The 66,692-nt window shown below is 31.8% G+C and overlaps 4 protein-coding genes across 6 annotated transcripts; 2 read left to right on the top strand and 2 right to left on the bottom strand.

Moving 5' to 3' along the window:
- The first annotated feature begins 16,805 nt into the window (after positions 1–16,805).
- LOC114163165 (oxysterol-binding protein-related protein 1C) lies at positions 16,806–23,225 on the top strand. 2 transcript variants are annotated; one of them, XM_028047298.1, is made up of 10 exons: positions 16,806–17,758; positions 17,840–18,196; positions 19,028–19,127; positions 19,442–19,890; positions 20,087–20,242; positions 21,138–21,305; positions 21,373–21,513; positions 21,769–21,999; positions 22,298–22,411; positions 22,883–23,225. In XM_028047298.1, the coding sequence occupies exons 1-10, from the start codon at positions 17,297–17,299 to the stop codon at positions 23,066–23,068; spliced, it is 2,364 nt and encodes a 787-aa protein (XP_027903099.1). In that variant the 5' UTR covers positions 16,806–17,296; the 3' UTR covers positions 23,069–23,225. The 2 variants fall into 2 exon arrangements, with proteins under 2 accessions (XP_027903099.1, XP_027903100.1); XM_028047299.1 differs by having other exon boundaries at positions 19,445–19,890.
- A 13,076-nt stretch (positions 23,226–36,301) lies between these two features.
- LOC114163681 lies at positions 36,302–37,909 on the bottom strand. The gene is made up of 2 exons (XM_028047975.1): positions 37,533–37,909; positions 36,302–37,334 (listed from the first exon to the last, which is right to left on the bottom strand). Exons 1-2 carry the CDS (start codon positions 37,907–37,909, stop codon positions 36,302–36,304), a joined length of 1,410 nt encoding a protein of 469 aa, XP_027903776.1.
- A 12,914-nt stretch (positions 37,910–50,823) lies between these two features.
- On the top strand, positions 50,824–55,133 carry LOC114163867 (phosphatidylinositol 4-phosphate 5-kinase 2). Of its 2 annotated transcripts, none has more exons than XM_028048235.1 (8): positions 50,824–52,120; positions 52,218–52,382; positions 52,564–52,729; positions 53,047–53,157; positions 53,244–53,437; positions 53,544–53,674; positions 53,775–53,867; positions 54,426–54,669. In XM_028048235.1, the coding sequence occupies exons 1-8, from the start codon at positions 51,096–51,098 to the stop codon at positions 54,434–54,436; spliced, it is 1,896 nt and encodes a 631-aa protein (XP_027904036.1). In that variant the 5' UTR covers positions 50,824–51,095; the 3' UTR covers positions 54,437–54,669. The 2 variants fall into 2 exon arrangements, with proteins under 2 accessions (XP_027904036.1, XP_027904035.1); XM_028048234.1 differs by having other exon boundaries at positions 50,825–52,120; positions 53,775–53,871; positions 54,426–55,133.
- Positions 55,134–65,366: 10,233 nt separating this feature from the next.
- Positions 65,367–66,277, bottom strand: LOC114162503 (30S ribosomal protein S13, chloroplastic). Its single transcript, XM_028046421.1, has 3 exons — positions 66,082–66,277; positions 65,791–66,015; positions 65,367–65,690 (listed from the first exon to the last, which is right to left on the bottom strand). Exons 1-3 carry the CDS (start codon positions 66,187–66,189, stop codon positions 65,529–65,531), a joined length of 495 nt encoding a protein of 164 aa, XP_027902222.1. The 5' UTR covers positions 66,190–66,277; the 3' UTR covers positions 65,367–65,528.
- Positions 66,278–66,692: the final 415 nt, after the last annotated feature.

Here is a 66,692-nt window from a genome sequence, read left to right on the forward strand (position 1 = left end):
CAGACACTATTTCAAACAAGATTACTGTCGAAAAATTGTGGATGAAAAAAAAATACATCATCACTCGTTAAGGATACAGTGCCATTTAGTATATGAGAACACTGTTGTGAGCATTTTAGTATTAAAAAAAGTAAAGAGTTCCAAGTTATCTAAATCGTACACTCTCAAAGGGTTTATATAGCAAGACACTCCTTCCACTCTTTAAGTGGGTGACAGAAATTGGATCCCACACAGATAAAAAAGTATGAGTCCTCTATGCATAATTGAGTTCAAATCTGCATAAAAAAACCAATTTTGTTCGTGTTATCAGACTATTTTTATTGTACAATTTTACTAACCAAGCCGTGACTAAATCTATTACGTTACCACCAACTAATTGAAATTTGTCAAGGAGTGAACCAGACATTAATAGGTTTTCTTATAAGAGTCGGATAACGAGTGAAATAATAGATTTAACAAATAACAAATCTCATTAGAATAAATTCAAATTCATGATTCTGATACCATATTAAAAAATAAATTTTAAATTTAACTCAATTTTATAAAATAACTTGTAAAGTAAAATTTGGACTTATATATTATAAACTTACCTTATTTCTGGTTGACCTGGGATCTCTAACAAAATTATTTTAAAACCGAAGTGAGAAATTTGAAATGATTGGAAAGGTTAGAGAATAACAGAAAGCAGGAATTTGACAGTGCAGAAGGAGAAATTGTGGCACTAATGGATGAAAGGAAGTGCAATAAAGTGAAAGGGGTGAGAAGCATCAGAAGAGGGAAAGGGATATGGTTGAGATCACAGGCAGGGCCTGCAGTGTGTAAGTAAATTCATGAATCATAATTGCATATGATTAATGGAAAAAGAGACGAAAAGAAGATTAGTCATAGATCCTTTGCATCATCACATGGGGAAGCAGGCTTTGGTGGGCCAAACCAGTTGTGACTTCAACAGAGAAAAGTTTATGCTAACAATCCAACTACGAGGCCGAATAAGACACTACTCATCGATCACCCAACTTATTATATATTACTATAATCCAATTCTTAGTCACGCCTTAACTTTATTAAGATCTTAAGCATGGTTTCAACACATGACTAACCTTATGTAAAAAAATGCATATATTCAACATCACCCACAATAGAACCCAATTATGATCTTGCCGTTATCGAAGTAGATATCATTAACTGAATCATTAAAGCGAAGTAATAGAATTGGGATAAGGCAAAGAGGGCTAAAAGAACAGTACCAGAAAAGTGGTACAAAGTATATTGAAAAATCCTAAGCTTGAAATTTGGGCATAGACATGCTCCCAAGTGAGCAACGACGAACGAGGAGGGAATGAAAAATGGGAGTTACCAATATTACTAATCAAAAAGTGGGTCCAATGTGATAAAAAAAAATTTAATTCAATTCAAATGTTCAGTTATATATATTTATATATATTTGGTAGACGAAGTTTGACAGGCTTTTGCACATTACACCATTTTGGACCATTTCGTCACATGAAACTATTGTTTATGGATGCTTGTGAGGGGCATTCTCAGATCACAAAAACCCACCCTGCATAACGTGTCTTCTTTCACACCTAAGCTTTTTTATTAGAATCGAAGTATGAATCTAAGGTCTACATTGACTAAAAATGAGAAAATAGAGTATTATATAAGAATAAAGATCCATAAATTCATTGTCTTAAGGTTTTGGGTTGAAAATGGTGTCAATGTGTTATATGATTGGACTCAAATCTCATTAGTGTGTTATATCTTTCCAATGAAACTTCTTTTATAGACCTAACAAATGGTATCAGAGTCATTATTTGATCAGAAACTAGATAAACTCCTTTATTATTTTCTTTATTACCATGTTCCTAACAAGCTTATTTATTTGCTATATACCATTGGTAAAATTGCTGGACTCACATTATATATGTATAAATATCACTCACATGCATGTTTTCTTCTCTTCTCTCACAAATATTCACCCTTTCCTACCTTTATGCCCACGTTTATGGCTTTTAATTATGAAAAAAGTCTGAAGTGTAGCCCCTGATTTGGGGTGTGTGGTGGAAAGAAAAGAGATTTTGAGAGGAAAAAGAAAAGAAAAAACTGATAAATCTCACCAGAAATGAAATAAATAATATAAATAAAATATGAACTCTGTTTTGTAATTTGTACTAATCATGAGATTGCTTGGTAGAGACGGAAGAATCTAAGGAAAGAAAAAGAAATATAGAAACCAGAATAATAAAATTAAAGTAGAAAATAACGAAAAGGAAAATAATGTCTGACAATACAACTAAAAAGTTATTTAACACTCGATTATATATAAACGATACATTGTTTATTCCAAAACTATTGGATAGCGTGGTATCCGAATAACTTAGTCAAAATTTGACTGATTTTTTCTGAGTATGATAAGGAATATGTGAAGAATTATTCCAAATCCATGGAATTTCCGTCACTGGAATTGACAAATGCTGCGGCTGCGGCTGCGGCTGTATCTCTTTTCTCTGTGAAATTTCTCCACTTTGGTGAATAATACCAACATCTTTTTATTTCCTCAAAATTAGTTTCATTCCTTGACTAAACAAATCACAAACTTCTTTTTTGAAGATTTCATGGATATTTATTAAGTTTATGTATTTAGTTATGCTTGATTCCATCATGATTAACAGTTTAATTGTTTCAGGTTATTGACTGAATTTCTTTTTTCTTTGTTCAAATGACATCTTAAATTAATCTCTTTAAATTATTAAATAAAGAATTAATAATATTATTTATAAAAATCTATTTGTCGTGTAGTATTTGTATAATATTCCAAAAACCAAAATTTAAAAACTGCACCACACAGTATAATAAAACATTTTTTATAAAACATTCCTAATACATTAGATTAAATAAATAAAATAAGAATTAAATAAATTTTTAGCTTCTAAATTTTAATTTAAAATTAAAACTTGTCTTTATTCAAAACATTATACAATTTGTTTATCAAAATTTAAAAATAAATTTATATAATTATTTTTAATCGAATTATGTTAGATTTTATGAATGTGTCAAGTGATGTATTGGGGTAAGGTTTGAATTTTTTACACTGTTTTATACAATTTAGTTTAAATGTCAATTTTGAAAGTAAAATTATTTAACGTGTAAAAAAAAATAACACATTTTAATTTAAAGAACTATTTAAAGTTAGAGGAACAAAATGTATCAAGATTTCAAATCATAAGAATCTTAATTTTATGTCTAAATTTAAATATTAACAAATTATTTGATAAAAAAAATGGTTTATGTTTTTAATGTAATTATGGTATGATTGTTTTTTATTGTTTGATTGGGTATGAGATGAAGAGTGTGAAAGTTACAAGAGATGTAGAGGGGAAGGGAAATAAGGTAAGTTGAGGGTAGGTGAAGTAGGTGGCATGGGGTACAAAATGAAAAACACCAAATTTGAGAACGACACTTTTTCGATCCTTCTTCTTTCATTTGTTTTAGAATTAAATATAATTTTAATTTTAGTAAATTTTGAAATTAGTTCTCTTCTAAAATTTTTTATTAATTTAAATGTGTGAATTTAATAATTTTAATTAAATTTTGTTAAATTTATTAAACATGTATTTGATAATAGTATTTGAATTGTTTACACTGTTTAATAATTTTTGTTCTGATATTAACTCATACACGATTAAAATGTTAAATAAACTTAAAAAAATTAATAAAAAAAATAAATTTACACATTTATAAAAATAAAGATTAAATTAATATAAAATTAAAAAAAAACTAATTTCAAAATTCAAGATGAAAGTTCAAAATCATATTTAAGTCTTTGCTTTATGTCTTCTGATCACAACATCGTACGCAGGAGCTCCTCCACCATCCACCAAACACCATTCTTCTTCTTCTTCTTACCCCACTCTCTCTCTCCCTTCCCAAATCATAACACACAACACAACAAACCCAATCGTACGGATATATTTCCCTTCTCCTCTGCACCTGTTTACTCTTTTTCATTTCACTACTTTAACTTCTTCACCCTTTCACTTTCTAATCATTGTCACACAAACTTTTTATCATTTTCAATTCTAATCAAGAGCATCGACTAATACAATCAAAACGGAAAATTTTCTATATCCGTTTTAAGCGATAAAATATGTGAGTGATTTCTGTTACGTCTTTAGGTAGAAGTCGGTGAAGTGAAAGAATAATAATTAAGGATTTGAATTTCGTTACAATCATTAGTGATAATGACAATAACAGTGCTCTGTGACTACTGATTTAATTGAAATTAATGTTGTTTAAAATTTAAGATAATAAATATTATTAGGTGGTGAAAGTTCAAAAATGACCTTTTGTGTAGCAGCTTTATTTTAAGTAGTAAAAGCACATGAATCATCTTTAATATGACTTGTTGAACAGAACAGACACCGGAGAATGACATGAGAGTGCCACGTGTCATCGGATCATGAATGCGGTGCAGAGTTTGCGTTTGACTGAGCCTTTGGTCAATGTCTTCCATAAAGAAAACGACGTGTCCGTGATCCTCTGCGCCTGGGTACACCTTAACGCCTACTTCTCTCTTCACGCTTCTCTTTTCAGATCTTTATACACTCAGGCTGGCACAAAACTTCTGTGTTTCACTCTTAATTTAAGATAAATTAATTTATAATATACTTTAACTAAAAGGTTAAACATATCAATTTAAAACCATCAAAAGTTTTTTATAAAATTTAGATGTTAAGAAATTATATATCTTTAAATTATTAAAAATATGTACTAATAAAATTTTGAATAGATTGTATATGAGAGATCATAGAGGGAGACGTGGGAAACTAAGATTAATTAGTGTCGGATAATTATTTGAAAATGATTTTGAAATAAAAAAAAAAAACAATGCGACGATGCACAAACAATTTTACGCGTAATTCATGGGCAGAGCACTCAAAATGGCCAAATACATAATGCATTGTTTAAAAAGTTCAAAATAAGAGACTCTTTGCTCACATCACATTTGTATTTATATGTTAGTTTAACAAAAGTATCTCATAAAATTCTTCTTAAAAAACTATTACATGGCACTCAACTATATTTGTTGTAAAATTTGTGAAGTATTATGAATCATATAATCATATATATATATATATATATATATATATATATATATATATATATATATATATATATATATATATATATATATATATATATATAAAATTTGTTAAACAGTCATCAACTTTTTAGTTATTAAAATATTTAAAATAAAAGAATGCTAATTAGTGCTTTTAGAGCATTCTTTAAGGTGTAATTATCGAATACCAAATACTAAGTTCCGTAAAAGTTTACAGATAAATATGATATTAAATTAAGTATGAACTTGATAATTATTAATGCATGTTTCCTTTACCATGAACATTATATAACTGTAATTGATAATTTATTTGTCACTCACAAAAAAATTATATTTTAATGTTGCTAAAAAATAAAATATAATTAAACGTAAAACAGAAAATAAAATATTATTTGTTTTTTAATAAATAAGACAAAAACTAATTAACATAAAATATTGTTTGTATTAAAAAAACAAAAATATTTTATTTTCTGTTAATTAATTTTTTTATATTTTAATTTTGAGTAACATTAAAATATAATTATTTTATTTTTTAATTTTTTTAATTTTTTTTATATTAAATAAATTATTATTGATTACAAATGCATAACACTTACAGTTATTGTTGTTTTCTATATAAAGTAAAAATCTACTAAAAATTATTAAAGTCATAATTCATTTAATATTACATTTACCTATAAATTTTAAAAAATTCAATATTCATTAACTACACTTATCTATGCATATTTCTCATAATTCATTTAATATTTTGTTATTGTTTTCTCTTTAACTTTTTTAAATTTTTATTATCTATCTCTTAAACAAATATTCTTTATTATAACTTCTAATATATAAATCCTATTTGATCAAATTTTGTTGAAAGTCTCACGTCAATTAGAGATAAAACAATTTCATACTATATAAATGGGATTCAAACTTCATTTTACAGACTAATTTTGTGAAATTGAATTATATTTAAAAAAACTCCTGTTATAATAAATTTTGTTTTAGGTTATATTTCGCCAATATTATAATGCTTTATTTTGTTTCTTCTTTCAGTTTCATATGTGAATATCATGGGTTTTCTAGGTGTAACAAGTTGAGAATGTTTTTGGTTGTTTGGTAGTTGAGTAGGCAGTGTGGTTTAAGGTTTTATCTTGCAGTTTTTTAACACATTTTCATGGTTTTATTATTGTTTGAAAGTAAACAATAATTAAATAAGGAGAGTTAAAATATATTTAACCATTATTTTTGTTTTTATTAAAGCCAACTTATATGTTAAATAAATATTGGTTTGTTAGGAAGTCAAATTTATTTATTAAATTTTATCGATTCGAGGGTCAAATTAAGATTTGATAGACCATATTTTGAATTAATAGAAAAATTGTGATTGGCTAAAGAAATAGGTAAGAATTAAGTTATATGCAAAATTGATAGAAGAAAAGAAAGGTTAATTTGATTTTTGGAAAAGTGTGGAGTAGTGTGGCAAATTTTTGGTTTCCTTTTTTATTTTTTTTTTATCTTCAAATAAGAGATTTTTTTCACTTTAGTGAAAGTATAAGAATAAGAAAATTATCTTTCTTTTGAGCTTTTGTATTTTTTAAATGAGATTATTTCGCTAAAGTGAGAGTATTTTACTCAAACAACATCAGTTTATGAGTAATCAATACTTGCACATGATGATTTTGCTTAAACGATAGCAATTTTTTCTTAAATGAAAATTGTATCGAAACAATTCTTTGTTTTAGCTTATTTTTTCTTAAACAATGAGGTCGACCAAGTGAAAATCCTTCTCCTTTTTTTAGAATATAATTAGAGATGATTTTGATTATGTGAGATATGGTGTATATTTATGGAGAATAAAATTAAAAAAATTACAAAGTATGATTAATGAATTTAATAACGGAAGTGATATATACATGTATGGTAAAGGATTTTATGATATATTTTAAAACTCTAATGATACATATAGTCGTATACTATAGACCTATGTATTATGTGATGAGAGAATGGAGACTTGTACATTAAATTTAGGTGAAAAGTTGTCAATACTTAATGAGACATATAATAAATAACTCTATCATAGGAAGTTGATATATAGGTTTTATATCAAAGGCATTAGATTGAGAAGTAAACCAAATATTGTAACAAATGTTAGTTTCTTATTTCAATTTAATATTAGTCTTTCAAAAGTAGTCTCTCCATATATATTTGGTATGAATGATATGTGTGGCTTTTAATAGAAATGTATGTTTAATCATATGCTGATTATGGTTTATATGATTAATTAAATAATTAGTTTACCTTTTAATTTTATAGAACAAATGATTCTACAAACGAAAGAAGTTAGATAATTCAAGATGTTTTTTTTTTCTTTTCTTTTTGTTTTAGATGGGTGTTTTAATAGAATTAAAATTGTGTAATTGAAATTTTTACAGATAATTTATGATTCTATTTTAAATATGCTTTCATTTCACTATACAAATTGAATTGAAATTATGTAAATCACATTAAATATAATTTTGAGGTTAGTTAGTTATCCATATATTTGAATTAAATGCGAAGCTGAGATGTTTATTGAATCACATGCGTGTGAAAATGACAAATAAGGTTTCACACTCAACATAACATGAGACGTTGAACCAACTTTTAAGAATTTTGTTGGATACCTTTTTTTGTTTTGGTATCACGAGTCCATTTGTTTAGTATTAATGTTGGGACAACATTTTGTTTAGTTCACCTTTACAACACTTCCATAAATTTTTTTGCTTAATTGTGGGTTGTTGCCTGCATATTGGAATGTGTTATGATGAGGCCTTGGATAATATTGAGTTAAATGTGCTTAAAACGTGCAGGTTATACAGCTAATAATTTATTTAGATATCCTAAACTTTTATAATTAGTTCCAATTTTGTGATATATGTTCAAATGACCATAAAAATGATTTATTTTTCATATCATATCATGATATTTTATGCATTGCACTAATAAAAATAATTATAAATGATCGATATAGTTAAGATTGTTCCTTTAGAAACACGACCTAAATAAAAAACAAAATGAAGTTCTGATATTTATATGCTTTAAAAATAACGTATATGTTCCCTTCACACACAAAAAACAGAGCGCATTCTTTTCGTAAGTATCAAAATTATTGGGTATAAGAGTATTAATCACTGTTAAAACAAAAGGAATAAAATAGATAATAGATAAAAAAGTATCATTTTATTAAAGGGAGAAAAACTATATATATATATATATATATATATATATATATATATATATATATATATTTCTCTCTACTTAAAAAAGAAAATAATGACAATATCTCTTTTGAATCAGAAAAAAATATATAAGGAGAACCTTTATGTCGTACTTGGATAACAATTCAATAAAATAATTCATTTTTTTGAAATTTTTGAAATTTTTAAAAGTTAAATGACTTGGATGGATAAGAAAATTAAAAAGAACTTTAAACTGACAAGTTTTAAGAAGGTATTTCAATTAATTAAAATAATAGAATTTCTCAATAATGGTCATGATAAAAAATTCACAAGTCCAAAAAGTTGACTCATATTAATCCATATAAGTTGGCCTGACCGAATGTCAAGCAAGCTGACCCTAGCTGAATATATTGGATAACAATTCAATAAAATAATTCATTTTTTTGAAATTTTTGAAATTTTTAAAAGTTAAATGACTTGGATGGATAAGAAAATTAAAAAGAACTTTAAACTGACAAGTTTTAAGAAGGTATTTCAATTAATTAAAATAATAGAATTTCTCAATAATGGTCATGATAAAAAATTCACAAGTCCAAAAAGTTGACTCATATTAATCCATATAAGTTGGCCTGACCGAATGTCAAGCAAGCTGACCCTAGCTGAATATATATTTGAAACGACCTAATTATTGAAGTTAGGCTCTTATATCAATTGTAGAATTGCTTACCACTAAATCAAAAACTATAGTTATTAGTTAGGGCGGATCTCTCTCTACTTAACATATCCTTACAAGCATGTGTCAATAAGTGGAATTTTCAAATCTTTTTACTATTTTTTTATTTAAAAAAACATAAATTATCTCTATTATGTCATGATCGTACCACATGTCATTGTTATTACTACCTGACTGACTCATCGTTGTTGTTTTCAATTCAATCCTTGTATTTAAAATCTTGATTCAATTTTTAGTCCACAATTTTTTAAATTGAGCAATTTAATCTCTCTCTTATTTGAAACTAAATTAGTAAGTAAACTTAATTACAACTTATATTTATACATGTTAAAATAATGTTTTAGAATGTATACATCAAATTATTCCGCCTAAATATTCAAATTATTTTATTTTTTACAAGTGTAAAAATGTAAATTCCTACAATTTTTTAATGAAAAAAATGTTTCAAATTAAATTCCTAAAGAATGAAAATAATAAATAGTTTTATTTAAGATGATCAAGGTTTACCTTATCATATATATGAATTTTTTAATAACTTATGAATAGAGATTATCTGATTAACAATGGCTGTCATATGAAGTATCACCTAATATTTATGATTGCTATTAAGTTATTGCATTATTATTTAGTTAGTCCTTTTATATTTTTTTTCACATAAATAGTTAATAGTTATAATCGGCTTATAGATAAATGAGTTCATCTAACTTAGAAAAGGGTTTAATATACAAATAATTTGGTCTATTTTACTTAAGAGAAGGTTTGTTTGTCGTTAATAATTTTTATATTTCGTCATTTTCTATTTGAGCACGTGTCTTTTCTAACTTTTATAATCATTATGTTCATGAAAATATTTATAGAGAATCATTTTATTCTTTATCTTTCTTTATATATTAATACAAACTGGTACCAAAGAATTAATTACTTTGACCCGTTTTTTATTTGTAGATTGTTACTCCTTTATAGACATGGATTGCCTTTATTTATTCTTTTTCATAAGAAATATATTTAAGATGTTAAAAAAGATAGTTATTACTATCAAAATTAAAAAGTTTAACACATATACAAGATTTTACCACCCTCATGTGACTTAGAAGTTAGTATAAAGACGTTGATAGGAACAATTTCTTTTTAAAAACACTTTTTTTGTCTTTATTTTTATTTTATATAAAATTGATGAAAACACGTGCGTTTATTTATTTTTAATAATAAAAAAAATGAAATTATAATTATGAAAATAAACAAATATTTTTTATAATTTGATTATAAATAGTTTTATTTATTTAATTTTAAAAATAGATAAATTTAAAAAAAAACAAATAAATAAAAAATTGATAAATTTAAAAAGAAAAGGTTATGTAAAACCGAAAAAAAATTATGGAAATCTTCTTTTTATGTATTAATATGGATTGAAGTTTTAATTCATTAATTAAATTCAGTGTTCAGATAGTCCAAATTGGAGGTTGTTTAAAGATGGAGAGTTGGGCAGATTCAGTCGAAAGAAATTATTTTATTTTATTTATTTATTTATTTATCTTATAAAACTAGGTTGTTAGGTGTTTGGTCGTGTAGTGAACGTTTCCCAAACGCAGAAGATAGATAGAGGAGCAGGTAGGTGCGACTGCTTCAACCAAAGGTAGCAATGCCTAATTAAAAAATAAATGTTTTTTTTTCTTAAGAAAAATCCATTTTTGATAATATTTTTGGTTTAGTGGTAACATCTTTCTCATCAAATACCCTCATAAATAAATAATCGCTGTCAAATTCAAATCATGTACACAAAAAAAGTTCAAATATAAAAATGTTATTATTTATTGTAATTCTACAATTATATTGTTTAGTTAAAAGAAAAAAAATAACGTTGCCAAATTTTTTAAAATTATTTAGTTTCATATGATAAGCTAAATCTGTATTGTTTTTCAAAAAGTTGCAATTATTTATAGTTTCAAAAGTCGACATGTACACGACCCGTATCTATTAGACTAAGATGAGATCATGTTAACTATTTAAATCATAATAATTCATGATTAACTATGTGATTCAAAATTAATATGTAATTAGATCATGTGACACATCCAAGGGTTAATAAACAGTAGTATAAATAACTGTTAATTACATTTATTAATTATCACATTAATTTTTTGTTGACATATTTAGTTGATTTGAATGTCAAATGTCGATTTGAAGAGGACTAGCATATGTAAAAAGGACAAATACTCCTAAAATTGGAAACTTTAAACATTTGGTGTACTTGTTAGAATATATTTAAGAACATTATTTATAAATTAATATTAGTCATAATTTATTAGTCAACATCAATAATTTTTTATATTACATTTTTTTTTCATTAAAATCAACTGGACTTAATTTTTAGTTGATGCGAGTGATGATATTTTTCGTGTTTATTGACTTATATCAACTATTTTTTTTCTTGCATTTATTGAGATTTTTATTTATTTATGTGTTGTATAGTTTTCTTGTCCACACTATCAGTGTTATTTTGTCTAAAGTTAATTTTTCTTTAAATCATTTGGAACACTTTAATCATTCTTAATTAGGATTTTTTTATCAATATTAGCTAAAAGAATTTTTTTTATCGATAGAAAAAGTAAATGAAAATATTTCACTAACAACATTGAAAGAATAGTTTAAAATTGATAGTTATTTCAAGTAAGAGAAATAACATAATTAAAAACCTTAGGGGGAAAATATTACCAAAATAAAGAAAGGAGAGTTTAATAATTAATTGAGAGAATAGCCAAAGAATGAATTGAGAGAAGTTACAATGACAATACTATTTATATGAAAGAATAAAAAAGGAAATGTATCAGAGAAGTCACTTATTTGAATGAAAAAGATGGTTTATGCCATGATAACAAAGTTGTAACAAATAAAGTTATGATATTAAGTGAATGTGTAGTTTGTTATCTTTTGACATTTTTGCATTGTTGTTGCAATAGTTAAGGTTTCAAACAACAATTATAACTTTAATTAATGATGTTTTAGCAAGGACAATCATTTGTTGTAACTAACTTGTGCTAGTGACCCCATTGTTTCCATACCAAACATACCGTAGCAATCAGAGTAGCTGTGATAGAATATTTTTTAAAATTTATGTTGGAGCATTTTTTTTTTTCATAAATAACAAAAGACCCAATCATAACTTATTCCTAACGATTTAAATGGTTCGAATATAGCTTCTTCTATTGTTGCTGCAAAATATTATGTGCGCATTTAATTTACATAATTAATATATATGGATCTGATTGTTATTAATCTTTCGAAATGACTAGAGCATATATCTATCAATAAAATAATAAAATTATAATGCAACCAATAAAAAAAAAAAGAGAGTCATTAAGATATACACACTTTATGTTTAACTTACTATAAACTTTCTGTGATATTTAATATATGAATTTCTGACATATATTTAATTCGTAAATAAAAGACGTGTGATAAACTTTACCACATGCACCTTAATAATTAGAATAATAGTTATTATGTAAATAATTGTCCATCATTAAAGTTAAGTTATTGCTCTCACGAAAAGAAATTTGACAATAAGTTGTAGTCATCAAATACTTGGCTGAAAAAAATAAGTCTAATTTTATTTTAAAAATTATCAAAATTATATGAGGGTGAATTTGAAAAAATAGAAAAGGTTGAAAATAGGAGTGAAAGAAAAAACAGGTTAAATATTACATCACCAATAATTTAAAATAAATAATTTTACATCATTAAAATTATTTATTTTAGTAATAGTGATCAAATAATTTATATTTGAGTATATTATATGCATATACATTACATTAATTTTGATTTTGTATAAAAGATATCAAAGATAATTTTAGACTATTATAAAGTTTTTGTGTAATAGTTGTATAATAATAACTTTCATGAATTTTAAAAAATTATAATCTAATTGAAAGATATTAAATAGTGTAACATTTTTTTTATAGCTTATACTTGTTTTTTATTTTCTGTTTTTATAAACTAAATTTAATTTTACGTATCTCAACTTTGAAGAAAAAAAGGTTAGATTAACTTCTTAAAATGCTAAAATGCTAGGTGTATAATTCCATTATAAAATTTAATTAATCTTTTTTTTTTATAAATATTTGTTGAGAAACTTGTTCTGATAAATCTTAATTATCCTTCCTTCCATATGCTATACCTCCAATAATTGAATTAACGACTTTAATACAGACAAGTACTGGTGAAATTGTTTATTTGAAAAGAAATTAAAGAAGATTAGACTATGGATTAGATGAGTTAGTTGTAAAGCATATTAGGTAAAAACTCGAATGGTAAAATAGTTTATATCAATCATTCAGTTTTATAAAGATTGATATTAATTTCATTTTGATAATTAATAATGTGTTTGTGTTAATTACTTGAGAAAAAAAGAAGAAGAAGGGCAATGTGTTTAATTCTGGTATATCAGGATGACTCCCTATACATTTTATAAAAAAGATTTGGTTGGTCTTTTTTACTAAATGAAAGAAAAATTTCATTAATTATTACTATATGTTATATTCATTTATTTATATTATTGATAGAAGATTATTTCATAAAATTTATTAACCTGACATCAACAATATATATCAAAAACTTAACATTATCCTTAAATATTATTGACTTTTCATGACATACCATAACAGTTTTTTAATCAAGTATATCTCGTGTATCATCTCATTTTCACGTGTAATTAAGTATATCCATAAATTTTTAAAATATTAAATATATCTTAAAAATATTTTTAAAATATTAAGTCAAATGAAAAATTATTTTAATATATAATCTTAGTAAACTTACAACATAAAATAGTAGTGTAAACAATTTTTTTTTTCTAAAATATAAATTTAAATAATTTACTATAAGTTAAAATAATTATACATTCTTATTTTGTATGAACAACTAAATTATACATTCTTAAATAATTATATTCATCTTAGCGGAATGAACCGAATGAACACTTAAAATATCATTAACAATTACCAACCTATATCCATTAATCTCTAATATTCATCTCATAAAGTTTTCACTAAATATCTACTTTGGTCGGTCTAAATTAGAAGTATCTGTGGCTGCATCTTGAATCTCTCATTAGCATCTTGATTTGATGTATTTGTTTTATTCCCCCTATTATACAAATTGAGATGTTTTGGTCACATAGTCTTTTTGATTGATTATGGAAATTGTTTAAAATCACTCTCTGATTTTCTATGTTCATAAACTTTAACCGCCTAAAAAACTTCAGGTCTAAAAAATCAAGGTATTATTCTTTAATTGAAAATAATTAAATACTTTCTATTTATATTTTAAGATTATGTATTGGGGTGAATTTTGTTTTTTCTTATTACACTTTTATTGCCGTACATTATTACATATTTAAATAATCTAAACTGTGTTTCATATGTTCCTATAAACCCTTCACACACACACAAAAAAGAAAATGTTCCTATTAAACTTGTCATGTCAACGCATGAATATATCATGTCACATGATATCAATCAATTTACTTTATAAACTTTGAAGAAGAAAAAGGGTACACTATAAACCTACCCATGACCTAGATGCTATAATCTTTCTCATATTCGAGTTTTAACAAGTAAAAAGTTAAATTGGCTTAAAAACAAATTAATAGGCATGTAAAGGATTTTTTGAGATTGAAAATCCCATGGTACCTTATATGACTGCTGAATGTGTTTAACATGGAAAATCATATGAAACTTGATTGTTACATTTTCTTTTTTTTAAAAAAAAAAACTTAATTGTACATTTTAGCTTTTGTTTATGTTTCAAGCAAATAATTTATTTTCCATTTTTTGATTAAATAAATTTAAAAATTTTGTTCTTTTATATTTTAAAAACTAAAATATACATTAACAATACTAAAATAAATAAAAGGACAATTAAACATAGATCTAACAAAATAGACCAACTATGAATCAATTGAAACCATACAATTTGATTCAGTTCAAACTTACACTACTGAAATAGGCTCTTTTAGGTCAATATACAAAAAACTAAAAAATGATTTTGAATTTTAAGATGTAAAAAAAATAAAATTAAAGTGTAAGTAGCATAGATAAAATCAATTTTAATATTTAAATATAATAATCTAATCATGTAATAAAATAATATTATTTTATAATAATTGAAAATTTAAAATCATTATTTTTTAAGATATGTCCATAAGGTATTCCCAACACAACACAAGTCCATTTAAACATAATAAAATAATAGAAGCGGCATAATCAAAAGCTCAATTATTGTTTCATAGCCAATAATTTAAATTCAAATGCATTCAATATTCAAAAATAGAGAATTTGTTTCCCTTTTCAGTATTGGATCCATTCAAACCATAAAAAACATTACAGCAAATGATGAATAAAAGAACAACTGAAATAATTAATGTTAGTATCTCTAAACTGATGATCTATAAAGTTAGGTTTAAATCAATGTATTATTATTTTTTAAAATATTATGTTGTGATATACAAGATTGACATAAAGTTCTTATAGAAATAAGGTATGAGATAACTCGAGACTCTTTTGTTTCTTTACATGTTATAAACTTTTAGAGAAATGTACCATATTAGTTTGTGGGGATGAAAGAAATTGCACAGGTGTATTCAAGTTATACTTATTCTTACATTTTTAGTGATAGAAAGTAGAAGTTACATGGTTGGAATGAATTTATCATGCAGAAGCAATCATAATGTATGTCTGACTCTTTCCACGCGGTGTGTCACAGATTTGCAACACCTTGCATCTAATTTAATGAAAAGGTTATTTCGGACATTTTATCAGAGTGGAGCTTCCTCAATTTATATATTATATATAATTAAAAACAATGATATACCAAAATTTAATTGTTTGTTAATAAAATATTTTTATTTTTTGTTAATTTTGATATTTATTGGAAGTATATGTTAAAAAGGTTTAGTTGTTGAGAATTGACCATAGTAGACATTGACAAGACATGGTTCACGGCGCGGTACTTCATTTCCTGAACCCGGGACTGGCTATCACCTATCTTTCATGCTGTACCTTCCTCATACAATACAATACAACTCTGTTTCTCTTCTCTTCTCCTACCCCTACCCACCCCTATTCCTATTTCCTTTCACTGTGTCCCTCTCTTTTCTCATACTTCTGCACTCATACAAATCACACCAATAAATCTCTTTTAACTAAACACACACACCACCGTCACGTTATTATCACACAAAATAATTCAAATTAGATGATGTCATTATCGATTTCATTCTTGTTTTTTTCTTTAATATTTTATCTCTATATCATGCAAAACTTAAACAAATGGTCGTACCAATATCATGCTCATACTGGTATCTGGTAGTTGGCTCAGATTTTATTTTATTTTATTTTAGGTTCTTTTTGCAAAATATTTTCAACAGGTGAAAGTGTGGAAGGTTTGATTGGGCAGGGGTTTCATTTTTTCTGTTATCTAAATCTGAATTTAATTCCCTCCAAAACGTGCAAGCCATGCTCCTTTACTCCAATGCATTGTCCACACGTCCTTCTGTCAAAGCTCCACGTGTCAGCAGCTGAAGGAGCCGGCGGCATCTTATCCCCTGTATCCTCGTTGCAGACAATCATTACCCCCTCAATCCAGAGGGAAAAGGTGTTTGAGAAGAGTCAATCATGATCGCAGATCACACCTCTCAACCAACCTCCTCATAATATTTAAAAACTTTAGCCAAGGCATCCAATTCCAAGATCAGCGGTTTTTCGTCTCTCTCTATCTCTCTACATATCTGCTGCCACCTCATCCCACCGGAAAAAAAAACACTTCTCTCTTTCATTACTCATCATCATCTCCCACCTTAACTTCCTCATTCACAAATATATCACTTAACTTCTCCAATATTCATTACTCATTCATTTATTTACTATTCTAATTCTGATTCCAATATTCTAACCCCTCACTCCCACCTTGCCCCTTCATTTCACACTTCACCTATTTCTTTTATTCATTTTTATTTATTTATTTTTATTTTTATTATTATTATTTCACTATTTTACTTCTAATCTATTCATAACCGTTTTTATCTTCCTCTCGCCTCACGCAAATTACTTCACCCCCTTCCATTACTGATCGTCTAATCGCGCTTAGCATGAACCTCCATCAAATCCCTACCGCCGTCATCCACAGCCGCCGCCGACATCTAACAACGCTTTCGCCGCAGTGATATCGATATTAATCTTCTACATGCATCCTTTCTGCTGCGTGTCCGCCATTTCCGACCAGGCCTCGCCAGTGAAACCCTCGTTCGCGGACTTCCCCATGCCGCCTCTCCCTGCCGCCGCCGCCACCGCCGCCACCGTGAGATCCGATTCGGCTCCGCGGCACAGCCACAAGCACAGCCACAGCGGGAGTCAGCGGGAGCAGCCGGTGGACTTGAAGATCAACGACCTCGTTGGCAACGGAATCTCTGGAATACTGTACAAATGGGTGAATTACGGCAAAGGATGGCGGCCGCGATGGTTTGTACTCCAAGACGGCGTTCTCTCCTACTATAAGATTCACGGACCTGATAAGATCGTCGTGAATCCCGAAACCGAGAAAGGCTCCATGGTTATCGGCGAAGAATCCATGCGCAGGATAACTCGCAACCGCAATTCCTATCCCTGCCAGCACGTGCGAAAGCCGTTTGGGGAAATCCATCTCAAGGCAGGACCTAGCTCTACTCCTCCCTTACTTAATTTCAATTATTAGGGATTTCGATGAGATTTATTTGCCTTGAGTTTGCAGGTTTCGACTATTCGCGAGAGCAAATCGGATGACAAGCGCTTCTCGGTTTTCACCGGAACGAAGAGGCTCCACCTGAGGGCGGATACGCGTGAGGATCGTCTGTCGTGGACGGAGGCGTTGCAGGCGGTAAAGGACATGTTCCCCCGGATGTCAAACAGCGAGTTGATGGCTCCGTTGGACAATGTAACCGTTTCGACGGAGAAACTGAGACTTCGGCTTATGGAAGAGGGAGTGAGCGAGGGGACTATTCAGGACAGTGAGCAAATCATGAGGACTGAGTTTGCGGCGCTGCAAAGCCAGCTTGTGCTGCTTAAGCAGAAGCACTCAATTCTCATTGACACTCTGCGCCAATTAGAGGTACGTCTAGTCAAAACTCCAACCAACACCTCGTAACAATTCAAAGTAGCGCATCCGAAAAGTTGAATACCATAAATTGGTGTACGGTATAAAGTAAAATATTGTGTACTCTATCACGTCGGAATGTGAATCTATTCTCAGTAACATGGATAGTTGAGGTTATGTAGTTTGTTATCGTATTATCTCCAAAATATAAATATTTGATAGGAGAAGTAGGTTATGGTTAGTCGGTAGGGTATATGAAAGTTACAAAGATCTTTTCGCTGATCTTGTGACTTTTATTGACCTTGTCATGCGTACCAGAATCCTGGTATAAATTATACCTTCAACTTACTGACTTACTACATATACGTTATAAATATGAACGCTCCTTGAATAGATTTGTGTGAGCTGTAGTGAGTCACCCTCTCGAGATATATGCATGCATCTCGTGTTCATTTCTCTTTCTCTGAAAAATGCGGCTGTTACAAATTTTGATTGTTCTGGACTGACAAGATATATATGAATGGTTTAAGGTTTATTTTTTCCCGTCATCTGGATCCTGCAAGTTGCCTTCGTGAATGTAAAACATAGTTCCTTTTAACCAAATGTGAAGAACCGCAATTATATTGTGTCATGGGTAGGTTCTTCACAGGATGAATGCTTTTATTAACATATTTTCAAATTAAGTCTATCAAATCATGCATTATAGGGGGTTACAGTCATCAATTTAAGTCCATTAAGTTATTCACTGTTTCATTTGCAATTTGAATTTGCACATGAATGGTTTATTTTTGTAAATCTTTTCTTCACGTGTATTAGTGAACTTTTATCTATGTTGTATTATTCTAGACAGAAAAGGTTGATCTGGAGAATACAGTAGTTGATGAGAGCCAAAGACAGTGGAATGATGAAGAGGCTTCCTCAAGATTAGCGCAAGAAAAATTTAGTGGTAAGACTTCTCCATTTGCAGCACGTTTGTGTAGATGTCTCATTGTTCTAGTGATGCATTTTCTTCAAACATGAATTATTTGTCTACTATCTCTATCTATCTATGATACAAGATGCCACCTCCTTTCAAATTGCTTTTTTCTAAATTCTCCCCTTCGCCTGTCTCTCTCTCTCTCTCCCCTCTCTCTAAAGTTATATCAAATAGTTGTTTATAAATTAAAGAATTGTAGTGCATATATCTCATACCTGCTGACCAATTGTTATGCCCTAACTAAGCCTTTTATACTTTTATTTATTTTCCTATTTTTAATTTAGAAGGAACCGGAAGTGAATCTGAAGATGACAATGATCGAAATGATGCTGCTGAGGAAGAAACTGACGATGATGACAATGCCTTTTTTGATACTCGTGATATTCTGTCGTCCAGTTCTTTTAAAAGTAATGGGTCTGATTACAGAATGTCATCCTTCTCTTCAGATGATGAAGGGTTCTATGCATTTGAATCAGAGGATGACATAGATCCTTCAATTAGATATGTTGGAACCAATTACCCTCATGTTAAACGGCGTAAGAAATTGCCAGACCCTGTAGAAAAAGAGAAAGGAGTCAGTCTGTGGTCAATGATTAAGGATAATATAGGGAAGGATCTAACAAAAGTTTGCCTTCCTGTTTATTTTAACGAGCCTCTTTCCTCCCTACAAAAATGTTTCGAGGAAATGGAGTACTCATATCTCTTGGACCAAGCATATGAATGGGGAAGAAGGGTAAGTCCGAATCTGACTGACAGATCTCTATTTCTCTGTACTATTAAGGCAAATCTGAGTGCTTAAATATTATTGTTTCATTTGATATAAGAAAATTTTCAGTGTTGTGTTGAGTTCGATTTTCTTGCTTCTGGCTAGTTCAATGCAATATTGGGCGCATTTGGCCACTTTTAACTAATTGGAAATGCCATGCCAGGGTAATAGCCTCATGAGGATTCTCTATGTTGCGGCTTTTGCTGTATCTGGCTATGCTGCAACAGAAGGAAGAGTTTGCAAACCATTTAATCCATTACTTGGGGAAACATATGAGGCTCACTATCCAGATAAAGGCCTTCGGTTTTTCTCAGAGAAGGTATGATCTAATCTTCCGCCGTAAAGTGATTAATAAATTACCCATTTTCAACTTAAGCTAAGTTATATAATAAGAACTTGGGTATTTTGGGGTGGCTAAAAGTCGTACGTCGGGTAGTACGGGATGCTCCGTGTATATTTGAGTTCTTGAGTCTTCTCAGTTAATAGTTAGCTTTTGAGGATGAATTTCTCAAGTGCTTGACTACTTATAATTGGCCTAAGAGGTAGTTGTCCGTGTCTTAGAAAGGGCTACCTATAATATAAAGGGTTCACATTGGTGAAGGGTTTTGACCAACAAGGAAGTTGAGTGAAGTGTCGTACCCTGAAAGTTCCTATGACATAAGCTTTCAGGGGCGGTGCTATGATAGGCACTTGGGTATGTGGGGTGTCTAACAAAGTCCCACATCGACTTGGGTATTTAAGTTAGCTTTTGAGGGCGAGTTTCCAAGTACTTGGCTAGTTATTTGTATAAAACCACGATAATTTGTATTCTCCCTTTAGCATTCCTTTATAATGCAACCCAATTTACATATTTGTTAAGGGGGTCAAGCAAAGTATCAAACCATGATAATTACTGTGGGGACATTTTTTCCCTTTTTGAGGTCTTAATCATAGTTATTTGAATGGTTTATTTGATGAAATTGTATGTACGAACCACTCCTTTGAATTTCTTTCAGACAATGGCTTTGAATTAAGAAAGGAACAGCTTTCCCCCATACGGAGGACCATAATTTTAAAAACTGCACCATTTATTTCATGAATAAGAGATGTACCGTGGGTGCATTAGTTCCATGGAAATCCTATGAACACAATGCAATTTGGATTTTGGTGTCCGACAAAAGGGATAAACTTGTTTTTTTTTATCATAAATTATTAATATTTCTGCTTCCCCTCAGGTCAGTCATCACCCTATGATTGTAGCATGTCACTGTGAGGGTACAGGTTGGAAATTTTGGGGAGATAGCAACCTAAAGAGCAAATTTTGGGGGCGATCAATTCAGCTTGACCCTGTTGGTACTTTGACTTTGGAATTTGATGATGGAGAAGTTTTCCAGTGGAGTAAGGTATATATTATCTGGTTCAACTGCTATCCTGCTCTGGTTCTAGTTCTAAACGGTCTTGTTCTTTCAGGTTACTACATCAATATACAATCTCATTTTGGGAAAACTATACTGTGATCACTATGGTACAATGCGTATAGAGGGAAATCAAGAGTACTCGTGTAAACTGAAATTCAAGGAACAATCTATAATTGATCGAAATCCTCACCAGGTGCTCTATATCTGTTGCATGGAATCTATTTTTTCACATTTAACAGATTCATTAGCTTTGGTATTAAATTTTCATCCTTTTTGGTTTGTATAAGACCTAGTTGTCCTACTATATAGACTCAATATGGTCATTTTTCTTTAAGGAAAATAGTGAGGCCTTTGTTATTAACTGGACTTTTCATTTTTCCTCTCACTATAGATATATGAAAGTTTTTGCAGAGGCTTGTCTCTCATTGTGATTTATCTGTTTCTCTAGGTTCATGGTATCATTCAAGATAGGAACGGAAAAACTGTATCAACTTTGTTTGGAAAATGGGATGAAAGCATGCATTACGTTAATGGAGACTACACCGGGAAAGGGAAAGGTCACGAATCTTTGTCAGATGCCCGTTTGCTCTGGAAGCGAAGCAAGGCTCCCAAGATTCCCACTAGATACAACTTCACTCGCTTTGCAATCACACTAAACGAACTGACCCCTGGCTTGAAGGTCTGTTTTGTTTACCATATTCTCTTTTTATGTTACCATTCTTTGTACTAAGTCCAGGAAAAACACTGTATTATTCGCTGCTAGTAGTGCTTGGTTGTGTATGCTTTAACTGGAGCTCACTTGGTTCTCGCAATAACAAGGGGAAACTAACTTTTTCTCTACAAACACGAAGTATATCCAAAAGAAGGAACAAAATAGTCCCATATCTCACTGTGCACATTTGTGTATCTTTGAGTTTGTTTGTGATTTTTTCGTTTGTTAGACATTGATCATTAATTTACCTTTTGGTTTTATATAGGAGAAGTTGCCACCTACAGATTCAAGGTTAAGGCCAGACCAGAGGTATTTGGAAAATGGGGAGTATGACATGGCAAATTCAGAAAAGTTAAGGCTAGAGCAGCGGCAGCGACAGGTGCCAACTTCATATTACCTACTGTAACATTTGGTGTTGTGGTTTTACCTGCAGCCCCGTAATCAGAGAGATCTGATTAGTTTTCTTTCTATGCTTCTAACATCCTTTGTGAAAGGGTTCGAGTAGATTGTGTTCAACTTGTTTTTAGCTTTCCTGAAGGCAGAACAATTTTCTATATTTTTTTCAATCTTTCTTTTTTCTAGTTTAGGCAAAAGAACTCTTGATAAGAAATTATCAAACAAGAGATTAAGAGGGTGAGTTTACCATTTTTGCTAGTTTTGACTATAGCTCCTCAATCAGCTCTAAATCACACGTTCATTATTGTCAAGTTCATGATTCATTTTATGCAAATAGCGTATAATGTTGACAAGAGTTGGCTTTGTGGGCAGGAAATTGAAGTAAATGAAATGCTATAGATATTATCATATCCTTATTTGATAGTGATTAATTGATTGTTTGAATGTGATTCAGGCTCGGAAGATGCAAGAGAGTGGTTGGAAACCACGGTGGTTTGCGAAGGATAAGGCGAGCGGGACATACCTTTACGTTGGAGGATACTGGGAGGCCCGACAAAGAGGAAACTGGGACTCCTGCCCTGACATCTTTGGCCAAATTCCTTCCGATCATATTTCTGACGAAGGTCAAATTACATTTTAGTTCTTCATTTTTTTCTTCCCAATTTTTTTACTGATGGGTGTCTAATTTCTGCGAGCCAGTTCGCCGTCATGTGCACCCATGAAATTCATGTAACCCAATCAGATGAAAATATGAGGCAGTAATAATGTAATTCTTTTTTATTTTCTTTCCGATACAATCCCTTGTTACTTGGAACATACGTAATATTATCATATCCACAGGAACGCATTAATCAATCAAAATAAATACAACTAATTGTCCCCAGCCTATATTGCACGCATAACTTAAACCACAAATCACCTAAGCACATCTTATGCTTGCCAGAATCACGAAAGCAGGTGGTCCATGAAGATCATAAACCATCACTTCTTATGGCCTATCTCCATAACCAACTCTTTCTCCATTTTCAAAAGCCAACAGCAATGTCTTTAGGATTATGAATTCCTATTAACTTTCTAGACTCTTCCGGAAACTATACAATGTTTCACCTTTAACAAGCTATATAAACGACTCCTAAATCATCACTGAATATGATACTTGGGGCAATAATAACAATAATAATAATAATTAGTATTGTTATTGCATGGACCATGTATGTTATTTAGTTAGTGCCCTTAATTGCTGCTTTGGTAAATAATAAACATGATCACTTTCGTTGTGAACACGATTCAATATAATTGTGGTTCAAATTAATTTCTAAACGCCTTATTTATGATTAATCAATATCAAAATTTCAGAATAAATGAGCCCCAAAGCTTTTAAATTTTTGGTAGGAGTGAGAAAGTGCATTTAAATAAAACAATAATGCAGGATACCTAATTTAATGAAAAGATATGTAGATGAAAGGAAACAGTGGTGCACTTTTACAGATGGGACCTGTTCTCCAGTGACACCTTCAACTTAGACAAAGTTTATGGACAGCTTTTGTTGGACAGTTTTTAATCTGATAAGTTAGATTGCGACCTGTGCTGAAATTGTTCATTACAAATTTATAATGCTGATGGCCTATGTGGTTGTCAGAGTTTATGTCCCAGTCAATTTACACTGACAAGACAAAATCCCACTTCCTACAATATCGTACATGTCTCAAACTAAAAAGAGGGTTTTAAGAAACTTCATCAAATAACATATTCCAAAAGCTAAATTTCAAACATCAATAATTTACTTTAAGAAACTTTTTTATTAATCCATATTTCCCTTTTTTTAATTTCTTTTCGGTGAACCCTTATTTCAATCTTCCAATCCAAGGATATGATGGTCCTTATAGTAGCTCTCCAGAGTGTTTTAACATTAATATAGTTCGAAAATAAAAAGCCATTAACTTATCTTTTAAATAATTAATTCAGTTTCACAATCATTAAAAATAATTTATCTCAATTCAATTCAATCTCTTAACTGTAAATGTTTGTGTATATATATCTTTCCCAAGGTTTTAAAACATTCTTCTCCTTTTTTTTCTTTCAAAATCTTTCTTTATAAAATGACTCTCTAATTTTCTTTCGAGATAAATTTAATTATACTTCTCTCTTCTCCTAGTATCTCTTATTTTGATATGATGTAAAAACAATGTACAACATAATTTCTCAAAATAATTTGATATTCCTACAATTTCGGCCCAGTGTTGTATGTACAATATTTTATGGACTAAAATTGGGTTCGTAATTACGTACAGGGCACTAGTACAACAACGGGGAAATAATACGAGCATGTAGGCCCAATAACACGACAATACATACTGATTGCTACTACAGTATTTCTTCGATTTTCTTCTATATTCCAATTTGTATTTTACTATTAATTTACTCTTAGCATTTGATAGTACAATTCACTCCATTATATATTTGAATATACTCATTTTCTTTTCCCAATTAATATGAGATGTTGATTGTACAACGTTTAATATATATTTAATTATTTGATATATAGTTGAATATACTCGTTATTTGAATATATTTGATTGTTCGTTTGATATCATTACCAATATTAACTCAAGCTTTCCATGAAATAACGAGTGTTGGTCTAAATTAGGAATGTTGCATTGCAAGAAATATTTAGAGAATGAATTTTATTATCGATGTAATTTTATTCCACCTGAACAAAATTACTTATATGTTTGATACATTTGTCATATATCTAGTCAAAGATATAATTAAGAATTACTATAATACTAAGGCAAAAGTATTAGTAATAAATAAAACTGTCAAAGATGAAAAAAAGAGATACATATTTGCTATTATAAAATGTATTATACAAGTAACCAAAAAATGTACTTATACTTCAAGATAGATAACAAAACACTAATTAGAATACTAATCAGAAGTAAAATTTCCCATAAATGTTAATAAAATATAATTAAGGATATGGGCCATTTGTCGATGAAATTGGTGTAATGGTTAAGTGGGTCTAAAGTTGGCCCCAAATCATACATTGTCCCGACAACTGTAGAAAATAAAATTCTGAACACATATGAAGTATGTATTAATTTGAGGCACCTAGATTTTGGCAGGATGTGTGACGTAGAATGGTGTTATTTTTGGTATGTGATATAAGAAGACAGTAATTCCTTCTTTTGGATGAAAGATTTTTGTTAACTAACTTATACTTTAGTTCATGAGTACTTGACCCGTACTTCTAATTTTGTACACAAACAAGACTGATATGGTCACAAAGGAGGTCAAAAATTCGTTATTGTAAATATTCGTGGATAAAATTCGTGACAAATAAAGAATTAATGTTGTAAATGAATACTTGTGAGTAACAGATACGAAAATTTTGTATACTTTTGTGTTAATATAGCGGGTACAAATATCATATTATCTATACTCATGGATATCCGTATTTGTTATACTATAATTTAAATTAAAAAATTTTTAAAAAAAACATGATTAAAATATTAACACATTGATTTTGCATTAGTTATTTTCTATTAGTTTTAAAAAATATTCATTTATTTGTCATTCAACACTATATAAAAAATTAAAAAGGTTATTTGGACTTTGTTTTAAAATTATGAATGTTATATTTTGTATTTTATTTGAATTTATGGTTAAAATATGTTGTTAAATATTTTAAATTTTTAAAAAATATTCCGAGTATTTGTAGATATAAAAGAAAATATAGATACTCACATAACATATCCTCACAAAATATAAAATCAAAATGGATATTTATCAATAAATTAAATACAGAAGAACTATTACCCATATTCTACGAATTCTAGCATCATCCCTAACGGTGACGCCATGAAATGTTGATGTAGCCCAATTAAACAACCATGTCCATATGTCCACCGGTTTGATAACCATTAACACCAGAAGCTTCCTTCCTGATGAAATCAAAAGAGAAAAGGTTAAACATTTCCCTTCTACATTCATATTCATATTTTATTTTTTTGTGGAGAGTCTTGGACATTTGACTGGGACAATTTACTCCAAAATATATTCTAATGTACAAATTTCCCCAACATATGACATTTCGGGTCTCTAGAATTAGGAGCATGTTTTTTTTCCTGTCAATGTTTCACTAAATGAAATTTTAGTTCTTGAAATTTTATATTATTATTATACTAGTACATAACACTATAAAAATGGCAATATATTTTAAAACACTCGTAGATTTTTAAGTTTATAAAACTATTTGTTCCATATCCGTCTAAAACACTATAATTTTGAAATTTTGTTATGTAGATGACAAATAAGTTTATTTTATTTAAATTTATTGTAGTTTTGACATAGAATCATCACATTGTTTAATATCTAATTTTTCTAATTGAATATGAAAAAAATGTACGTGTACTTACATATTTCATCCTTGTTTCCATATCGTTATCATTTTCATCCATCTTTAAATTATTAAAATATTTATAATTTCTTAAGTAACTTAAAATATATATATATATATATATATATATATTATTACTTTAATATTTAATTTTGAAATCCTTTTTCTTTTCTTTCATTACTCATATTTTTTTTATCTATTCTGATTATTTGGTTTGTTTTTTATCCACAAAATTTACTAACCAAGGTACTATTCCTTCTATCACAACCTTGATTATTTTTTTTCCTACATGTGCTTATTTTTGAATAATGTATTATCAATTTCAATAATTAAATATTTTTAGGTCTTAATTTTAAGTGTTCAATTGTGTAAACCCTTCAATTATTAGGTAATATAAAAAATACATTTTCTTTATTATGTTATCCTTAATTTTTATTTCATTAAAATAACTTTTGTTTTTTAAAATAATATTTATTAACTCTCAACGGTTTTGACTAATTCGATATTTGTATAATTTTTTGAAATTTTTAAAGTATTTTTCATTTTATCATACTCTTAGGTGTACATATTTTTCTCTATGTTATTTTGTTAAATGGTGTTTCAAATTGTTTATAAGATACACATTTAATCATTTTTATTTCTTTTTATTTTTATTTTTATCATGTAAAATATTATTTTGATGTTTTTTTATAATTTTTTATTTTCTAACTCTTATCATAAATGTAATTTATCTTTTACAATTATATAAAGACATTACGTTCTATCTTATTTATTATAATATAATCATTTAATGTTATCCTATTGAAATTTAAAAGATGAAACATTTAAGTCTAGGTTCTCTAAAAGTGACGTATTATAATATTTATTATTGTATAAAAAAGATATTTCATTAAAATTTAGAAAAATGAAATAAGTAAACATTTGAAATATTATTAAACGTGAATATTTATTTTCTTATAATTTTTTAAAAATATTTTTTAACTTCATCGATTTTTTTCATTAAAGCTTGCGAAATTATAAATGTTTTGAATGTTATGAAATTTTATTTATATGTAATATTTTATATAATTATTTCAATTTTATCCTTCGGTAATCTTATTTGAAATTTATATTTTTTTTTTTCAAATATTTGACATTAAAAAATCAAGAATACGTCATTTTAATATTATTTGATAATATAGTATTCGTTGGACAGTAATTTTTATTTTTTTATAAAATTGAATTAATTGATATTAAAGTAATAAGAAAAAAAGAATAAATATATAAATATATCTGTTATCCAATGAAGATGATAACAAAACCAAAATTTTATAATAAATATAAGGATGAAGATGAGATATTCTTTTCATACGGTTATAAAATCTATTTTCATCCCATCCTGTTACCATCTATATAACTATGCTCTATTGGTTATTTGTTTTGGACTACGAAGTAAAAACAAAGGGTTAAATTATACAAAGTCTCAACAAAGTGAAAGATTTATCCTTTATTTCTTATTTAAATATCTTCAAATATAATGATTTTGGTTAGCCATTGTTAAATTGATATATATTGTAGTGTACAGTGAATACATATACAGTATATGATAACTAAGCCAAGAAGTATGCAATAATAAATAAATGTTTGTTCACACATAACATGAAATTGAAATTTAGCAATTTTGTTGCTGTAGCTGTTGTCGTGTGTTTTTTCTTGTATTTGAGTTGACAACATTTTTGGTAGGGAACATTGGTGTTGTTGGGTAGCGAGATCGATAAGGTTTTACTGTAGCTTTTCCTCTTCGATAAGATTTTTGATTTTGACTTGTTGATTCAACAACCATCCAACCTATGAACATCAAAATTCAAAACATCTTTCTCACATATCTGCTCCACTATTCGCGGAGTTTAAACCTCGAAAAAACATGTCGCTGTTTCTGCAAAACAAAACATAAGATATTTAAACACTTTTATGTTTATATGATTCTGTTCCGATTCAAGAGTTAATTGCTAGAGTACTTCAAATGCTACAGGTGTCACCTTCTTTTTAGTTGCACCTGTATTTTTATAAACAGGAATACTATTAAGTGCTGGCGTGTTCTTGTTTGGCGTATGTATCTATATCATTAAAATTTTTGAGAGAATCAAAATAATATATTCAAAATTTATATATTTAATATTTTTGTGACTAATTCAATAAAAATGAATACATAATCTAGTACATGTATAATTATCAAAGAAATTACACAATCTAAAGAAATGTTTATCGTTTTTGTCACATTTTTAAACTCATGGAAATTGATTATAATTAGATTTTTCAGTTAACTTTTTTCGATGTAAATAATCATATTATCTGCAAAATATTCATCTTCCGTTTTATTAACATAAATTTGATTCAAAAAATATTCACAAACTTTCATTTCATTATTATACGATAAATAACCATATTATCATGTTTTCACCTTCACCAGTAGTTTCTCTATCAATTTTAAAAAATAAATTTATTCTTTTATTTTTCATTAATATACTTATTTAGAAAATAAGTTTAAGACTAAAAAATAATTTATCATAATCTAATCAAAAGTTGAGAGACATAATTACTAAAAATAACTATAATAATTAAGTTACAATTAAAAATTGACTATGAAAAATCACATAGTACATTGTTTCTTCTTCTATATTAATAAAAAATTAATATACAAAAAGGTCATGAGATAAAAAAATAATACTAAATGTTAAAGAAATAGTTTACTATCAAGTGAGACAACAGAAAGTTACCTTATTTATTTATTTAATAATGGAAGAGAAAATATAAAAAGATGAGAATATAAATACTGAGTTTATGCCTAACTTTTTTTTAGTAACAAAAGAAAATAAATAAACATAAAAGAAGAATACAACATATAAAAAACTCAAAAGATAATTAAAAGAGAAAATAAAAAATATCTTAATAATTTTGTTTTTTATATATTTAATTTTATATTTTATTATTTATTATTGTACTTTATAAAATAAATAAAAATAATTAATTTAATTTTTATTAATTTTGAATATAATATTATTTAATTTAAAAAATATAAATTATTTAAAATATTAAAAAAAATGTAAAATAATGAAAAAAAAATAAAAAAAATTGGGGAGGGGGGCGGTGGCACCCGCTGCCCCTTGTATGCTCCGCCACTCATGCATATACGCAAGCTAGTATTATCACTCATACATGTGTTACATCCTTTATTTGACACTAACTTAGGTTTTTCAGTTCATAATTGTAAATTTACATACAAATTATTAAAAATTTTATGAAAATGTTGTGGCCGTGTGACACGATTTTATTGTTGTTGATACACGGGGACTTTTAGGTGATAACAAAAATTGAGTGGATTAATTTGGTTATTGTTATTATTTTTTTTAATTTGAACTTTCATTAAAGTGGCGTAGAAATAACACAATTTCAATAATTTTGATTTGAACTAAAGTCATGTAAGTTTGTCACAACTGTCATTTGTACATGTACAACTTTTTTACACTGAAATTGTGACATATAAGGTCAATTTGTTCATATCCATAAAAAATTTTAAATCTTGTTATTTTGGTAATTTGTATGTAAAATTACATCGGTGTGGTAGAAAAGAAAAAGCTTAAATGAATTTTCTATCTCAATATTTGATAAATTAATTCCTTAATTTTTGTTGTCCTCGATTCAATTCCGTATTTTTTAATAAGTCAACATGATATTTTCTGTTAAATTGGTGTAGATGTCATCATTCTAAACTTTTCTAACCTTTCACTCTTTATGTTTCTCGTTAATTTTTTTTTAACACAGTCTTAAATGTGCAGTGAACAGAAAAAAAGAAGTTAAATATTGAAAAATTATCTTATTATTGACATGTATTTTTTGACAATGTCGATTTTAATGAAAACAATCATATTAACTCTTACTAAATAAAATAAAATAGAAAGTGAATTAAAAAAAATAAATTAAAATATCACATTAAATAAAGCTCTCGAATATAAAAAGAAAAAATCTTTTAAACCTGAAATTCAACCACTATGAACAAATATAAAATCTATCCGATTATTTATGAAACTTTAGGAAAGATAATAAGTTCTACAAAATAATTAACTAATTAAAAGACAGCTGCAGCTCACACGATTAACAAAGTTAACTAATGTAATTAACTTTTTGAACGTGACTTGAGTTTGAATATGAATATAGTCCCTTTCAAGAAACAGGTGAACAAAAACAAATGTTAAATTCTGTGTTAAAGTTTCCAAGTGTGAACCAAATTATTTGGTTTAAATAAAGTCTTCAGCTAGTTACGAATTGTTGAGGAAAGTAACCAACACATTAGAATGACCAATTCACTGATTTGGGTCGCCCTTTTTAACTTTCCTCATTTTCAGATACCCATAAACAAATCCTTCTCAGTCAATTTTTTATAAGAAAATTCATATTCATGTTTATATCTTCAGATGTATAAAACATAGTAATTTTAATTTTAATTTTGCATTGAAAAAGTTAAATAACTTTTTCTGATGATAAATAAATATTTTTTTCTGATAATTTAAATTTGCATTGAAAAGATTTATATATGTATTGTTTCTCCATATTTATACTGTTCCATGATGAACATTTATAATGTGAGCCTTGTATAGGATCAAATCCTTTTTGTTCACAATAATAGTGATTAATGTAACGTCCCATTTAATTTAATACGTGAAATTAAAGGACACGTCACACATAGATAAATCGACAATGCAGTCCTGGGGTTCATAACGTCACCCCTACAAAACCAGGCACACCACGATGCCAAACAAAAGCAGAATAAACAGTTTGACTAAGAGTTTACAAACCTGGTAACAACAAAATACAAGGGTCATAGCCCTAAAGAAAACACAAGAGAAGACGTTCGAAAAACTAGCCCGGATGGCTAAGCTGCTGGGTCACCACTCCCTTGCTGACCACGAGGACCTCGCCCATCTGCTCCCATCAACCAAGTTGATGATCATCGCAAGGAAAAACGACCACATACAACACAGACATACAACAAAACGGGTAAGCTAGCGCTAACAACATAAATTATGCAGTCAAACATATTCTCATCATCTCATATCCACATAGCAACCAAACATGTTACGACTCTTCATCCAATACACTACGACTCGACTCGACTCATCCGGATACGTATAACTTGGTCGGATTCAGCAGATGCTTGCACTTGTGTGGGTACCCCTGCTCGAACCTGAGCTGCTCGATCCTGAGCCATGTATTACCAGTGTTGCAATAAATCAAATCTCTCCCACCACAAGGTTAGCCCTTAGTGAGTTTCAGGCCTCCTGCTACTCCCACCACAGGAGTCAGTCCGCTCTAAGTGAGACTAACTGGCTCCTCGGAGTGTCAGGATGCAACCTTACCTTGAATCCTTACCTAGTTATACAGATGGGGCACCACCATGAACACCCACTAGCAGGGGCCATGGAATTACGTCCCGACCACTGAAGCACGACCCCGGAGGTCTCACCTAGAGACCCCAAGGAATTACACGCTGACACGGACCAACGTTCATAAATTAGCAATTAAGAGAATATTAAATTATGTTTTTCAATTCCATATCCATCCATGAGATTTATTCCTCATATGCATCACATTTGAGTCCATACCACTGTTCATTACCGCCCCGATGGGTCTGGGGTCTCATCTCATGATAATACCATGTTCCTTTAGTCCCAAACCACTCATTTATTTCACATGCTAAGTCTCATACCAACCCATTCCTCCACAATTCATGAATCATGCCAAAAATATATTTCATACTCCATTATATACTTGCCCATCATCACACAATCATACCCAATCAAAACAGATCACTCGGGAAACATCAAACGTCCAAATTATAGCACAGCCTCGCCCAGGCTGAGGGATCTCGCTCAGGCGAGACGTCTCGCTCAGGCGAGCCTCCCCCTCGCCTAGGCGAGAGCACCAAGTCGGGTGTGTGGGCATCACGGGATCTCGCTTAAGCGAGATCCCTCTCGCTTGGGCGAGTGGCCTGCTCGCTCAAAAGGTGAGCGAGTCGCCTGGGCGAGATTTCGCGCAGGGGCCTCCCTGTTTCATCTCGCCTAGGCGAGATTGACTCGCTTGGGCGAGATTAACAGGTCTCGCCACTGTTCTTCACTGAAACAGCCATGTTTTCCGGCCAAAACACACATGCAAAGCACTCTTATACATCCAAATAACAGATCCAACCGTACAAACAACAAATAACTCATAAACAGTTCAAAAAAGGACTCGAAACTAGAACCCTAGCTTCCCGTACCTGGAAGAAGGCCAACAGTTGGGGTTTCTGGGCACGAACAAGGACCACAGCCACTCCTAGAGCCTGATTCGCAACTGGAACAGTGGATGGAACGAGTTATAAACGAGTCTCCATTGTTACAGTGAAAGCTAAACGAGACAGAGACGGTAAGGGTTGAAGGTACCTACGTGAGCAGAACAAAGGCCAAGCCAAACGTGAATCTGCGGGACGTCGGAACCCTAGCAGAGGGGTGGCGGCTGCAGCTCCCAGCAAGGACAAGGTTTCTGAAAAGTGTAGGGTACCCCTTAGGTTTAGGGCATACCTAAAGGTATAAGTGTTGGGCCGGCCTTAGGCCCACTTACGAAGGTGGCCCACTGACATTAGGGCTGAAACCAAAAACAAATAAAATGGGCCTTACATTCTCCCCGACAAGAAAATTTTCGACCTCGAAAATAAAGACTCACCAGGTAAACAGATGTGGATGTGATTTTCTCATGTCCTCTTCTAACTCCCAAGTTGAGTCACCTGTCCTCCGATCCCAGATGACCTTGACAAGACTGATGGTCCTTCCACGACGTTCCTCAACCTTGCTATCTTCGAGAGCGATGGGTGGTACTTCCACTGTGAGGTCTTCCCTGATCTGTATATCCTCCGCTTCCAACACGTGAGCCGGATCGAATACATACTTCCTCAGCTGTGACACATGAAACACTGGATGAAGGTTCGCCAACTGCAGGGGTAAAGCTATCTCATAAGCCACTGGTCCAATCCTCCTCGTGATCTGATACGGGCCAAGGAATTTAGGCGAAAGCTTCCTTGAGCGGAGAGCCCTTCCCACGCCCGTGGTTCGGGTCACCCTCAAGAATACATGGTCTCCCGCTGTAAACTCCAAGGGCCTCCTCCTGCGATCCGCATAGGCCTTCTGTCTACTCTACGAAGCCAACATCCTGTCTCTCACCATCCTCACCTTCTCGGTGGTCTGCTCTAACAACTCAGGTCCAATCAACACGGCCTCTCCCTCCTGATACCAGCAAAGAGGAGTCCTACACCTCCTGCCGTAAAGAGCCTCGTATGGCGCCATGCCAATGCTCGCATGAAAACTGTTGTTGTAGGTGAACTCTATCAAGGGCAACACCTCATCCCAAGTCCCCAGATGATCCAATATGCAAGTTCTCAACAAATCCTCTAATGACTGGATCGTCCTCTCAGACTGACCGTCGGTCTGAGGGTGATAAGTTGAACTCATGGTGAGCTTGCTACCCATAGCACTCTGTAGCGTCTGCCAAAACCGGGATGTGAACCGTGGGTCTCTGTCGGAAACTATGCTCGAGGGCACTCCATGAAGTCTTACTATCTCCTTAATGTACAACTGGGCTAGCTTGGCCATAGACATTCTCATGTTCATCGCCAAAAAGTGAGCACTCTTGGTCAACCGATCCACTATCACCCAGATGGTGTCGTGTCCTCTAAAAGTCCGTGGAAGATGAGTCACGAAATCCATGGAGATGCTGTCCCATTTCCACACTGGTACCTCTAAAGACTGTAGAACGCCGCCGGGTCTCGAATGCTCCACCTTTGCCTTCTGACATGTCAGACAGGCGGACACAAATTGAGCCACATCCTTCTTCATCCCCTGCCACCAGAAGGTTTCCTTGAGGTCCTGGTACATCTTGGTCATGCCAGGATGCAAGCTAAGACGACTCTTGTGTCCTTCCTCAAGGATCAACTTCCTCAGCTCTGCGTCATCAGGTATGCATGCTCTGCCTCGAAACCTCAGTATGCCATCATCACTCACAGCAAAGTCTCTAGCCTCATCTGTTACAAGCTGTCCTCTAACTCTGTTCAGACTAGCATCCAACAACTGCCTCTCTCTGATCGATCCCAAGAAGTCACTAGATATAGTAAGGGTACTACACCTAATGGACTCGGACCCCAACTCCACCTGTAGCCTCATGTCTCTGAACTTCTCTAGTAGCTCAGCCTCTTTTATCATGAGATGCGCTGCGTGTACCGTCTTCCTACTCAGAGCATCTGCCACCACATTCGCCTTCCCTGGGTGATATAGGAGCTCGAAGTCGTAGTCCTTCAGGAATTCCATCCACCTCCTTTGCCTCATATTCAGCTCCTTCTGATCAAACAAGTACTTTAAACTCTTGTGGTCGCTGAACACTCGGAACTGAGCACCATAAAGGTAGTGCCTCCAGATCTTCAAGGCAAAAACTATGGCTGCCAACTCAAGGTCATGAGTGGGGTAATTACGCTCATGCACCTTAAGCTGTCATGAAGTATACGCCACTGCCTTCTTTTCTTGCATCAAAACACATCCAAGTCCAAGGCGGGAGGCGTCACAGTAGACCTCAAACGGCTTTCCGACATCCGAAATCACGAGTATCGGTGCACGGGTCAGTCTCTTCTTCAGTTCCTGGAAACTCTCCTCACATTTATCCGTCCAGATGAAGGGTTGGTCCTTCCGGGTAAGCAAAGTCAAAGGTGCCACAATCTTGGAGAATCCCTCTATGAACCTCCGGTAGTATCCTGCTAATCCCACAAAGCTCATAATCTCTGTGGCTGATTTAGGGCTGTCCCATTTTACCACTGCCTCGACCTTCGTTGGATCCACTGCAATCCCCTGTGCTGATATCACATGCCCCAAAAACTGAACTTCGTCCAACCAGAACTCATACTTGGATAGCTTGGCATACAACTGCTTCTCCCTCAAAACACCAAGCACCAACCTCAGGTGTTCTGCATGTTCCTCCTGAGTCCGGGAGTAGATAAGGATGTCGTCTATGAAGACCACGACAAACTTATCTAGGAAAGGTCGGAAGATCCTGTTCATGTAGTCCATGAACACTGTTGGAGCGTTGGTCACGCCAAAAGGCATAACCACATACTCGTAGTGGCCATACCTGGATCTGAAGGCCGTCTTCTGCACATCATCAGCCTTTACCAAAATCTGGTGGTACCCTGATCGCAGATCTATCTTCGAGAACACTGATGACCCATGTAACTGATCCATCAAGTCATCAATCCTCGGGAGCGGATATTTGTTCTTGATGGTCATCTTGTTCAGTTGCCTGTAATCCACACACAGGCGCGAACTCCCATCCTTCTCTTCACCAACAACACTAGTGCTCCCCAAGGTGAAGTGCTGGGTCGGATGAACTGCTTCTCCATCAGATCCTCTATCTGTTTCTTGAGCTCTACCAACTCTGCCGGAGCCATGCCATATGGAGCCATCGATACCGGACCCGTCCCTGGTACCAGGTCAATAGAGAACTCCACTTCTCTACTGGGAGGCAACCCTGGTACTTCATCTGGAAACACGTCTTCAAACTCATGTACCACAGGTATGACTGATGGTCTCTCTCTCTCTCTCCCACCTCCATACGAGCGAAGATTATGAAGCACTGCGCACCACTCTGAATCTCCCTCACCGCCCCCTGGGGGGACACTAACTCGAGATCCTCAGAATCGGGAAACAACAATCTCTTCTCTCGGCAGTCTATAAGGACGCGACTAGCAGAGAGCCAATCCATCCCTAAGATCACTTCCAAGTCTTGCAGAGGCAAGCAGATTAGATTCACCTTGTACCTGCGTCCCTCTACCTCCACTGGATACCGAGCACACAAAGACGACGTCGTGACCAATCCCAACGCCAGAGTAGACACCGCGAGCTCGCACTGTAGCTCGCTCACTAGCAAACCCAGACGTTCCACACAAGCAAAAGACACAAAAGAGTGTGTCGCTCCAGAATCATATAGCACACAACAAGAAGAACTAGCTATCATGCAACTACCCATAACCAAGTTACCTGAGCCTGATGCCTCAACTCCTGACATGGCGTACACTCTGCCCGTCGCCTGAGGCCTGTTGCCTTTGTCCCTCCCCTGATGCTGCTGGGGTGTCTGAACTGGAGGGCGTGTCGCTGCCCTAGAAAGGTTGGGGCAATCTCTCCCAAAGTGGCCTTCCTTGCCACAGTTGTTGCATCGACGGTATCCCTCCCTACGTGGACAAGCATGCCTTGGGTGGGGTCCTCCACATGAGTAACACCGAACTCTACCCTGCTGCGGAGGAAAGCTCCTAGACTCCTGAGGCTGATGGTGTGGTCTATCATATGGCATCCTCCTCTCCTCATGTCTGGGCCTGGACCCAGCTGGTCCACCTATCCTCTGCGACGGCTGCAGCTGCTGTGGGCGCTGACCCTCCACCTCGCGCTTCATCTTCTCCATCACTCTGGCCTTCTCTACCAGAGCAGCAAAGTCCTTGATGGACAAGGGTGCCACCATCAAGCGGATATCTCCCCTGAGGCCGTTCTCAAACTTACGGCATCTCCACTCCTCATCAAGCGGTAGGGTATAAAAACGGCTGAGGTGTTTGAACCTCTCAACATACTCTGTGACAGTCTTCCCTCCCTGGGTCAACTGGAGGAACTCCACCTCCTTGGCGTATCTGATGCTGTCTGGAAAGTACTCGGAGAGAAATCTCTCCCTGAAGGTTTCCCATGTCACTGCCTCATCCCTCTCCTCAAGGATGGATCTGGTGCTGCTCCACCAATGCTCTGCCTCTCCCGTGAGCATATAGACTGAGAACGCCAACCTGTTCTCTGCAGGGCACATCTTCGCATCATAGATGCGCTCCAGGTCCTTTAGCCATTGGTCTGCAGCATCAGGACTGGTCTTCCCATCAAACTTTGCTGGGTGGTGCTTCAAAAAGTCCTCCAAGCTCCACTCCCTGATCGCAGGTCGTGGCTCAGGGCCAACCACAGGCGTCGTCGTCCTGCTCTCCTCCATCTGGCGGAGGGCCTCCATATGCTGCCTATGAGCATCCTCAGCAGCTACCCTCGCAGCCTCCATCTGCTGCATCACTGCCTGTTGCTGCTTAAGCGACGCTGCCTGTTGCTGCATAGATGCCTCATGCTGCTGCATCATCGCAGCACTCTGCTGAGTCATAGCTGCTACCATCGCCTCTATAGCTCTGGCGATATCTGATGTGTCCCCCTGGGATGACTAAGAAGCTCGGCGAGGAGGTGCCATAATCCACTGGCACACAGAAAATCACTTGGTTAGGTTCGATAAAGGCAAGAATTTAACTAAGAACACTCAGAAGACACACAGAGAAGCTAAGCGGACATCCAAGTCCACAGACCTAAGGAATGACCGCTCTGATACCATAAATGTAACGTCCCATTTAATTTAATACGTGAAATTAAAGGACACGTCACACATAGATAAATCGACAATGCAATCCTGGGGTTCATAACGTCACCCCTACAAAACCAGGCACACCACGATGCCAAACAAAAGTAGAATAAACAGTTTGACTAAGAGTTTACAAACCCGGTAACAACAAAATACAAGGGCCATAGCCCTAAAGAAAACACAAGAGAAGACGTTCGAAAAACTAGCCCGGATGGCTAAGCTGCTGGGTCACCACTCCCTTGCTGACCACGAGGACCTCGCCCATCTGCTCCCATCAACCAAGTTGATGATCATCGCAAGGAAAAACGGCCACATACAACACAGACATACAACAAAACGGGTAAGCTAGCGCTAACAACATAAATTATGCAGTCAAACATATTCTCATCATCTCATATCCACATAGCAACCAAACATGTTACGACTCTTCATCCAATACACTACGACTCGACTCGACTCATCCGGATACGTATAACTTGGTCGGATTCAGCGGATGCTTGCACTTGTGTGGGTACCCCTGCTCGAACTTGAGCTGCTCGATCCTGAGCCATGTATTACCAGTGTTGCAATAAATCAAATCTCTCCCACCACAAGGTTAGCCCTTAGTGAGTTTCAGGCCTCCTGCTACTCCCACCACAGGAGTCAGTCCGCTCTAAGTGAGACTAACTGGCTCCTCGGAGTGTCAGGATGCAACCTTACCTTGAATCCTTACCTAGTTATACAGATGGGGCACCACCATGAACACCCACTAGCAGGGGCCATGGAATTACGTCCCGACCACTGAAGCACGACCCCGGAGGTCTCACCTAGAGACCCCAAGGAATTACACGCTGACACGGACCAACGTTCATAAATTAGCAATTAAGAGAATATTAAATTATGTTTTTCAATTCCATATCCATCCATGAGATTTATTCCTCATATGCATCACATTTGAGTCCATACCACTGTTCATTACCGCCCCGATGGGTCTGGGGTCTCATCTCATGATAATACCATGTTCCTTTAGTCCCAAACCACTCATTTATTTCACATGCTAAGTCTCATACCAACCCATTCCTCCACAATTCATGAATCATGCCAAAAATATATTTCATACTCCATTATATACTTGCCCATCATCACACAATCATACCCAATCAAAACAGATCACTCGGGAAACATCAAACGTCCAAATTATAGCACAGCCTCGCCCAGGCTGAGGGATCTCGCTCAGGCGAGACGTCTCGCTCAGGCGAGCCTCCCCCTCGCCTAGGCGAGAGCACCAAGTCGGGTGTGTGGGCATCACGGGATCTCGCTTAAGCGAGATCCCTCTCGCTTGGGCGAGTGGCCTGCTCGCTCAAAAGGTGAGCGAGTCGCCTGGGCGAGATTTCGCGCAGGGGCCTCCCTGTTTCATCTCGCCTAGGCGAGATTGACTCGCTTGGGCGAGATTAACAGGTCTCGCCACTGTTCTTCACTGAAACAGCCATGTTTTCCGGCCAAAACACACATGCAAAGCACTCTTATACATCCAAATAACAGATCCAACCGTACAAACAACAAATAACTCATAAACAGTTCAAAAAAGGACTCGAAACTAGAACCCTAGCTTCCCGTACCTGGAAGAAGGCCAACAGTTGGGGTTTCTGGGCACGAACAAGGACCACAGCCACTCCTAGAGCCTGATTCGCAACTGGAACAGTGGATGGAACGAGTTATAAACGAGTCTCCATTGTTACAGTGAAAGCTAAACGAGACAGAGACGGTAAGGGTTGAAGGTACCTACGTGAGCAGAACAAAGGCCAAGCCAAACGTGAATCTGCGGGACGTCGGAACCCTAGCAGAGGGGTGGCGGCTGCAGCTCCCAGCAAGGACAAGGTTTCTGAAAAGTGTAGGGTACCCCTTAGGTTTAGGGCATACCTAAAGGTATAAGTGTTGGGCCGGCCTTAGGCCCACTTACGAAGGTGGCCCACTGACATTAGGGCTGAAACCAAAAACAAATAAAATGGGCCTTACAATTAATATGGTTTAGTTTCATGTGGGTGAGTGATTAGTGATACTAGTAAGATTAGTCCATTCTTTTGGGTGGTTTTTGATAAAGTGTGTTAAGTCAATATGAAATTAGTTTTAATTAGTTAAATGATACTCAATTTTGTTCATATGTATCAGTTTTGTATCCGTTTTTATAAATATGTCAATCGAGTCCCAACTTTTAAAAAAATATCTCAATTAGATCATTTTTAGAAAAAATTATTCACATCATCTATCAAGTTATCTGGTATGTTTTGGATGCTAATCTTACTATAAAAGTTTTTATGGATTCCATTTTCGATACCTAATTATTATTTATCTCCTTTTGTATCTTTACCAAAGAAATTTCTTGTATAAAGGTTGAGTTGAACAAGTTCTCACTCAAACCATTATTTTCTGTACCTGAATCTTCCTTTCCATCGGTTATTTATCCATGTTTTCATACTCTCTACTCTCCATCCAAAAAATTTCAATATATTTATGTTATAATTTCTCTTATTTTTTTTATCTCCCTAACTATTTATGTTGGAAGTTCCACATTAACTAGAGATAAAGCCAATTCACAATATATAAGTGAGGTTCAAACTTCACCTTACAAGCCGGTTTTGTAGGGTTGAGTTAAGCTTAAAGTCCACTTTTAACAATTTATCCTTCTAAAATAATGTTTTATTTCCTTTCCCTACTTTTCTTTTTATGGAACTCTCTTTTATATTTCATATTTTCTATTTTTGTTTTCTCATTAGTGAACTTTCCGAGTCTTAAAGAATTATTTCGAATAGGAAACACAATGTAGAAATGTAAGAAAATTAAAAGAAAAAATAATGTATTAAAAGATAAAAAACGTGATTTTTTTTTATAAAATTTTCCTACAAATATACGAATAAAGTATTAAAATTTACCCATAAGCTAATCAATTATGCGTAAATTATAACCGATCATGTTTTAAAAAAATACAATAAAATATGTATTTTATAATTATAATATAATAAATAATGCAAATAAATAATATTATAATAAATAAATAAAATAATTTTAATTTTAAAGTTTTATAAAATTACTTATTTTAATGTTTAATAACTAATTTTGCCATAAAAAAAAGAAATATAATTACTTAAAATATAAATTAATTTCATTTTATATTTTGAAATTGATCTGTAATATATAATAATTAAGTATATTTTTATTAGTATAATTAAGTGAATAATTAAAATAAAGTTTTTAAATAATTAATAAACTAAAATGCATTATTCATAGTTATATTATATGGAACACACTCATACATAGGATTACGTGAGAACCTTATCCGTAGTTGGTTTTTTTCTTTTTATAAATACATTCCATTAAACAGAAAGTGATTAACTTGGTAAATTTGAACTTTATATGTCTTTTAAGCCTCATGCGATATCTTTCAGAGAATCCAAAACCAAATTCCTTTTGCATCAGCATCTTTTGATATTATAGTATTTTGTTGATTTTACTTTGTATGTCATGTCATGTAGTAGTTGTTAACTAGACGATGGTGTTATTACGTCAAGCATCAACAATTATAGTAATAGCTTTACCTGCTAAGACGTTGATGGATCTATCGGTGCAGAGATGCCATGTACTCTCTTGCATAATTCTTCTGTTAGAATCGAGTCCCTTGGCTTTTCTGGATCCTCCAGCGTTTATCCTTAGATTAAAATTATCATAATCGGTAAGAGTAGGTAAGAGTGTGATTTTTCTTGAAAATGTCACGATTTGATTGTGATTGAATTCGTAGAAATGGATCTTTATTAGTTTGTAAATGTCATGACCCTTTCAAAAAATTTTATTTTTTATTTTAAATATATTTAGTGTATATATATATATATATATTATTGATATAAATTAAATTAGATAATTTTTACTTTTTTATAAAGTATAATATTTAATGTTGATAAATAATAAATTTTAAAATCAAATATAATAAGGAATAAAAATATTTATTAAGATATTTTTATTTGTTGTCTCTCACCCTCTTTTATCATTCTCAAATATTGTATTTATTTACTCCTTTTACATGTCTTTTTTTGTTTTTGAAAAAAAATTAAATTCAAATTCATTATTTCTGTTCTTATTTCTCATCTGTTATCACTTCTTAAAAAAAAAAGCTAACTTTCTCTTATATTTTGAGAGTGAAATATTAGTTTAATATTTGATATTTTTTTTCAATCTCATAATTGTTTTTGTATTTTATTTTTTTATGAATATAAAAGGAAAAGTGATGTAGTATATGTTTTTTCATAACCATCTTTTAATTGGGATTTGATTATCATAAGTTTTTCTATTAGTAATTAGGTCTCTTAATTTTAAATTAGATTTTGATAAATTATTTTTTAGTCTTATTTTTTTTAAGAAAATAGGTATATTGATTAAGAATAAAATAATAGATTCATTTTTCAAAATAATAGAAAAATGATTAACTAATTAATATTCTTAGTTATATAAAAAATTATATTCTTTTTCAAATGCATACGTAACTTATAAAATAATGTTAATGATTTCAGTGTCAACAATATTTTAAGAAAGATAAAATGGATTAATCTTATTGTGGATCAAATAAAAAATGTTAAATAAAATTAATTATAAAAATTTAATAAATAATTTTGAATAAAAAAACTTACCTCTATTTTAAAGTTTGTTTTAGACCGTCAAAACTCTTGAGTTGTCCCGATTATAGAATGTAATATTATTTAAATTGTTATTATTTTGATACTTTCTTTTGGACATAGTGGTATTGTGCTTGGCAGTGTCTTACTCTCGAAAAATTATTTTGTATTTTGTTTAATATTTGGTAAGTCTATATTTCAAATGTTATGTTACCAAAATTTTGGAAAATTGTACGATATATTTTAGTTGATGACTTTTTTATTTCTCATCTGATATTTAGTATAAAAATCAAGTATTATCTAATTTGGAATGGTGTTGAGTTAATCCAACACACACCTGGCGAATATGAAAGAAGCGGAGAAAATATGGAATTTATATAACTTATCGTTGATCATGATAAAGAAGATTTAAATGTATTGAAATGTTTAATTTGAAGAAGATTAGATGTTGAAGGAAATAATAAATGGTAACGTTTTTTATTCAAACAAGGATGATGAATTCGAGGACATTATTTATGATGTTGAAATATTATTTTTTAAGAATATATATATATATAGAGGGAGAGAGATAAATAAATAAATAAATAGATATCTAATTATGAAAACACTTTGTCTTATTGATTCAACTAACTTCATACAATTTTTAGTGTTAGTGTTAATAAGATACTTTGTCCATATGTATAGAAATGTATAAGTATATAAATATATATATATATATATATATATATATATTAATGATTCGATATTATATATACATAAAAGAGTTTTTAGAATTGAAAGAGTGTGTCAAGTATGAAGTTATTATCATGTTACAAGATAAAAAAACAATGATAATATCATAATAATTACATTACTATATAAAATAATTTTAATTTATTTATACTATTTTTTAATATATTCTATGACAGTAAATAATTATAAATTATAAATAATTTTGATTTAAATTAATCAATTATATATTAATAGAAAATGGTTTAAATTATTATTTTATAAATTGCAATTTGGTGCCGGTTGTGTAAATAGTTATCATTGATGGTTTAATATAACAAGGATTGAAAAAGTTATGATTTTCAACTATATTTCAGCCACCATAATTAAAAAAAAAAAATTATAGCTAAAAGGAATATTCAGAATTATAAAATGATCTAGATTGTTTGTAATTTGGTGACAGTTGTGTAAATCATTTTAATATAACGATTATCATAAAAAAAATCATTGAAAAGAAAAGTTATAGTTTTCAACTACAACTTCAACCTGGATAATTAAAAATCATAGTTGAAGGGAAAAAATATTTGTTTTATTTATTTGAAGAAAAAAATAAAACCAGAAACGTCTCCTTTGTTTTCACTTTCCTCCTTCCCAACTAAACAGAAGCTAAAGATATCTCCTATCTATAAGGTTAAAATACCTTTTTGTTCCCAATTTTTATTAAATTTTTTTAAATAAGTCCTAATTTTTGTTTTGTGTTCAAATAGGTTCAATTTTCGTCAATTATGTTCAATTGGGTCCTTTTTTGCTAACACCGTTTAAATCATTAACGGCCATGAACAGTGACTGCCACGTGTCATTTCATGGTATTTTTGAATTTTTTTTTATTTTTTTTATTTTTTTTTAAATGTACACGTGTCAATCCAGGAGTGTGCCACGTGTCACTTTATGATTTTTTTGAATTTTTTATTTTATTTTTTATTTTATTTTTTTGAATTATTTTTTAAATGTCCAGGTGTCAATCTAGTAGTGTGCCACGTGTCAAAGTCAATATTCTATATTCAATTTGGTCCCTATATTTGTTATTTTTTTTCAATTAGGTCCTAATTTTTGTTAAGATTAACCAATTTGGTCCCTATAGAAGATGTGACCAAATTTAATTTTTATATCAAAGTTATAATGATGTGAATGTTAATATATTATATAAAGATATTTAATAAAAAATATGAATTTTAATATAAAAATTAAATTTGGTTTTAATTTGGAGAGGGACCAAATTGGTTAATGTTAACAAAAATTGGACCTAATTGAACAAAAATAACAAATATAGGGATCAAATTGAATTTAGAATATTGACTTTGACATGTGTCACGCTACTGGGTTGACACGTGGACATTTAAAAAAAAAATTTAAAAAATTTTAAAATTTTTTTAAAAAAATTCAAAAAAATTCAGAAAAACCACGAAGTGATACGTGGCACACTTCTAGGTTGACACGTGTACATTTTAAAAAAATTAACAAAATTTAAAAAAAAATCAAAAAAATCAAAAAAACCACGAAATGACACGTGGTAGTCACTGTTCATGGCCGTTAATGATTTAAACGGTGTTTGCAAAAAAGGGCCCAATTGAACAAAGTTGACGAAAATTAGGACCTATTTGAACACAAAACCAAAATTAGGACTTATTTGAAAAAACTTGACGAAAATTGGGACCAAAAATGTATTTTAACCTATCTATAAAATCTCTATGGAATAGCCAAGCTTTAGCACGGACGAAGAATATTCACCTCGTTGCCCAACATTCTCTACAAATGTTAACATATTAATAAATGTTCCGATAGATTTAATAAGGTTCACGTTGTTTAGATCAGGAGTCGAGATAAAATATAGTTTAAATATTTTTTATTTTTTCAATCTTATGAGATATTTCTTAAAAATAAAAGACGTAAATATCTTTTTCGTCTTCATTTTTGTAATGTTTGTTGCGGATGGTCATCATTTTCACCAAATGTTTAAAATTGTCATCATTTTCGCAATTCGTATTTAATTTGTTTTTTTTGTGACGCCTTACATTATACTGGGGTATATTACGTGTATTGTACATGTGTAGTAATTAGATATTTGAGGATAAATAGGTGAGCTAGGGTTTTGAGAATAAATTGTTGGGCAGTTGGTCAATTGCTGCAATCTTCTTCCTCCATTCTCAATTTGTGTTCTTGCAATCTTCTTCTTCCTGCAATCCCATGTCCAATCTTCTTCCTTTACATATGGTTGTAATCGTTGGAGGCTACAATATTGTAGTAATTCGTGCAATGTTGGTTGTTCAACGATAAACCCTAGCTCATCTATTTATCTCTAAATATCTAATTAATACACATGTACAGTACACGTAATATACTCCAATACAATGTAATACAATATGTACAATGTTCCGTTACTGATTTAAACGGCATCACATAAAAAGACTAAATTAAACACGAATTGTGAAAATGAGGACCATTTTAAACATTTGGTAAAATTAAGAACCATTCGCAATAAATACTACGAAAATGAGGATCATTTTAAACATTTGGTAAAAATGAGAACCATCTACAACAAACACTATAAAAATAAAGACAAAAAAGATATTTAAGCCATAATAAAATTGTGACGAAACTCCACTCAAAAAATACCTCGGGTCGAAAGAATATGCAGAAACTTATGAAAGTGATTAGTCGTTGTTGTTTGGTTTTATGTGAGGCATGCATATGCATGAACAGGATAATGAATCGAAACTTGAAATGAATGTATAGTACTTTGTAATATCCCCATGGTTATCGGTTTAAGCTTCAAATAGCATGTGAATGCATAGATATATGAGCTGGAGAAACAAAACAATGTATTGAATTTCTTCAGAATCTAAGGTACAGTTCTACGACAAGATATAACTTTGGAGTTGGGTACAACTTATAAATACAATGGATTCTCTGCTACCAAGTTCAAACTATATTGGAATCTATGAAAATACAATGGCGGTACAATTATTATCTATTATTAGTTTTTATACCCAATCTTTCTTTCTATTTTATCCTGTTAAATTGGAGAATCTAACTACAATTTTCTCTAACCAATTTGTGAATTAGTCATTATTTAGATAATTGGTCTGAATTATATGTCAAATTTTGTCGTTGACTATTCTATGAATTAGTATTATTTAGGTAGTTATATTATTGGGCTGAAATATGCCAATTTTATCGTTGACTATTTTTTAGGTAGTTATGATCGAAGAACAACTTTGTCTGACTTTCTTAGTTTTCCACAATATTTTTCTGAGGAATTTTCTCCACAACAAAAAGAATTCGACCTTTCCTTAATGTACCCATACCCTCTCACTATTAATTGATACAAAATATGTTGCAATTTTGTCTCTTTGATGAATATTATCTAGTTTTTTATCAAAAAATATTATCATTTGGTATAGAGGCATCAACTTTGTTTTATACGAAAACAATTTTTCATGGTTATGATTTTGAACAAAATTAGGCAAAATAATTTAGGGTTATTTTATCATGTAATGTCATCCACCATGTGCCAACCCAGCATTCGAAGATATGTTTAATTTGTTTCAAGGAGAGTAAATTTGAAGAAGATAAAAACTAAAAAGAGAAAGAAAATGAAAAGTAAGATTATTTAAATAAAAAGAAACAGAGTGAATGAGAAGTGAAGGAAAATAAACAAAGTTGTAAAAATTTGTAAAAGATTTAATTAGATATAATAATTTTAAGAAAATTTATAAAATAACTAAATTATTCATAATAACTATTTTAAATATTTAACTTATATATTATTATTTTTAATTACTTATAATATTATATAATACGTATCGGTAAAAGATTATGTTATATGAAATTGATTTTCCAGTTTTTTCTTCACATATTTGAGGCTAGACAAAAACGTCCTCGCTCACAAGTTCATCCACAACTTTCATTACATACATATCAACAACATACGCAAACAATAATTTTTTTTGTTATTATTCTTTTATGTACAAAACTACTTTAATATAAATAGAGCCTTAATGTTTTTAAGAGAATTCGAAGTTTAATTAGAAGTTTGTTGTGCAATACAAAATTAAATACATTAGAAAACATGCTTATCATTAAGTAAATATTCTAAATTTATATGTGATTTATGAATAATTTTTTTAGAAAAACAAATGATAACATCAAAATATTATATACACTGTTGTTATTATTTTATTATAATTATTTGCCCTAATGGCTTCATGACCCAAAAACTATTTTTTTAGACCCTAAGTTTTAACTAAAACTATTAAAAAATATTGACTAATCATATTTAAAAAAGAAGTCAGTATATAAATTTACTTAGCTAGTTAGAATATTTTCAATTGATAATTGCATTACATATACCATTTTGATTAAACAATTGAACAGCTACATGTTATCCACAACACAACCGGCCAACTAATTTACAATTATTAATTAGAAGTATTTAAAATTATGTCTTTAAGTGAACATTATATATATCTATGCTAGTATTGGATAAAAAGAGACAAAATGAGGTTTTAAATTGATTGCAACTCACCAAATTTGATACATACATATCCGTACATATATATATATATATATATATATATATATATATATATATATATATATATATATCAATTAATTTTAAAGGCTTATTTTTTATAGGTTTATATTAAAAAAATGATATTATTACTGTTAAATCTGTTAAATGCTATAATTTAGCAATTGACCAACATTTAATGTTTAAAAGTTAAATAAAAATTCTGTACGCTATAATTAAAATCTTGGGTCATCTAACATAATAATAACTGTAAAATCTAAATAACTTCATGCTAAATACAATTATGAACTTTGACACATTCATTGTTTAATATGTATAAATAATTGTGCTTTACACATTCATTATTTGAAGTTTTTATATTTTAATTTTTTATGTGATTTTTTTAATTCTAAGAAAATAAAAAATATATATATTTAGTTCAAATTTTCTAAAAACAATTGATAAATAAGCTTCTATAAAAATTAGATATTTTAATAATGTTGTGCTTATAGATAATTAATATACTTAGAACATCTCAGTAAACATCAAAACAAATTAACACAATTAAAAAAACAAATGATTGAATAGTAAAAGAATTTTTTAAAGGTTAATTGAATATTAAAATTAGTTTTTTCTTTGAAAAATACACATTATAATTGTTAAAATTAAATTCATAAATACATGTTGAATAAAACCATGAACAAAATGTAAATAAAATTTAAGTTTCTTACTAAAATAATATATTTTTTCTTATTATATTAAAAACGAAAATATATTAATACTTAATGTATTAAACTAATATTTATTCATAATAAATTAAAACCTAACAAGATGACTCTATATAATCTATATATTCGTATTAAAGGTGATTGATAGTATTATTTATCATTTAATAAGGTCTTAACCGAGGAAGTTGCTCTCCACATACCACATTGAAATGTGATTTTATTTTAAGAGAAAAGTGAATATAGATTTAAGTCACATAGACAATAAGTATAATTTGGAGGATTAGGTTGCATAATGATGAGCATAAGAGATAGAAAACATTATAGAATATGTGTCACTACATAAAAAAAACATTTGTTTAATTTGGGGCACGTGTCTCTGTCTTTCTGGAAAGCCACGCTCAGCCGAAATACATATATATCCTGTAAAAAAAACATAAAAAAAGTTAATTAATTTCTCAATAAAATAACATTAATTTATACATAAATCACTCCACAGATGCTTCTTATTGTCTTTTTTTTTTTCACAGGTAACCTGCACAATAATAATAACCCAATACGAGTTCATCACATCAGCGTTGAACAGCACCAACACTACATTTATTTGCAGAATTCTTGAGCAAAAAATAACTGTTCTAAAGATAAATACTTATCGAGATAACATACATAGCAACTCTATGATAATTAAGTCAAATATAACAGTTCAGCTAAAAACTACTGTCTACGCTTTAAAAGTTATCACCTAGCATTCTTTTGGAAAAATAAAAAAACATAATATTGACAATGAAATGAGAAAGTAATTATTGTTGTATCTTAATTTTAGTAATCATACTTAGATAAACAAAATAATTTAAAGGATATTAAACATACATATAGAATAACTGTTGTTTGAAGCACTTTGGAATTGGAAATAGAATAAGTGTGAAAAAAAGCACGTCCTAATGCATTTTGGTTTTGGAGCTGTTGTTTGCTTAAAAAAGAAATTGGACTTAAATTGAGAGATTTGAAAGATCGTGAATTTTGGTTATATTGATGCTTTTTCATAATTATACTTATCGGAAGGCTTTGGGGTTGGTCGGTTTGACCCATTGTATTAGGATATAACTTCTTGAGTGTTTTGGTCTTTCAGCTTTTATATAATGTATCTGAGTTACTAGTAAGTTGATATTATTTCAAAAAAGATTTATATTTATATAATTAATAACAATTGAGAGTCGGTCAGATTTCTTTTTAGTATTAATAGTTGGACTATTTTCAAGATTTCAGTTAAAAATCCATTTATACAAGTTATGCACGATAATCCGTAGTTACTCAGCGATCGAACAATTTTCAGACAGTGTCAACAGTTGGACTATTATTGAACTAAAACTAAACCAAAACATAATTACTCTAACAAACTTATTTTTTTACTAAAACTGTTATCGTCACTGATCCCTCCTAAAGTGGTATCTTTGGAAAATATTGAGGAAATTTTGGCTAGCTTTGACTTGGAACATATTTGGAATGTTGAGAAACATGATTTACTTTTGGGAGATGAGGTGTTGGAATTGAATTTTTCTTGCTCTGGTGCTGTGTAAAATTTCTGCACTTGGATAATGTTGGATGAATGAAACAATGCATTTAAAGTGTGATATGGTGTCAAATGTTTATTACCAAACTGTTCCGTTAGGGTATTTACAGAAAGAAGGAGGGTATATTGGTCCTGTTGAAAATAACGAATAACAGTTAGCAACGTTCCCTAGGCAAAGCCGCCTAATTAATTACTCAAACCCATTCATCTTTTTCTTTTCAGCCATTTTCATTTAATAACAATAATATATATTTACATTAAAAAATAAAAAAGAAAAAGAAAAAAAAGAAGAAGAAGCAGGAGTGTGCATGATGTACACACACAACACACCATCGTTTTCTCTCTCTAATCTCTATCCATCTGGCTTGTATTATGAGCTGTTGATATGCCTCCACCCCACCAAAAAATACAAACACCATTGCAACCACCAAAACGCAGAGCAAAAGCAAAGGCAACCTAAAAAACCAACGTAATTCTACACAGAATCTCATCATCACTCATTCACTCAACGTTTCAGTTGTTATTGGTAATGTGCAGGGGGTGCGAGTGAGTTTACATTGTAAATGCGTTGATCACCACAAAAATGCGTCAAGAAGTTGTACAGGAGGGCAGGAGCAAAACCCCAGACGCGGCGGCGGAGAGAGAGATTTACAGGGTGAAAGCCGGGAACCGAAGAGTGACGCCGAGCGAGGAGGAATCGGAGGTGAGTAGCAGGAGGGTGGAGAAGCGGTTGCCGAGCGGTGACGTGTACATGGGGAGCTTCTCGGGCAACGCGCCTAGCGGATCGGGGAAGTATCTGTGGAGAGACGGGTGTATGTATGAGGGTGAGTGGAAGAAAGGGAAGGCGTGCGGGAAGGGGAAGTTCTCGTGGCCTTCGGGAGCCACCTACGAGGGTGAATTCAAATCGGGTAGGATGGAGGGGTTTGGGACCTTTACCGGATCCGAGGGCGAGACGTACTGCGGGTCCTGGAGCTCCGACCGGAAGCAAGGGTACGGGCAGAAGCGTTACGCCAACGGGGACTTCTACGAGGGGTTGTGGAAGCGGAACGTGCAGGAGGGGGAGGGGAGGTACGTGTGGAGAAACGGTAACGAGTACTACGGGGAGTGGAGGAACGGGGTGATTTGTGGGCGGGGTACTCTGATTTGGGCCAATGGGAATCGGTACGAGGGGCAGTGGGAGAACGGGGTTCCCAAGGGGCAAGGGGTTTTCACTTGGCCCGATGGGAGCTGCTATGTTGGGTGCTGGAACAAGGACCTTAAGCTGCACCAGCTTGATGGAACCTTTTACCCCGGGAGTGGTGATAATCTCACCGTAACTATGAGGAAGAGGTCTTCTGTTGACAGTTCCAGAGCGAGTGGGGTCAAGAGTTTTCCCCGGATTTGCATCTGGGAATCCGAGGGTGAAGCGGGGGATATAACCTGTGATATCATCGATAATGTGTCCTTGTTGTATCGGGATGGGAGAGAATCCGGGTCGGATCGGGGACTTGTTAAGCCTTTTCGACGGAATCCTTGTTGCTTTTCCGGTGAGGTGAAGAGACCTGGCCAGACTATATCTAAGGGGCATAAGAATTATGATCTTATGCTTAAACTGCAACTGGGTATAAGGTGGGTTTATATTTAACTTTTCTGAGTTTATTCTTTTCATTATTTGCGGTTTAGTGAATCTATGTTCATGGATTTTGGTTTTTGTGTTGTTTCCTAGGTACTCTGTTGGGAAGGAAGCTTCCATTTCGCGAGGGCTTAAATCGAGCGATTTTGAACCCAAGGAGAAGTTCTGGACTAGGTTTCCCTCCGAAGGATCTAAGATTACGCCACCGCACCAATCGGCGGAGTTCCGCTGGAAAGACTACTGCCCTATGGTTTTTAGGTATAGGCTTTTCGTTTTTTGCTTTATCATTTTATCCTATAGACACAATTGGTTAGGTAATTTTTTTAAACCCTAACACTGCAATGATAATTACATGCTCAATCTTTGGGGAATACTGTTAAGAGTTTCATTGCAGCTTTTTTCTGCTTCTTGTTGACTGGATTCTGTTTTTGTATTGCAGACAATTGAGGAAGCTATTTCAAGTGGACCCTGCGGATTACATGTTGGCCATATGTGGGGATGATGCCCTCAGGGAGCTTTCTTCTCCGGGGAAAAGTGGAAGCTTTTTCTACTTGACACAGGATGACAGGTTTATGATAAAGACGGTGAAGAAATCCGAAGTCAAGGTTAGATGCATTTCTTTTAGATTCTCTGTTTAAATATGAAAAATCCTTCTATGTTTAGTAGCATACTTAATGGATGTGTTTTTATTTCAAAGAGCCTAGTTTCTGCTCCAAAGCAGTATATAGTTAAATCCCTTTTATCAACATACCATCAGAATTTATTTATCTCTGGAGAGATCCATTTTTGCTTTACTTTTGAAATTTATTCAAATCAGTTATTAATTTTTGTCCTTCTATGAACTTTTCTGCTACTATAAATCCTTGGCTTGGTTGTTATCTTTATTAATGCATAACTTTGGCAACGATGACATAACTTTCAGGTGCTTCTTCGGATGCTCCGAAGCTATTACCAACATGTTTCTAAATATGAGAACTCACTTGTTACAAAGTTCTATGGAGTGCATTGTGTCAAACCAATTGGAGGCCAAAAGGTATATATCTTCAAAGATAAGTTGTTTGCTGTTTAAAGCAGTAGTTCTATGTGCCTGAGTGCCTAATTGTTGATGTTGAAATCCAGACACGCTTTATTGTGATGGGCAATCTTTTCTGCTCGGAATATCCAATCCATAGACGATTTGACTTGAAAGGATCTTCCCATGGCCGGACAACAGATAAAACCAAGGAAGAAATTGACGAAACCACCACCCTCAAGGACCTGGATCTCAATTTTGTGTTTCGTCTACAAAAAAGTTGGTTCCAGGATCTAATCAAGTATGCAGTTTACTTTTTGTTTTATTTAACACTTTCATGGCTGCTACTTGGCAATGAATAACCATGCATATATGTTGATTTAATCTTATCTCGACATTATGTGCAGACAAATTGAGCGAGACTGTGAATTCTTGGAGGCTGAGGGAATTATGGATTACAGTCTCTTAGTTGGCCTTCATTTTCGTGATGATAATACGTATGAAAAAATGGGATTGTCACCGTTTCTTTTGCGCACAGGTATAGATCCATATTTCACTTCAGTGGTGATAGTACAGAATGTTTACATGACAGTAACTGTGTATGAGTAATTTTGTTGTTCTTGCTTTGCTTCTTTTAGGAAAGTGGGAGGATTCTTATCAGAGTGAAAAGTTCATGCGTGGTTATCGCTTTCTGGAAGCAGAGCTGCAGGATAGGGATTGGGTTAAATCTGGTCGGTATGTGAAAAAAGTTCACTTCCTTTACCCTTTTTTTTTAAGTTGATGGAATAATCGGGCTTGGTAACATCTGTATCCAATGTCTGACTGTACAGTGTTTTACTTGAATCAGTTTTAGTTCACCATTCAGAACCTAAGAATACGCGTGCTTGTATTTTGTACACATTGCCGTCTTACTGAAAAAGTAGATAAGAACTCTTGAATTGTTGTAGACCTGCTGAATTGACGACATTCATGAAACATAATAATTTCACCTTTGCAAGTAGTTTGAATCATCGTAGTGTGTAGTTGGGGATAGAGTAGCAGGAAACAGTTGTTTGTGGGGGATACATCACACATGCATTTTGTGGTCCTTACTCTCTTTAAAAACAATTTGGAGTGCTTAATTTAATGTTGACCCGGTTATTATGTGCTCTGGTCATTGGATTTTTCTCCTTGGATATTTTTTCATATTTATCTTGTGCATGTTCTGTTCAATTTTCATTCAGTATTTATCTTATGTACTATACTCCAATACTCCATCCATCTTATACATATATCTATTGATGTTTCAGGAGATCATTGATTAGATTAGGAGCCAATATGCCAGTGAGAGCAGAGCGCATGGGTCGGAGGAGTGATTTTGATCAATACACCCCTTGTTGCAGTGGTGAAACTTACGATGTTGTTTTATATTTTGGAATTATTGACATTCTGCAAGATTATGATATCAGCAAGAAACTGGAGCATGCTTACAAGTCTTTACAGGTTGACCCATCATCAATCTCAGCCGTTGATCCAAAGCTCTACTCAAAAAGGTTCCGGGATTTTGTGGGTAGAATATTCATTGAAGACCGGTAATAGTGAGTAAAAAAAGTTTCATCTGAAGTATCCAGAAAATAGCTGACAAACAGACGAGTGTTTCTGCGGCTGTGACCAAGAGAGATCACCTGAATGCAGGTTGTTTTCATGGCTGAATTTTGAAGAAGCACAGCCATGATACTGAAGGCAGGGAAATTGAAATGATCTGTCTTTTTTCTCTTGTTTTTCCCGTGAAAGGGGTTGGGTTTGTGGATTCTTTTTGTGGGCACAAATAGGATATGAATATGATGTGAAAAATTATAGATAGAGGAGACTTGAAAGTGTTTCTCAAAAGATTGGATTCACAGTGCGTGGATAGTTTGTTAATAAAGAAAGTGTACAGTTCATTCAGAAAGCATAGATGGTAGAAGGGTATTGTTTTAAAAATAATGGTAATATTGACTATTTTTTTTTTCTCTCTCTCTTTTTCCTGTCAGTTGGCGGTTTCTTGTTCGATGTTAGAGATATTTTGGAGACAAGGTTGTGAAGTGGAGGGCCATTAGCGCATAGGGATTTCTCCCTCACAACCCAAGTCATTTACTTTTTTAATATAAAATAGAAGAGTAAAGGTGACTCAGCTCTATTATACGGTGCTGAGGAACATTAAAATTGAAGGGGATAACTTTTGCAGTGAAAGTAGAGGCATTGGGCTGCGAGGTATCAAAAGCAGAGAAAGCACCAGAAAGATTCGCAAGCGTTTCTTGTTTTTTCCTCTCATCTTTACTTTCTTACTTCTCACTCTATCTTTTTCTATTGTGTTTTCTTTTAATCTGTCAAAAAACGATGTTGACCCTGTCTTCAAAACCTATTTTCGGACAATAATTTAGTATCTGTTGTGATTATTTTAACAAAACAGACTGCAATTTTAAACATCATTTAACAAAAATCTTGTAAAAATTTTGAAGAGCACCACCAGAAGCAGTATTTTTGTAACAGTCCTCACGTTCATTGGAAGACTGAATAAACTATTATTGATTCTGAGATGGGATCGAGAGACAATTATGCGTTGCTCATGCCAATGAACCATGGGAGTTGTGTAGGTAGATATGTCTGTCTGAAAGAAGTTTGAAATTCGCTGCAGAGGTCAAAGTCAGTGGCAGAGGCATAAAGTTTATGCTTTTCCTTCTTTCTTTATTCCCTCTAACCATTTCTCATCAAACGTTCAACGCAAGAAAAGAAAAGAACACAGATTATGAATTGTAACGTATTGAAGCACATATCTCTATGTTACAGCAATCCATTTTCATTAATCTGTATACATAGTAAAAAGAATAGAGAAGAGCAGTGATTTTGTTTTTGACTTTGTTGTCTTGTTGGGTTATTGTGTTGTCCGTTTGCCGAGACAGGAAGCAATCGACCTACGTAACGTCACTGTGAGTAAAGTGGGGTCATTCCCATTTGTTCCCATTTCCAGAATTCCAACCTCGCCATGAGTTACAAATCGCATTCACAAAATCTTCCTTCCATCGATGAAATATTTTTACTTTTAGTATTTGTCAATTTCTGAATATGAAACATTAATGCCTGGAAACATGGTCAGCATGTGTTGGATTGAAGCATCTACAACCAGAAATTTAGATCTGAAAAATGTAGATATATCCGTATAAGTAAGTGCACGCCTTTGCACTTTTGCCCTTGCACAAGGACTCAGGAACAGTGCTTTTTCCATGTGCACTTCAACCCTTATTACTACCAAAACAAGGGTTTTTAATATACCTAATCTCTGCTGCTACTACGTTCACTTAAAAGAATCTGCATATGCATCAATGATGGATACCTTAAGCCGTTTTGGTAGTTAAGTTCAGTAATACTATAATACCTACATTTCAAATTTTCATCCAATTCAACATCCCCAAAAGTTAACTAAAAACATGTCATAATTATTATACAAGGTTCGAAAGAAGAAAATAAAGTAAGTTTAAGCTCTTGATACTCATAAAATGAAAATATCATATTATTTGATGATAAAAAAAAATAGAAAAATGATGATAAAAGAGTATATGATTGCTCTTGAGGAAAACCTTATTTGAAGGCACAGGATGAAAGGGTGTGTGATGACTGAAGAGGTTTGGTCTTGGACAGTCTCATTTTGGTGGTGCTTTGGAAATTGAAAGTTTTGGAACTTGCACATCATAAAAGTAAAGTGAGCTAGGTGAAATCAACGAACATAATGTCCTGCGGAAGCTAAGTGCTTTTTCTTCATTCAAACACATGCATCATTCTGTCATCCCTCACAATACCTAACCATACCTGTCAACATTAATTTCTTCAAAGATATTTATGATAGCAAAATCATTCTGTCTCTTTTTTCTTAAGAAATACAAAAAATATAATTAACATTTTTAGAGTTCCTTCATCACAATTCCTTTACCCCTATATACAGTTTACACCTTTCATAAGGCACATTTGTTTGATGCACCAAAAAGGAAAAATCAAAGTCTCGTTCTGGTTTTTATGGTGATAATCTTTGTTACGCATGTTACAACCTAAGTATCTGCATCAAGATAAAAGTCACACGTTTCCATAGTCCAGCATACAAGTGTATGCATTATGATTCCTCTGATATAAATGTTTATGCCCCTCACACCTACCTAGCCACCACTACCATGCATGCATGAATGATGAATGATCAATCTCTTTCAACTTCACCATTTTTCATATGAGGTCAAATACATAATACAAAACCATGAATGTGTCAACGTGTAGTTCATATATAAATGAATAAATGATTATGCTCTTTTCTTCTTCTTTCAAACTTATCCCTTTCTATACTTAGAAAGAAGTGCCTGCAACATACCGATGCAGCTAATCTTACTATACTTGTTTGAAAAAGAAGAAAACTGTAATGGATGGATTGCAATAATGCTAGTCACAATGTACTGATGTACCTAATTTTTTTCACTTTTTTTTTTTTCTGGTTTATATGGTTACATGATGCCGTGGTGTGCGTGGCTTAATCTGTTAGTTTGCTACCTACTGTTTGTATCTTGATTTATGGTACTTTTTGCAATATTTTAATGTAATATTTATAGTTTGGATCCAAATCTCATTTTGATTAACCTCGCCATAGATATTAATATTAGTATTAAAGGTAATGTTGGTCATGAAAATTATTTTAGAATTTTAAAGAGCATTATTAAAAGAAAAAAAAGTGATTAAAGACACTGTATTCTAATGAATAAAAAGGAAGAGAGAATAAATAAACTTTTTTTATATAGTACCACTGAGTTAGATGAACGATATTTTAATTTGTGTCACATATTTATATTTGACACGTATATATATATGATATTTTAGTAATATTTATCAATGAAATATCTAATATATAAATTAATAATGTCTTTATAATGATAAAAATTTATAAATTTTTATGTTAAAAATATTTAATATATTTGATTTTTGATTTGAATTCACATAAGAACAATCATATATTTTTCATATTTTTAAAAAACATTATATGTTTTTAAACATGCATATAGCACGTGTTGTATAATATTATTTTCAAAATTAATGTATCAGAATAACAGATATTTGTCGTATCCGATACATGTATCGTATCTATGCATTATAGTCAATGAGTAATATTCCTCTCAAATTTTTGGTAGCAATATTAGTCCTTAGACTTGATTTGTTTGTTTGGTTTGATTTCAATACACTTTGCATTAATATGATTTGTTAGTGTAAGATATGGATAAAAATCACCCCACTTTGTTTCCTCATATTATCTCATTTTTTTCTATAAAACAATAACAATCAATTGAAAAGTAATATTTTATGTAATATTTGTTACTGAAAAAGACACTAAATGAGATATGAAGAAGTAATGCATTGTTTGAAGATAAGTAAGGGCTATTTATTGGGTGGTGCTGAGATGTAAGGAAAAAAGCCACAATTGTTTCCAACTAAGGTTGTCCAGAGAGGAACAAAACCACTTCCCCACAACCATAATAATTGCTTTCATAGTTGCAAATGACTAGTCACATAAATATCAAACACAAAATACTTATGACTTCTTCAATTTCTACCCAATTATAGAGTCCCCATTTTCCAACCATGCCATCAATATGTACATTTAATGCTCCAACATTTTCTTCTGTGATCATCTTGGAGAGGCTACCACATAATCAGCATTAGATATACTTCAGGCATTCCATACTTTATTATCTTCACAAAATCAACTCATAAATGCGTTTTAATCATAACCACAACCATTCAATGGAAAGAAGTGTTGCTAATTAAATTTTAAAATAAAATTACTTATAAAATACTTTTTTTTTAAGAAAGTCATAACTGATAGTGTTTACATTGTTTCTAATCTTGTAATAGTTTGAGTTTATTATTTGATATGATTAAATTGTTGATATAAATAGATAATAGATAACCAATATCACATGAAATATAAATCTGTCGGCACAAAAGAATAACATATATTATCCAAATAAAGTCAATAACCATTCCGACAAAAGTAATATACCAGCTAATATTGTTTTTCAATGCATGTGACATTTTTCTTTTATATCTTAAAATCAATAATTCTATTATGCTAAAAACTGCATTTTTAGTTTTTTTTTTTCCTTTTCATTAGCTAATAATATTAAGAGGAGCACATTGTACAGTCAGTAATATTGATGGAAAACTTTAAAACATATATCAAATAATTGATAAAAAGAACAAAATTTATAATTTCTTGTGCTCTTCTTTAATAAATGTATACAAAATCGTGTTGTATATCGATGGATCTTTCAAGAGAACATAACGTGAGAGATATAAAATTTAATGTCACATTTATATGTATATCATCACCATTAATTTGTTCATGCACTCTGCAGGTAAATTATTTACACAAGATCTCTTCCACCCAGTTGAAGTAAAGTGTATGAGTGATAATAATGAAACCCTACCTGGTGCATGCAACAAAAGCCAAAAAGTTATGATTTTAACCATCATCTACGTAACACTGAATTGTTACATGAGACTATAATATTAAAAAGCTTGGATCTAAAAAAGTAGTTTCAGGGTTGAAGTTTGCCTTGTTTAGAAGATAAGAATTAAAAGCAGACGATCAGTGATGTTCAAAGAACGAAACTGAAACCCCAACACAAGGTTCCAAGAGAGGGGACAATCTTCTCCAACACTTACATTCTTTCATTTTGTTATTGGATATATAACGAAACAATTGAGCCCTCCAAAACCTACCCAGCAATTAAATAATAAAAGTCTTCATTATTATGCTGTCTAAGGTTACACAAAAGAGGCAAAACTCTCGGACCCATGCACTTTTCTCAAACATGTCATAATCACATTCATTTAATTTTTCTTGAAGGGGCCTGCTACTCCTATTCTCTTGTAACGCCACCTCTCACACCTTATTAATTCTCCATCTGTAATTCATAAACAGACAATCATGATGAATCCAAAAAATCATATATAATATCAAGCTTCGTCCCTTCAATGTATACATACACACTCTTAAATATATTTTGACTTAAAAATTTGAATTTTTGACCCAATTCTAACCAAAACTCCGTTAAATAAGGAATCTTTGGATGTATGTAGTGGTGGCTACTGTAGGTAAACAATAAAAGACAAAATGGAAGAAGAGGGTGAGTGACAGCAATTTTCTGGTTTAAATCGCGTGAAAGTTAATGTTTTGGATTGGGTGTGGCATTTGTTGTTGTGGGTGCAGTGGAACTCCTTTTCGAAGATTTTCTATAATGTTGTTAGTGCCCGACCACATGGATGCTAATCGAGTAGGATCTTATGATCATAGGCAAAAGATCATATAACCCACATAATTAGAATCTACAACTAGCTTTCTCATAATGCCTGTTTAAGAAGTGTCATGAACATCATGAGGTTTGGGAAATTTCCATAAACCCTTATCTCAGACCAAACTTGGAAAATTCTCTTACTCCTCAAATTTGTAAAAGTTTCGATTGCTTCTGTTGTTTTCGAAAACACTTTTCTGTTTTCTAAATTTTGTTTCTTTCTTGAATGTATTTAAAATCTTTGGTCTATTTTAAAGCATATTTCTGTTCTCTAAAACTTTTTTGTCTGCAAAACACTTGAAAAAAAAAGAAGTGAAAAACCATCTCCTAAACCTTTGTTGATGGAAAATGTAGTTTTCTCGTCTCATTTTAGAGAGAAATTATTTATTTATTTATTTTTATTTTAGGTATTGTTTCTTTTTCATGATTTCAAAATGCATTTATGCTGATGCTAATATTTAAAATATATTAAAAATATTTTAAAGTGAAGTAGATAATTGTTTTGCATTAGTTGAGGTGGGTTCTTTTGTGGAGGTCATTATCGAAGAAAGGAAGAGGCCCTTGATGAAAATGTAGACCATAAAAAAGAAATATACATATGCACTTATAAGTAGACAAGGAATGTGATGAGTAAGGTCTGTGAATAGGAGAACAAAGGAACCCCACAAAGGCACATAAATAGTTGTGATTTTATGTCAACAAAAATAATAATTCACACATTGTCCAAACCCTCTCGTGGGATGTTTGGTTTGTGCCCACATGTTGTTGCCTCTAATGTTTTTCTTCAAGATGTGATTATGTTTGATTTCGAGCCTTTGGGACATCAAAAGGATCAAATCAATATCATTGTGACACAACACATCACAAGATTGCTACTGTTTGTAGATTTTAACTCTTTTCAACCCAAATTGTTGGTGGTCCTAAGAGTGGTTAAGAACAATGAAAATGAAATGAAGTGAGGTATGAGTTCCTTGCGACTAGACACTCTGTTTAAACAGTGTCAATTCAAATCAATCAAGAAAAAACATATTTTGGTGTAAAATATAATGACAACACCAAGTGAGATCGTGCGAGTGGTGCCATGAGTTGCGCATCAGCACAAATTTAGACCTCAATTTACCCTAAAACAAAATCATTGCCCACAATAAAAAACAGACATCCTTCCAAGTTCTTCTACCCAGGAAAAAGGAGGTATACATACACAAATCTTTTTCACAAAAATAAACGTGCAATCTTGAGTCTGACGCAACATCAACATAATTGAAGTGAAAATAATCACTGATAAGTTAATCTCAGGAGAATTCAAATATGAATCTAAGACAAATAATAAAAAAAAAACTCATAAATTTATTAACTTCAAATTTTAAATCGAAAATAGTATCAATTTTTAATGAGTTAGACTTAACATCTTATGGAAAGAGCCATCAGAATACAGTCTTCTTAAAATAGCCAAGTTAATTATTTAAAAAAATAATAATAATTAGAGTATATTAAAAATATGCTGGTTTTTCGTGTATATAAAGTTTAATTATTTAAAGTATGGATATTTTGTTATTCTTTGTCAATAAAAAAATTTTACGTTGAAATCTCATGATAGTTAAAAATAAGAGATACTATGAATAAGAGGACCAGAACAACCCACTACTCTCCTTTTAAATTGATCTAATTGTATTGGTCTTCAAATTAAATTGAGATATCCTATTGATTTTTTTATTGAAAACCATCCTGTATCGTTAAACTTTATAAATAAAAAAGAAAAAAAAGATTGATATCAATAATTGGATTCGGACCTATCTAATCTATATTTAAAATGGGTCAAATTAGATAGGTCTATTAATAATTGTTTTTTTTTTTTTTGCATATAAAATGTCCAGTTCTCCTGTGGAAAGATGGACTATCGTCGCCGGATTAACAAATAAAAAATAAAAATAAAAAAATGATTTTTTTAAAGAAATGAGAAAAAGAATTTTAAAATTATAAATAATGAAAAGTAAAAAGTGTCAATCATAGCATTGAAGAAAAATATAAGAAGATATGCATGAAAATTTATAAAAACTAAAAGATTACTTTATCTACAATAATACATCTCTCAAACATAAAATAAAACTTAAAAACTAAATATCTATTTTTATTTTTTTTTTGCATATAAAATGCTCAGTTCACCTGTGGAATGATGGACTATCGTCCACAGGTTCAGTCTTAAAAAATAGGAAATGATATATTTCTTAATAAATGAGAAAAAAAATTAAAATTATTTCTAAAATAATGAAAAGTAAAAAATGTCCTCCACCTCATCAAATTCCTCTCCCCCCCCAACGAATGTATATTAAGTATCAAACAAACCCTTAATCGTGAGCAATAAAATTATTTTAATTATCGTTATTAAATGAAATTATAACTATTAGGTTAAAACTAAATCTTCTCAGTTCTCATAATGATCTATATATAATTTTTTAAAAAATAGTTCTGGTTCTCATAATTTATTTTCTTTTAATCTAATGGCAATACTTAATAAAACTGTCATTAAAAAAATAAAAGAGAAAAATGAAGAATTTTTCATAAGAAAAGAAAAGATAATAACTCCAATTAAACGGTTAAGATTAAAAAAGACAAACCTTTTATTAATAGCCATACAACCATTTCTCATAATAAAAAAAGTTCTAGATTAATACTACAAGGTGATAATAATACTACTGAATTAAACAAGACGATCCAAGAGATCCATCTTTATTACAAGTACTCCAGGTACTTATGTATTGAGGTAAAGACTGGGCCATTTCCAAGTTTCCTATTAAAACATGCTAGAACCATTGCTTGACGCTGCTCTCTAGAAACTATGGAATTTAACTGAGACATTGCATGCATACAATCTATACACCAAATATTCTTGTTCAATGCACGTGTTGCCATTGTTTGATGACAATAACATGTTGTAAATTTGAACGAATGAAATTTGTAGAAATGAAATAGACCTTAACTAAAGTCTTTTTAATGGAATAGATAAATCCAGACCGGTAACGGATTGGTACAAGTACAGAATAAGATGGAGGCAGCTTCTTATTGTACCTCCCTATATTTCTTCCTCTACCCTTATATAAGAGGAATTCTCAGTGAACTATTTTAAGTTGTACAATCTAAAAATAAAAAATACTTCCTCATTGTGTAAATAATTTCTGAAACATACAATTTAGAAACAATTCTTTTTCCTTATAAAAGACTTCTGAATTGTACCGAAAATTAAAAAAGATTTCAATATTCAAGATTGTAAAATCCGAAAGCTAAATAACTTCCTAATTATATAATTAGGAAACTATTTTTCTCTTTAAACTTGTCTAACTTTTGGAAGTCACTCTTAACTTCCAAATTTAGATACAATTTAGAAACAATTATTTTTCCTTAGAAAAAAGACTTCTGAATTGTACCGAAAATTAAAAAATATTTCAAATATTCAAGATTAAAGATTTCAATATTCAAGACTGTAAAATCCGAAAGCTAAATAACTTCCTAATTATGTAATTAGGAAACCATTTTTCTCTTTAAACTTGTCTGACTTTTGGAAGTCACTCTGAACTTCCAGCAATCAAGAAAGGACAAATTAGAAATTTTCTGTATGGGGTGCAGGAAGAAAGAAACATAAGGAGGTGCAGAAAGAAGCTGCCCAACATCAGTCATGATCTGATTCAGTTCATTTCATTAGTGTTGCCAATCGCATGTAATAAAGATGTGGTTAAACTTAGAATAAGTGATACATCCTAATATTATTGTTCACTTTAAAAACGCAGATTGCTGGTTTAGGTGTATCCAGCAAGTAACAAAAAAGTTCAAGTTAGTGAGATCACCAGCTCGTGTCAGTGAGTAAAATGCATTTTCATAATAATTCAAAAGGAAATAAACAGCACTGACAAATTTATTGGTTAATAATTTCAAAGCACCTAATTTTTATATTACTTGGATGTTCAACATGAAAACAATTGAACAAATCATATTCAATTATGCTAAGATGTATAAAACAAAAACTGCACTGATATAGGACATCTATGCAGGACTGGTAATTCACATAAAATCTACGACGATAAAAAGTGGACTAACAGAAAAGGTAGCAATCGGAGAAAATTCACATAAAATAGAGCAGATAACGGAGAACATTCCAATAGGCAGTTGTACAATTTAAAAAAAAAACATTTCAAACAAATTTCATGAAATTTGGCAAACTTCAAGACACACTATATTCAAACATTTTCTTCAATTGATCCTATGATCAAGCATACAGATCATTTACATTTAAACAACAACAATTACAAAACCAAATATAAAGAGGCGAGGAACAAAGTAGTACAACAAACCCAACTCCAACTAGTCTCAGAATGAAGCATTTTTCATAACTTTTGCTAAGCTTCAAGACACTACACTCGAACATTTTGTACTACTCTACCAAACCAACAATCACTCAAAACATCCTACAGCTAAGCATAACAACCATTTTCATTTGAACAGCACATAGTGCAGACCCAATTAAAAAAGCAAGGAAGTAGGATCCAAGCACTCCATTAAACCCAACACAGCCTAGGGTCTGTTAAGAGAAAATTCTCCTTAAGCATTCTACATGGGAAAGCTATGACTTAAAATTAACTTATCCATAAAATAATTTGTGGAAACTCTTTTATGTCTTCTGTTATTTCAACTAATTTATAAGTCAATGGTAATTTATAAAAAGGTTTATTTGCTATTTTTCGTTCTTATTTCTTCTACTAAAAGTGTTTATAAATGTTACAAAAAATTGTGTTGATAACAAAATTTACTCAGAGAAACCTTATTTGTAATATCTCTATGATTGTACATCATGTAAGTCTGTCTGCCCAGAACTAGATTTTTAACGTGCTCAAGCAGTGAAGAGTGATTCGTGGGATATATTGCCAGTAACACTAGTTGAACTTCCAAATCCAATAAATTACACGCGACTTAAACAAAACAATCGAATTGCAGTGAACATTATTTTTTTTCTTACAAGATTAACAGTAGAAGCACAACAACACAAAAAACAAAAAGTGTTTACTTTTTCTTTTTGCCGGCAATGGCAACCTTCTTACCCTTCAAGGTCCTACAATTGTTCTTGGTTCGCTGGCCTCTGCAAGGAAGCCCCTGAATATGCCTTATTCCTCTGTAGCACTGAATGTCCTTCAGTCTCTTTATATTAATCGCATTAAATCGTCTCTGAGGCCGCCAACGATATCGAAATTCACAGTCAGTTAAAATTCACAAAGAAACTCACAGGAAAAGGAAAACAAAAATGTAATAACAGTATCTTCATTACCAAGTCTCCTTCAATCATGTACTTGGAGACTTCGTCCCTGAGAGTGATGAGTTCCTCCTCAGTGAGCTCCTTTGTCAATTTGTTATCCATGCTTATATCACACAGGATCTGTCGCGCTCTGCTCCTCCCAACTCCATGAATGTACTGCAGAGAATACTCGATTCGCTTGTTGTTCGGAATCTCCACACCGCCAACACGAGCGCACTTGATGCTCAATCCTTGAACCTGCACACACACCTCCAATTCATGTTTTACTGTGCCAAACACGAAACCCTAATTGTGTGTGGTTACCTTTGGAGTATGAGGATTCAGAATGTTAACGGAGACAGCATTGGAGAGGCGAGTATTGGAGATTATAGCGAGTGAGGATGCCACGGGCATTGCCAGCGTTTGCGCCATCTTCTGTTCTTTCTGCTCTGCAAATTATGCACCATAGCCAAAGCCATAGCCTTATCTATTTCCTCCACACCCAATGCCTTCATTTCCAATCCCGTCTCAGCCCAATTAGCAACTATTACACATGGGCTTCTTTATACCTCCAGGCCCGTGTGTTTTTAAAATCACTAGTACATTTCCAGAATTATTTACTAACTGCACCCATTCGCAATTGCTAACTTCACTCTTGTAATAACAGGAATAATAAGCGATGGAGAATGTTGTAGAGAAAGAAGAATTCGTTCCGGAAATTCTTATTGGAATATATTTTATTTGTTCTGAACAAAAAATTCCAAAAAATATTTCATATAGTGGTGTTTAAGAAAACTCATTTCGAAAGATATTTTGAAAAATTTATTCCAAAAATTTCATTTTGGAAAACTTATTTCAAAATACATTTGGTGCATTCCGATAATTTTGTTTCGAAAATTCTATAATAAAAATTTCAGAAAGTTTCCGAAATATAT

The sequence above is a fragment of the Vigna unguiculata genome, chromosome 9 (genome assembly GCF_004118075.2).
Source record: "Vigna unguiculata cultivar IT97K-499-35 chromosome 9, ASM411807v1, whole genome shotgun sequence".
Classification (NCBI taxonomy): domain Eukaryota; kingdom Viridiplantae; phylum Streptophyta; class Magnoliopsida; order Fabales; family Fabaceae; genus Vigna; species Vigna unguiculata.

Coding starts and splice junctions, on each gene's coding strand:
- LOC114163681 (XM_028047975.1), bottom strand. CDS start 37,909: ATGGAGGCCCTCCGCCAGATGGAGGAGAGCAGGACGACGACGCCTGTG. Junction 37,335..37,532: donor AGATACGCCAAGGAGGTGGA/GTTCCTCCAGTT, acceptor AGAGAAGGCCAG/AGTGATGGAGAAGATGAAGC.
- LOC114163165 (XM_028047298.1), top strand. CDS start 17,297: ATGCATCCTTTCTGCTGCGTGTCCGCCATTTCCGACCAGGCCTCGCCA. Junction 19,891..20,086: donor CATATGAATGGGGAAGAAGG/GTAAGTCCGAAT, acceptor ATGCCATGCCAG/GGTAATAGCCTCATGAGGAT. Junction 21,306..21,372: donor AAGTTTTCCAGTGGAGTAAG/GTATATATTATC, acceptor TTGTTCTTTCAG/GTTACTACATCAATATACAA.
- LOC114162503 (XM_028046421.1), bottom strand. CDS start 66,189: ATGGCGCAAACGCTGGCAATGCCCGTGGCATCCTCACTCGCTATAATC. Junction 66,016..66,081: donor TGAATCCTCATACTCCAAAG/GTAACCACACAC, acceptor GTGTGTGTGCAG/GTTCAAGGATTGAGCATCAA. Junction 65,691..65,790: donor ACATGATTGAAGGAGACTTG/GTAATGAAGATA, acceptor TGGCGGCCTCAG/AGACGATTTAATGCGATTAA.
- LOC114163867 (XM_028048234.1), top strand. CDS start 51,096: ATGCGTCAAGAAGTTGTACAGGAGGGCAGGAGCAAAACCCCAGACGCG. Junction 52,383..52,563: donor TACTGCCCTATGGTTTTTAG/GTATAGGCTTTT, acceptor TTTGTATTGCAG/ACAATTGAGGAAGCTATTTC. Junction 53,158..53,243: donor AACCAATTGGAGGCCAAAAG/GTATATATCTTC, acceptor GTTGAAATCCAG/ACACGCTTTATTGTGATGGG.